The sequence below is a fragment of the Dendropsophus ebraccatus genome, chromosome 12 (assembly GCF_027789765.1).
Source record: "Dendropsophus ebraccatus isolate aDenEbr1 chromosome 12, aDenEbr1.pat, whole genome shotgun sequence".
In the NCBI taxonomy this organism is placed as follows: Eukaryota; Metazoa; Chordata; class Amphibia; order Anura; family Hylidae; genus Dendropsophus; species Dendropsophus ebraccatus.
This window is the reverse complement of record NC_091465.1, coordinates 14,734,581-14,806,669: the sequence shown is the minus strand read 5'-3', so window position 1 is coordinate 14,806,669 and position 72,089 is coordinate 14,734,581. Positions and strand designations below refer to the sequence as shown.

General features: G+C 46.8%; 1 protein-coding gene across 2 annotated transcripts; it reads right to left on the bottom strand.

The window, feature by feature from the left end:
* Nucleotides 1-44,610: 44,610 nt before the first annotated feature.
* On the bottom strand, nucleotides 44,611-69,913 carry ZBTB44 (zinc finger and BTB domain containing 44). 2 transcript variants are annotated; one of them, XM_069948549.1, is made up of 6 exons: nucleotides 69,492-69,913; nucleotides 54,741-55,799; nucleotides 50,945-51,029; nucleotides 50,388-50,551; nucleotides 47,718-48,018; nucleotides 44,611-45,503 (listed from the first exon to the last, which is right to left on the bottom strand). In XM_069948549.1, the coding sequence occupies exons 2-6, from the start codon at nucleotides 55,735-55,737 to the stop codon at nucleotides 45,212-45,214; spliced, it is 1,839 nt and encodes a 612-aa protein (XP_069804650.1). In that variant the 5' UTR covers nucleotides 55,738-55,799; nucleotides 69,492-69,913; the 3' UTR covers nucleotides 44,611-45,211. The 2 variants fall into 2 exon arrangements, with proteins under 2 accessions (XP_069804650.1, XP_069804651.1); XM_069948550.1 differs by having other exon boundaries at nucleotides 45,410-45,503; nucleotides 47,935-48,018; nucleotides 69,492-69,911.
* Between the last annotated feature and the right edge of the window lie 2,176 nt (nucleotides 69,914-72,089).

Genomic DNA, 72,089 nt, shown 5'->3' with positions numbered 1-72,089 from the left:
TATATATATATATATATATATAGTGTGTGTGGTGTATAGAGGTGCATGCAACCGTCCTTCTTCCACCTGTGCGGGACAGAAGGGTGAACCTTACTCCATAACTTTCTTTGTCGTCTTGTATCATTCTCTGGGGTAGAGGAGTCTGCAGTCAGAAGGTGCTGTCATAGTCTGTTAACCTTGTCACCAGGATGACAGGTTCAGCTGGTCTGGCTCCATCTCTCCTCTAATGTGTGGAATGGATTTGTCTGCAAGGGTGACTAAGGTGCCGAGACACCCAGTGATATCCTTCCATCTCCCATTAGGTGGAGTGGTCTGCAGTAGAGATAAGCGTCTTGGTTTGGCAACTTCTCATTTAACTCTCAGCATCTGGAAAAGTTGATTGCCGACCTTGGGCGTCCTAGAAAACTTGAAAACAGCCAAAGGTCATATCCATGTTTTCCTGGCAGCCTTAGGGCGGTAACCAACTTTTCCAGAGTTAAAGGGGTATTCCCCCCCAAATTATTTTTGCATTAATACGCTGCCAACACATAGCTTTCCAATATAAATGTATTATGGATTCTGCACAGTTTTGCTGTAATCTAGGTGTATTCACCCCCACCAAACACATAGAATCATCACATCTCAGCCCAAACCGACACACTCCCTGCTCCTGGCCCCCACCCTCCGTGTCGGCATCACGTGTCCTTCGTCTCTTCAGTGGGCTGGGTTAGTGCTTCTAACCCAGACCACTGAAGTGAGGGAGGATAGTGAGGACAGCTGCTGCTGATCACTGTCTTCTCCCCCCCCACCCCGAGCTCACATGCGGCCCCCGGATTCCCACACAGTGCAGCTCCCCCCGTTTGCCCCACCTTACCCACGGCCCCACCTCAGTCGCCTGCAGCCCCGTTACCTGCGGCACGCAACACCTCCCCCCCCCGTTCCTCCGTGGCCCACTTGCGGCAGTCAACCCTCGCCCCCCTCCCGTCACCTGCGGCCTCTTCCCCGGTCACCGGTAGATCTGTCACTTGCGGCTTTTGCACCACTCACTGGCAGATCCCCGTCACCTGCAGCCCCTGCCCCGCTCACAGGCAGATCCCTGTGACCTGTTGCCCCCGCCCCCGCTCACCGGCAGATCCCGCCTTACCCCCCCCTCCCCGAGACAGCTCTGCTATGTGTTTCTGCTCTGCTAAATCAGCTATGCTATGTCACTCACTCTACTCTGCTACATCATGGACCAATCAGACATAAGCACTGCATGATGGGAGATGTAGTTTTCTGGCCAGTGCCCTATTGGATATAGTTCAGCTTTTTAAAAAACTTGTAACTATGAAACGGAAGCAGCTAGAAAGATGGGGGACTTGGTGAGTAAGAACAGCTAGGTTTAGGAGCATTTTATTTTTTTAGCTCTTGGGGCGAATACCCCCATTGAGTGTTCAGGTTCTGAGAAGTTGCCGAACCTGTACTTAAAGGGAGCCGATATTCACAGTTGTGCCGATTGGACTCCCAGAATGGCTGCATGCACCTCGCAGCCAGCTCTGCAGTAGTATCAGGGATTCCGGGCTTCATGTCGGCCGCTAATAGGCCTCCTTGCCCTGCAGAGCGCACTGACCGGACAGAGAACCGTGACTAGTCACAGCCCAGATGGCTAGTTAACAGTCAAACTTGAAGACTGTGGAGCCTGGAATTCCTGACACCATTGGAGATGCGGCTGTGAGGTGCGTGTAGCTGTTCTGGGAGCCCAATCATTACAAAAAGTTCCCTTTAAAGCGACTCTGTACCCACAATCTGACCCCCATAAAACACTTGTACCTTCAGATAGCTGCTTTTAATCCAAGATCTGTCCTGGGGTCTGTTCGGCAGTTATTGTCATAAAAACAACCTTTAATCCGGCAGCGCTGTGTCTAATGGCCGGGGCTTATATTTGTATATGCATTAGGCTGGCACACCCGCTCTGTCCTTCCTCCCCACCCTCCTCATCATTAGGAATGCTCCAGGCAGATTGCTTCCTATTCCCCACCTGTGTGTATAATGAACATTGGCTGGATCGTTAATACACCTGTGCAAAGCTCAAACAGCAGTAAATGTTCCTGGATCATTCCTAATGATGAGGAGGGTGGGGAGGAAGGACAGAGAGGGTGTGCCAGCCTAATACATATACAAATGTAAGCCCCGACCGTTACACACAGCGCTGCAGGATTAAAAGTTGTTTTTATGACAATAACTGCATCCCCTGCCGAGCGGACCCCAGGACAGATCTTGGATTAAAAGCAGCTATCCGAAGGTACAAGTGGTTTAGGGGGGGGGGGGTACAGATTGTGGGTACAGAGTTACTTTAAACTTGAATTTTGCTCATCTCTAGTGTGCAGGTTTGTCTTCTAAGCTGTAGTTGGCCACCAGGACTAACACTGCTTGTACTGGCTAAGAGCTGTTGCCAGAGTGTAAAGCGCCTTTTAGGGGTTAAAGGTCTGCAGCAAGCGCCAAACTCTGTCACTGGTTGCTGTACCTTCACAGGGTACGATAAATCCTCCATCTGGACCACATTCAGTTCGTTGTTGAACGCACATCACCTGTTTACCCTGCTTGCTGGTCTTTCTGTCGGCACGCTTATTTGCCCGATTTGTCCCAAGTAAAAGGGCCTTTACACTTTAGAAATCTCAGCCTCCTATGACACTGTTGTTTTGCAAACCTGTCTGAACCTGGGGTAATTTGAGGAAGCATTAGCAGGCTCTGGGCCTGTACACAGGAGGCAGCACTATGTGGCTGAATAAATGCTATATCCACCTTGCTCATTACTTTGCCTTGCTCATTACTTACTTTGTAAAGTTGTTTCCTGTTTGCACTTCAGTACCACAGCACCTACTTTCAATAAGGCCGCCCTGATCTGAATACAGATACGTGGGCAGCCGACAGCTCCGGAGATGAAACGCACCATCAGCACTGAACAAGTTCTTCCATTACTTACTTACGATGGAAAATGGACAATATGGACCACGTGATCTCAACCTTAAAGGAGAAGTCAGGTGAAAATTTTTATTAAAATATTGTATTGATCTCCCCAAAATTTATACAAATCATCAACACACTTATTACGGGAAATGCACATAAAGTGTTTTTTTCCCTGCACTTACTACTGCATCAAGGCTTTACTTTCTGGATAACATGGTGATGTCACGCCCCGACTCCCAGAGCTGTGCGGGCTGTGGCTACTGGAGAGGATGATGGCAGGGGGATGCTCAGTGTCCCTCCAGTGCTCTGTGTCCCTCAGTGTCCTCCTGCCATCATCCTCTCCAGCAGTCACAGCCCGCACAGCTCTGAGAATCTGGTCGTGACATCACCATGTTATCCAGGATGTGACATCACCATGTTATCCAGGAAGTGAAGCCTTGATGCAGTAGTAAGTGCAGGAAAAAAACCCTTTATAAGCATTTCCCTTAATCAGTGTATATTGGAGATTTGTATAACTTTGGAGGGGGCAATATAACACTTTAATAAAAATTTTCACTAGACTTCTCCTTTAATATTTTTTGTGATTTCTTAGTTATGTCCTATCATGTACAAGCCATGGATAGGTAATAACTACCCCGGATGGGAATACCCCTTTAGGGTGCCTTCACACCTACCGTATCGCAGTAGAAAATCACTTACAAATCTGCTGCGGATCCGCAGCGGATTTGACAGTGCGTATTTAATGCTGGGTTCATTCACTCTGTGGTCCCCTATTAAGGCCCATCCACTTCCAGAGAAGAAACAGGTCATAAAACCTTCCTTTTCTTTGTATGATAATAATAATAATAATAATATACCTAAAGCAGCGTCTGCAAGAACCAGGATGTGAAACTTCTAATAATTGTACGTGATGAAATGCTCAGTAGTTTCGAGGAAAGATAAAGTCTTCCAGTTCATGAACATAAAAAAAAAAAAAGTACCAGGCAAAGTATTTAGGTCCTGAGACTATTAGGTGTACAATGTGGATGGGGATCCTGCGGCCCTCCAGCTGCTGCAAAACTACCCCCATCAGGCCTGGACAGCCACAGCTTGATAGGAATTGTCATTTTGCAGAAGGTTCCCCATCCCTGATATAGAGGAAGAAAAAAAACATTTACATTGCAGATTTCATCAAATTGCAGCCAAATCTGCCATATTATATATTATTCTGGTAGAATAACGGAGGCTTTTCTAGTCCATAAAGCCTGTTGGTGAAGTGGTCCCTCTGCTGCCACCAATGGCTGTGTTGAGAACTGCAGGACTGCCTAAGCCCCGATCTCAGCAATTACATATCACTAACTGTACTGCATGTAGTGCTGGCTATCCCGAGCCTCCACTGAGGTCTATTCTAATGCATATTAGCTTCAGAACATACACCAGGAACGTAGCTGCAGCTGTGACATCTTGTAGCAGAGCGAGCAGCAATTAAGCTCCATTCACTTTAATGGAACTGAGTTTCAAAACCCCACCCAAACTGGAGACAACAGTAGGGGGAAAGTGTTTTCATAGTGCTGGATAACCCCTTTAAAGAAGTCCAGACAGACCTGTTCACAAGTGCCAGTGCAGTGTCCCAGAACATACAGACTACTACTCCTATTATGGCCATTTCTCTTGCTGTGTCAATGCCTGTTCTGGTAAGTGTTTGCACTGCAACTGCTGCTGGTTTTCCCCTAGTATTCTCTGGTAATGTGCATTTTCATGTGTATTGTCATGTATTCCTGTGTATTATTGCATTGTACAGTGGTATGCAAGGCTGTTGATCACGTGACCTGTAACCATGGTTCCTCCAATGGCCGACTAGCTCTGGCCAGGAGCAACCATGTGACCTCGCACTTCCTCCTAACAAGTGAGTCTTCCCCCTGCTTCCAAGCAAGGAGGATGTGTGTCGTCCCTCTCCTGCCTCAGAGGAGTTGGGCTTCTTCTCTGCAGCCTCTTCACCATAAGAAGAGTGACTGATTCTGCTGCTGTATTCAAGTCTTCGGCTGTATCTGCCTGCTCAAGTGACCGGATTCTTCTCTCTCATCTGGGTGTCATTCCGTTATCTCTCCTCATCGCTGCAAGGATTCACAGCAAGTATTATTCTCAAGCTAATCCACCCAGCAACGCTATTTCTCTCCTACTCCTACTCCCATCATCCGGCACGTATTCTCACAGCCTATGCAGCACCACTCCTGCTTTATTTGTCAAAGCCTGCTATATACCCGGTTGCATCCGGACAGAACTGTTGCTACTAGTTACCTCATCTATAATAAAACCGCTGTTACTGAACCCTGGCATTGGTGTCCACTAACTGGTGCCCTGACTAGGTGCAGCAAAGAATCGCATGCCCATCATCACCCGCAGATTCCTCAGACCGCCCCTACAGCTGTGCTGCCCTCAGGCCTATACCGTGACAAGTATAACCCCTGCAGCTGCCCCGGTCATTGCCCGCTCATAACACCAGTACTGCGGAAGTGGCCCCCAGGGGCCAGGGCATCGCATTTGGCGTCACGAACAGGATCGCGTACACCCCGCGGTGTTCATATTTGCTACCCCTCATCATCCTCAGAGACTCTGCTATTGCCGCGCTGCGGCCTGCTAAGGGGTCAAGTCAGCTGGTGACGCACTATCTTCGCTCGCGCGCTCCGCCCCAGCTCCGCCCCGGCCCTGCAGTATCCAAGCCTCTGTTGCAGGAGGGAAGGAGATTGTGCCCGGACCGCCGGAAGCGTTGGTGCTGACTTCCGCCCTATCCCTCTCCGGTCCCGGACACCCTGCCTATCGGTGCCTGCTGTTCCCGCAAGCTCTCCTCGCCTCTGCTTTCTTCCAGACGCCTTACACCAGAACCCCTCATCATGTCCACCGGCCATCACAGTGACTCTGACGGGTCCGGCAGTCCGCCGATGGCCCGGCGAAGACTTCCCGCGGCTCCCGTTGCTATGGCTACCGCAGCGGTCCCATTCTTCATTGGGCCCAACAATCTTCCCAGTTATAAAGGGGAACCCCACACGTTGGCTGATTTCAAGGAAAAAATTTCCCGCACCCTTGAACTTGTCTCACTCTCTCCCACTCAGCAGGTGCAGTTGCAGCTAGGACAACTTGAGGGTCCCGCTGCAGAGGAGGTGCGGTCGTGGCCAGCTACGGAGAAAGCTGATGTACAACAGATCCTGGCCCGGCTGAGTAAAGAATTTGAGGTACAGTCACCCACGGAGGTCCGCCTTAAGTTTTATGACCGACGACAAAGGCCAGGTGAGACCCTCAGAGACTATGCACTAGCCCTCCAATCTGCCTACCGGGCCCTGAGACAGGTTGATACCATAGCCCCCTCGGCTGTGGAGAGTATGATCACTGACCGCTTCATAGAGGGGGTGGACTCTAGACTCATCCAGAGCCAACTGCGTATGCTAGCTGCCCAAAACCCTACAATGCCTTTCCTGGACTTCAAGACTCTGGCTCTGAGGGTGGTTGGCATTGACAATCCCTGTGCCGGCTGTACTCCAGGTTCAGATTGCCCGGACCCGGTGGGACCTATACCCTCACCTCCAGTGCCCGCTATGGTTCCGCCGGTTTCCGCTATACAAGCTGCCCAACAGTCTATCCCGGCTAGTTCTCCAGCGATCCCTGCTCTCCTTACGCAAGTGGTTGACTCTCTCTGCCACGCCCTAAGGGGGCTACAAGGGGCTTATCCAACACCTCCACCACCACAGGACCCCTGCCCTGGGTATGCAGTTCCCGATCGGCCTCCTCCACAGAGACGTAGATCCCCTGAGCGCCCCTACTGCCGCCACTGTAGGCGACATGGACACTACCGCTCTCAGTGCTATCAGTTAAACGTGCTACCCCTGGGTCCGAGGGCCAACACCCAGGAGGTCGAGATCCAGGCCCGCAGGAAGCACAGTGGTTCTCAAGGTTCCTCTCACAATGCCCGCATGTGACTCTCTGGGTGGACGGAGTCCCCCTGGAGGCTCTGGTGGATACAGGTTCCCAGGTTACCACTATCCCGAGGCATGTGTTTGAAGAACATTGGGATCTGAGAACCCTAGGTCCAGTTGAGAAATACCGTCTGAAACTTATTGCTAGTAATGGTCGTCCTATTGTGCAACTAGGTTACTGGGAACCCACTGTCTGCATAGGGAAGCGAGAGCTAGCACGTCAGGGTATCATTGTTACTGAGGCTCAGGGAGATAGTGGGACCGTGGTATTAGGCATGAATATTATCCGTCATGTATTCACTGAAGTGTTGGATGCCTTGAATGCCTCTATGTCTTGTGCTTCTCCTCAGTACAGGCAAGCCGTCCAGAAGACCATAAAAGTGCTCACCGCTCAGTGGAAATTTGCCAATCCTCGAGGAGAAATCTGCCGTGTCCGCACTAGAGATGCTCGTCCGGTCACCATCCCAGCTAACAGTGAGTTCCTCATCTGGTGCAGGGTCCGTCCGGGCCTCAACAATGCTGACTATGTGGCTCTTCTGGATGCTACTGAAATTGAGGGGCAACCTCTTGTCAGGGCCGCTAGAAGCCTGGTGACCGTCTCCAATGGTCAGGTCCCTGTCCGTCTGGTGAACCTTGGAGACTCCCCAGCTGACCTACCCAAGTTCACCACCGTGGCCATGCTATACCAACTCGATCCTGAGGACGTCGTCTGTGAGGAGACCATCGCCTATCAGAGCTCCATCCGTGGCACTCAAAGGGACTCAAACAGGGCTCTCGCCCCTTGGTGGGATGAACTCCATATTGGCGATGCCAATACCCCACTTGAATACCTCCACGGCATCCTCAAGGTGGCCAAAAGGTATCACGAGGCCTTCAACAAACACTCCCTCGATTTCGGGAAGACCAATCTGGTCCAGCATCGGATCAACACTGGGGACCATTTGCCTATCAAAGAGAAACATCGGCCAATCCCTCCTGCCAGCTATCAGCAGGTCAAGAAACTGCTCAGGGAGATGAAAGACTCTAACGTTATCCAAGAAAGTCAGAGTCCGTGGGCTGCCCCTATTGTCCTCGTGAGGAAGAAAGACGGTAACATCCGTTTCTGCGTGGATTATAGGAAGATAAACACAATCACCCACAAGGATGCCTATCCTTTGCCCCGGATCGAAGAGTCTATTGCTGCTTTGGGGTCAGCCGCCTACTTCTCCACCTTGGACCTCACCAGTGGGTACTGGCAGGTGCCCATGGCACCCGAAGACCGTGAGAAGACGGCCTTCACCACCCCCATGGGGCTCTTCGAATTCACCAGCATGCCCTTCGGTCTGTGCAACGCCCCCGCTACCTTCCAGCGGTTGATGGAAAGGTGTCTCGGCCATCTCAACTTTCAGAGTGTCCTGCTCTACCTAGATGATGTGATTGTCTATTCACGTACCTATGAAGATCACGTCCATCATCTGGCTGAAGTGTTCCAGGTTCTAATCGATCACGGCCTGAAAATTAAGCCTTCCAAGTGCCACCTTCTCAAACCCCAAGTGAACTATCTGGGGCATGTTGTGAGTGCTGAGGGGATACGACCCGATCCAGAGAAGATCTCGGCTGTGGAACACTGGGATACCCCTAAGACCGTCAAGGAGGTGAGAAGCTTTCTGGGATTCGCCGGCTATTACCGCCGCTTCATTCCCCACTTTGCCCAAGTGGCCGAGCCCCTCAATGAGTTACTCCGGGGTTGCCCTCGAGAAAGTTACAACCGACGGCTCCCCGTAGAGTGGTCCGAACGGCAGGAGGTTGCCTTTCAAACCCTGAAACGCCTGTTGACTACGCCTCCTATACTGGCCTACCCGGACTATAACCTTCCTTTCCGGCTCTACACGGACGCCAGCTTCCAAGGCCTGGGAGCTATGCTGTCCCAGGTTCAAGATGGCCAAGAGAGAGTTGTAGCTTATGCCAGCCGGAGTCTTCGGGGCGCTGAAAAGAACGACAACAATTATAGCTCCTTCAAGTTGGAGTTACTAGCCCTAGTGTGGGCCGTCACCGAAAAGTTCAAGGACTACCTGGCTGCCACCCCTGTTACCATCTATACGGATAACAACCCGTTGGCGCATCTCAGCACTGCTCGGCTGGGCGCCCTGGAACAGCGGTGGGCTTCTCGACTGGCCAATTTTCAGTTTGAAATTAAGTACCGCAGTGGCAAGGCTAACGTCAATGCAGACCTCCTGTCCCGACTACCCAAGGGCGAAGAGGTCCCAGAGGACAGCGATTGGGAAGATGTCGAAATGCCTCCCTTCTACCAAAGGTTCGCTACCCAGAGTGCTATTGATGCAGCTAGGCCTGAAACGCCTTCGCCTCCACCTAGGGCCCCGCAAGACTTGGCCAGGTGGCAGACCATCCAGGAAGAGTCCCGCGTCCTGGGGGAGATCTATGACTACCTCTCTACTGGTCGGGTCCCCATGCGGATAAAGAGGCCCTATCCTGATGTCGAGCTAAGGCGACTCTGGAGGCAAAGAAAGAGGCTCTTCCTACAGAAGGGACTGATCCTGCGGAACTCTCTTGACCCGGTCTCTGGGGAGAGGTGCCACCAGATCCTCATTCCCCGACGAGACGCTAAGATGGTGCTAGATGCCTACCATGACCGGTCCGGTCATTTCGGGGTATACAAGACGGAGGCCACTATCCGACAGCGGTTCTACTGGATCGGGATGAGGGCTGACATCGAGAACTGGTGTGCCGAGTGCCCTGCCTGTAATATCTCCAAAGCTGGGGGAAGGGAAGTCAGGGCCCCTTTGCACCCAATCACCTCCCACCGGCCAAATCAGCTAGTCGCCCTGGACCATGTGAAGCTGGCCCCTACACGATGCGGGTACACCTACGCCCTCACCATGGTCGACCATTACTCCAAGTGGGTAGTCGTGGTACCTGTCAGGGACTTGACCGCCAAGACCACCGCCCTTACTTTTTACAAGGAGTATGTAAAGCACTATGGGTGCCCAGAGTCTCTGCTGACGGACCGGGGTCCGGCCTTCGAGTCGCAACTTTTCCAGGAGCTGTGTGCCTACCATGAATGTAAGAAGCTCCGTACCACGGCCTATCACCCTCAAGGGAATGGTCTGTGTGAAAAAGTTAACCAGGTCTTTATCAACATGCTCCGAACGGCTGCAGTGACGAAGAGAGTGGAGTGGCCCCACGTGTTGGATGAACTAGTGGAGATCTATAACAATACCACTCATTGTTCCACTGGCTACTCCCCGTTCTACCTGATGTTTGGCCGCCAAGGCCAACTTCCTCAGGACCGTGCTCTTGGAGTCCAAGCTCCTGACACCTTCAACCCCCTACCTGAAACTGACTGGGTTCGGGAGCATCAGAGGAGAATCCAGGATGCCCGGGAAATTGTTGACCGGAGGATGGGGGAGGCTCAGCAGCGCCAAGAGGATGCCTACAACCAAAGGGCGAATGCCACACCACTACAAGTGGGAGATAAAGTTTGGCTAAAGAAATATCATCGCTCTCACAAACTTGAAAGCCTTTGGGAGCCTGAGCCCTATGTCATCTCTTCTATCCCTTACCCAGAGACTGATGTGTATGAAGTAAAAAAGCCAGGGCTAGCCCCGCAGACGGTGCACCGGAATAGGATAAAACGTTGCACTAAGGAGGACCTACAGAGCCTTACAGCACCGTGTCCGGTACCTGCATCCACACCTCCGGCTCCCCCAGCAGCTCCAGCTAAACCTCTCTCTCTGGAAGAAATGTTCCAAGTTGAACCGTTCCTCATGGCCATAGGCTATCCAGCGGTCCCTGTGCACATTCCAGTGGCCCCTCCACTTCCAATTGTGCCTCCAACAACTCCATCTCTACAACCAGACACTAGGGGTGATCTTCCACCTGTACCTGCACCAATCACTGTTAAAGAGGATCCTCCGCTGAGACGGTCTGAGCGCTCTACCAGAGGAATTCCTCCACTTCGCTACAGAGACCAGAGTCCTTAACTGTTTCTGTTGTCTAACTGTTTAATTATTCCAGTGTATGCAACGTTCAAGGTTCGTGCCTGGTCCTCCTGACCAAGTTCCCTGTACTAACCAGCCATGAGCTGATGGACACTTATCATAACAAAAGGTTCTCCAGTGCCTGTCCCAGAGCCTTTTACATGGACGATGTCTAATTGCCTAAAAGAGACTCTACCTCACAGAGACACTTAACCCATTCCTTCCTAATGCACTTTCCTGTGATTGTGTGTTCCACACAGGGTATTATTGCACTTATTTCATTATTGCACTTTTTTCTACTATTGCATTTCAGTGTTATCGAAGTCTTTGTATTTCCTCCTCTGAGTAAGCACAAGGTTACATAGATTGCCTCAGAGTAGAGCGCCTCTTTTGTAAAACAGTATATTTTTCCAGTGTCTAAGTCAGATATCTCCTCCTCTGAGTAAGAGAAGTCAGGTTACATATACCTCAGAGAAAGTCCAGTTTATGTAGGAGTGTATTTTCTCATCCAGTCTCAGTATTGTGTATTATTATCATATCTATAGCTGGAAAGATTTAGTTGAGCCAGTTTGTATTCAGATTTCTTTCAGGTTTCATTCAGATTCATGTGAGCCAGTTCTCCTCAAGACCTCGCAGTATTTGTTCACCTCTGTCTTGTCCCAACGCAGTAGTTATCACACATAGTCATACCTAACCTTCACACTGGTCCATACATATTGCACCTTGGATACCCTTTCGTGTGTTTGGCCTATTGAGTAATTGTGTTGTATGATTGACCGGTATGTAAGGGGCCCCCATGTATGTTTGCTTTTATTATTTTGTTCTTTTCTCTTCCAGGTATCCAAGACACTACTCAGACACGCCAAGATAGTACACAGGTCTTCACGTTCTCCTCCAGTAGGGTAACACATTTAACAGAAAACCTACTGTCTAACTGGCTGGAATATTGAGGGTCCCCCGCCAGCAGTTAAGTTGTCCTGGCTTACACGTCAGATGGTTCACGCACTAGCTACCTGGTCGCCAGAGTACATTAGGCACCCCTAGGTGAAGTCCTGCCACTAGGGTTTCTCATCCTCTCTCTCTTCTCACCTGTGCCTTGGGCGTGGGAAACACACACCTCATCACACTCACTCTCATCATTCATTCCTGTTGTTTGATTGTCCAGTCTATTCATGTTTGCTGCCTTCTAGATTCGCCGAGGTCGGCTCAAATTTGCTAGGGAGGTATGCAGTGTCCCAGAACATACAGACTACTACTCCTATTATGGCCATTTCTCTTGCTGTGTCAATGCCTGTTCTGGTAAGTGTTTGCACTGCAACTGCTGCTGGTTTTCCCCTAGTATTCTCTGGTAATGTGCATTTTCATGTGTATTGTCATGTATTCCTGTGTATTATTACAGTGTACAGTGGTATGCAAGGCTGTTGATCACGTGACCTGTAACCATGGTTCCTCCAATGGCCGACTAGCTCTGGCCAGGAGCAACCATGTGACCTCGCACTTCCTCCTAACAAGTGAGTCTTCCCCCTGCTTCCAAGCAAGGAGGATGTGTGTCGTCCCTCTCCTGCCTCAGAGGAGTTGGGCTTCTTCTCTGCAGCCTCTTCACCATAAGAAGAGTGACTGATTCTGCTGCTGTATTCAAGTCTTCGGCTGTATCTGCCTGCTCAAGTGACCGGATTCTTCTCTCTCATCTGGGTGTCATTCCGTTATCTCTCCTCATCGCTGCAAGGATTCACAGCAAGTATTATTCTCCAGCTAATCCACCCAGCAACGCTATTTCTCTCCTACTCCTACTCCCATCATCTGGCACGTATTCTCACAGCCTATGCAGCACCACTCCTGCTTTATTTGTCAAAGCCTGCTATATACCCGGTTGCATCCGGACAGAACTGTTGCTACTAGTTACCTCATCTATAATAAAACCGCTGTTACTGAACCCTGGCATTGGTGTCCACTAACTGGTGCCCTGACTAGGTGCAGCAAAGAATCGCATGCCCATCATCACCCGCAGATTCCACAGACCGGCCCTACAGCTGTGCCGCCCTCAGGCCTATACCGTGACAAGTATAACCCCTGCAGCTGCCCCGGTCATTGCCCGCTCATAACACCAGCACTGCGGAAGTGGCCCCCAGGGGCCAGGGCATCGCACCAGTACTTATCAGCTGCTGTATGTCCTGCAGGAAGTGCTGTATTCTTTCCAGTCTGACACAGTGCTCTCTGCCACCTCTGTCCATGTCAGGAACTGTCCAAAGCAGCAGCAAATCCCCATAGAAAACCTATTCTGCTCTACAGAAAAGAATACACCACTTCCTGCAGGACATACAGCAGCTGATAAGTACTGGGAGAATTTAGATTTTTTTTTAAATAGAAGTAAATTACAAATTTCTGGCACTAGTCGATTTTTGCTGGAGTTCCCCTTTATTAACTCGAAAGAAGGCTACAGGCACATTACACACAATGCAGAATCTGAACACTAATCCTACATTGGACACATGAATATTTGCTTTGTGTCACACCTTTTCTCCTCGGTGCTCCTTCTCTAAAGTAAACACGTCTGAACCCCCGTCCATATGGGTTGCAGACTACAATGCCCATCATGCACTGCTGACCTCATACTTAGCTGTCCCCCTACCCCTGTATTCCCCTGGTATCTGTCCCCACACCGTTGTGCGCCTCATATTGTGTTCCCTCAGAGCTGAGCCTCTCACATTAGTTCCTCATTCCCATCATCTGCTGTTTCCAACAGCTCGCCTTTATACCTCCTAGCGCCCCAACTGAGCATGTGCGACCAGCAAGCCGATCTACAGGTCGTGATCATGGGCAATAAGCTAGAAACATCACATTTTAAGCCATGTGATATGTGATTCTGTTGATGACTACAGAAAAATTTAATTTCTGTATACTGAGAATGGCGTTAAAGGGATATATATATATATATATATATATATATATATATATATATATTATAAATTAAAGGGGTTATATCTTTTTCTTTCAAATCAGCTGGTTTCAGAAAATTACATAGATTTGTAAATTATTTCTATTTAAAAATCTCCAGTGTTCCAGTACTTATCAGCTGCTGTATGTCCTGCAGGAAGTGGTGTATTCTCTCCATTCTTACAGTGCTCTCTGCTGCCACCTCTGTCCATGTCAGGAACTGTCCTAAACAGTAGAAAATCCCTATAGAAAACCTCTCCTGCTCTGTGCAGTTCCTGGCATGGACAGAGATGGCAGCAGAGAGCACTGTGTCAGACTGGAAACAATATACCACTACATGCAGGACGTACAGCAGCTGATAAGTACTAGAAGACTGGAGATTTTTATATGGAAGTAAATTACAAATCTATATAACTTTCTGAAACCAGTTGATTTGAAAGAAAAAGATTTTCCCCTTTAAGGTGGAGAAAGAGATGGGGAACGTTAAGAAGACTAAAGTAAGAAATTTTTGCCTGCTCTTCTCCAGTGTTCAGACCCGGTATAGTTAGATCAGTCATTTTCAGATCCGATCAATGAACATAACACTGTGCTGGAATGTGAGGGCAATGCGAGGCGAGAAAAGTCGTATTTCAAGTTCTGACAGGAAACCTTCCGGCCATTGTGCGCACACCTGAAAAGAGGAACGCTGCGAGGACATGTACAGGAGAGAGGAGGAATTCAGCTCCACTGTCTTCTCTTATTCACAAGAAGCTGATATGGAGGATTTACCAAATGGCAGAACTTTATATGCTGGAGTTAAAGGAAAGTATGTGAACAATTGTATTGTCACTGATAGAAATGTATACTGGATCTATACAGACCTGGATTTCGGCTACAATTTCCTTAGACCACGCCCCCTCTAATAAGTCCCACCCATATCCCTCCAGCTGTTGCAAAACTACAATTCCCATGATACCTGGACAGCCAACACTAAAGCTGTTTATGTACTTGTTATGGCGCCTCCTGGTGTTACATATTTGCTATGACCCCCTGAATCCTACAACCATATTATGGTGCCCCCTGCTGTTACATACTTGATATGACAACCCCAATGTTATATATACATATCATGTCATTGCTATTACATACTACTGATCTCATCCTCTGGTTACACATGGGCATAACTAGAAAATATTTGCTATGGTGCCCCCTGCTGTCATATGCTCATTATGGCAGCCCCTGGTGTTACATATATGTTATGGGGCCCCCTGCTGTTAGATACATGTGATGACAGCCCCTGGTGTCACATATATGTTATGGGGCCCCCTGCTGTTAGATACTTGTTATGACAGCCCCTGGTGTTACATACATGTTATGGGGCCCCCTGCTGTTAGATACTTGTGATGACAGCCCCTGGTGTTACATATATGTTATGGGGCCCCCTGCTGTTAGATACGTGTGATGACAGCCCCTGGTATTACATACATGTTATGGTGCCCCCTGCTGTTAGATACTTGTTATGACAGCCCCTGGTGTTACATACATGTTATGGGGCCCCCTGCTGTTAGATACTTGTTATGACAGCCCCTGGTGTTACATACATGTTATGATGCCCCCTGCTGTTAGATACTTGTGATGACAGCCCCTGGTGTTACATATATGTTATGGGGCCCCCTGCTGTTAGATACATGTGATGACAGCCCCTGGTGTTACATACATGTTATGGGGCCCCCTGCTGTTAGATATTTGTGATGACAGCCCCTGGTGTTACATATATGTTATGATGCCCCCTGCTGTTAGATATTTGTGATGACAGCCCCTGGTGTTACATACATGTTATGGGGCCCCCTGCTGTTAGATATTTGTGATGACAGCCCCTGGTGTTACATACATGTTATGATGCCCCCTGCTGTTAGATACTTGTGATGACAGCCCCTGGTGTTACATATATGTTATGATGCCCCCTGCTGTTAGATACTTGTGATGACAGCCCCTGGTGTTACATATATGTTATGGGGCCCCCTGCTGTTAGATACATGTGATGACAGCCCCTGGTGTTACATACATGTTATGGGGCCCCCTGCTGTTAGATATTTGTGATGACAGCCCCTGGTGTTACATACATGTTATGGGGCCCCCTGCTGTTAGATATTTGTGATGACAGCCCCTGGTGTTACATATATGTTATGGGGCCCCCTGCTGTTAGATATTTGTGATGACAGCCCCTGGTGTTACATACATGTTATGGGGCCCCCTGCTGTTAGATATTTGTGATGACAGCCCCTGGTGTTACATACATGTTATGATGCCCCCTGCTGTTAGATACTTGTGATGACAGCCCCTGGTGTTACATACATGTTATGGGGCCCCCTGCTGTTAGATACTTGTGATGACAGCCCCTGGTGTTACATACATGTTATGGGGCCCCCTGCTGTTAGATACTTGTGATGACAGCCCCTGGTGTTACATACATGTTATGGGGCCCCCTGCTGTTAGATACTTGTGATGACAGCCCCTGGTGTTACATATATGTTATGGGGCCCCCTGCTGATAGATACTTGTTATGTCACCCCCAGAGTCACATGCATGTTATGGTGACCCCCGCCATTACATACCTATTATGACAGCCCATTGGATTATATATTTGTTATGCCGCCCCCTGCTGTCACATGCTTGTTATGACAGCCCCTGGGGATACATATTTGTTAAGGTGGCCCAGGGTCATAACTAGAAAAGGCTGGGCCCCTTAGTAAACCTTTGAATACCTCCTCACCCCTTTACAAATAACATAGTCCCATACTATGTCACTAGAGAGAGACCAGTATTATCAATAATACCTGTACATAAGGCACAAATCATACTGCCACACCAGGAACCCTACCACTAAATAGTTACTGAATAATACCACCATACTGTTACTGCAGGAAACCACTGCAATACAGACCCCCGTGCCCTACTTCTGTGCCCCACATAGTAAGAGTGGGCAGGTAGGTGGCCCCAGTAGGAAGGGAGCCCCCTTAGTAAATAGGTAGGGTATTCCCTTAGCTAAGTAGGTCCCCCAGCCCCTTTTATTGAGTAGATAGGTCCCCCATTAGGTTGTGCCCCCCCCCCCTTTTGTGATATCTTACAAAATACATACATATTTATACTTACCTTCTCTATCTCTCCCACACAGAACGGGGGGTGGGGGGGTGACATTACACCCTAAGGGGGCAGCACTCCCCCCTGATACCACTGTGGCTAAAATAGTGGTACTGCCACCTCTGTGGTGACCCCTGCTCTTGCAGGCTTGTTATGACACCCCCAGATGTTACACATTATTCCGATACCCCAGGTACTATATACTTACTATGGTACCTCCCTGAAGTTACATACAGGCAATGCTCTCCCATTGGTATATATTATGGAGTTATAGTGCCCCGCCCCTGGTGTTACACACTTGTTATGATGACCCTTGCTATTACATACTTGTGGAAATTAAAAACAAACAGAAAAAATAAAGGTGTATGGCTGGGTTCTCACTGTGTTTTTGCAAAACGGACGCATTTTTGTGCATTAAATTTTCTATTGACTTCCATTATTAAAAAAAAAAATTAATTAAAAATCGGATCAAAATGCATGGTTCTGTTTTGCGTACACAAAAATGTGGTCGACTACGTTTTGTGTGTACGCTAAGAAAAAAAAAAGGTGCGTTTTGATCCTTTTTTTTATGATGGAAGTCAAGGGAAAACAGATCAAATTTTTTTTGGCATACAACGGATTGCAAAAATGCAGTGTGAACCCAGCCTAATATGTTTAACATAAAAACTTGTTTCAAACAATAGTTTTCTTTTTTTATGGCACATTTCCTTTAAGATCTGCAAGTCACTCCATCTTACTCACAGTGAATTTTAAATGCCTGGGGACCCTAACCCTAGCGTCTCTTTTGGGTAGATATGTCCTCAGGTAGGTAGCCCCTTCCCTCAGTAGACAGGTATGTTCCCACCAGTAGGGGGGTATTTCTATAAGTAGTAGCCCACCCACAGGCAGGTATGGCCTTAGCTAATCGATAACCCCCCCTGTCCTCCAAGAAGTCAGGTTTTTCCTCATTTGTGCCAGAATAATACAAAAAATCCTTACCCAGAGATCCCCAGGAGAGCAGCCAGGCCGCCTCCTTGCCAGCGAGTGCCGCCATTGCACCAGTGTCAGGGCAGAGATCACAGGCCCGGCACCACAGCCTACACCGACCGCCTTCACCTGTATGTGCCAAAGCAGATTATAATGGCAGCAATTGCTTTCTGTTCCTTTCTGTACAAATCATATTATAAAAGATTTTGAGCATCTGGAGAAAGGTGTTTGGTAAGTCAATATAACAGGTAGAGAAGGCAGAGCCGTATATTCATCTTCAGGGAGTGGATTCTGCATAGTCAGGAAGGTGGAGGATTAGATCCAGCCTCACCTTCCTAACAATGGGGGCAAAGTTCAGAGCCTACAGCTGTGGTAAATTGGCTGGGACTTGAATTCATAAGTTAGTTATGAGTAAAGTAAAAGATGGTGGAACAAAGGCCCCAGGCCTTCCCTTGCAGTATGGAACATTCATGATGGAAGAGTTGCAGAGGTAACATTAGGTCACTATGGTCCCTAAGTAAAATATACTTCAGGACACTCGGAAACCAATAGCGGGATTGCAAGGAAGAGTCATCGACCGTAACCCCCTGTATGGAATCACCAGGCCCTCTCTAATATGGGGATAGAGGAGTGGTGGCAGAGCCTAGCCTTGTCTACTTCCATTGTGGTGTCCCACCACAGGTGTTGCTATTAGTTACACCCTTTGTAAAAGCCTGTACTTTTTCCATTGTAAGTGGTGATGTAGTAGTGCCAGAGTTTCTCAACAAGATGTCGTTATTGCAAGTATGTGTATTAAGTTATTGCACAGCTGTAGTATTGAAGGGGTTATTGTTTGTTTATATGTCACGTGGATCACGTGATCCTACATTCTTCTTCTATCCTATTATTTCTCTCTTTACTTCTCACTTATGCACTCCTCACCCACTCACAGCACACCTTACGGGGGCTGTAGATAGGAAGTCACATGGGTAGAGGATGTGTAGTGTCTTTTGACACAGTGCAGGACAGTATCCATAAAGCATGTAAAGGAACTGATCCGCATAGAGCAAAGTTGCTAGAAGCCTATGAAGTCTGTCTGGCAGTGTGGGTGTAAGCAGGGAACCCTCAGCATTCCGCTCATCCCAGGTAACAAGGTCTGGGGCTTGTGTCACTCACTAAGACGGGTCCCCTGACACTGGTAGGGCAATAGGTGGTGCAAAGACCAAAGAGTCAAAACACAGGCACAAGTATTCTCCCTCTCTCTTCTCAAGCATTCTTCTATTTCTACCTCCGACATCCCGGCAGAGCACAGTACTACTTGGGTTGGGACTCTCATGACATCCTCCTCTCTACTCTTCTGGTCCTATTCCATACCTCTCATTATGCAACCCAGTCAGCACGATTGTATCGCTCTCTATACTCTCACTACAGATCCGGATCCTAAGCTATCAAGTGTCTTATCAAGTGTAACGTATTATATCAATGCAAAGCTGTATGACCTCCTGCATACAAGTATCCTCGGAGTAAACCAGATTTTATTTATGATAAAGAGACTCTGTGATTCCTCATCAAGCACCAACACAGTACACATACATTCCTTGGGTCAAATCCCCTTTCTGTGGGTTGCAGTGCCAATAGTCCAAGTGGGTTATTATTCCACTCCAGACCACCGTGATGAGTACCCAAGGAACACCGCAACAGCCTGGCAGGTCACTGTCCACAGGGGAACAAGGTATAACTGGCTGGTGTGCCACCATACCTGTGTGCCCAACCGACACTGGCGTCACAACATAACATCACTGGGCCCGGCTATGTCTTGGCCAACCACCATAGAATTGGCGTCACACTTGGTGTTGACAGCGAGAAACATTAGAGAGTACCTCAGCGTCAATCTGACTATAAATAAGCATGAGAGCCTGATAATATTGTCCAGAGACAAACCCAACTGGATCGGTGTGGATTAGGGAGTGTATATAACGGGAAACGTAGTTGGTTGGTCCAAGTTGATCAGAGAGGTTGGTAGGTTCTTGCCCTTAAAGTGGTGTAAATATTCCCATGGCTAGATAGGACTGGACATCATAATCCATATATACCTTTTTTTTTATTTTTATTTTAATAGTCCTTCAGTATCTGGTTTTATATACATGTATGTAGGTGGTACATTGCCTTCCGGATCAGACTTAGCTGTATAAATCAGTCTTTAGTGAGCTCCCCCTAGTGGTGGTTGCAGGCAGCAGAATTTATAATATTAACCCTAAGCTGGCTGTGTGGATGCTATGCTGCAGGATATGGCAGGGTAGCTGCTGCCAGGAGGGTTGTTTTTTTTTTATAGGAGGATGCGCTGTTTCTGTTATGATCTTCATGTCGCCTCCTATATATATATATATATATATATATATATACAGGAAACTTGAGGAGCCAGAATAATCTTGTATGTGAGCGGCTGTTATCATGGTGGCTATTCCAGACTCCCTCCTCCTCCGTACAATGTCTGTGAACACTCAGACGGTAAGGTCATAGCTCATTTCCCGGGGGTCACGGCCTTTGGCCTGTTGCAGGGAATTCTATCCGCTGCTGCTGCATCCTCTATATTTAGTCTCATCTCATCTCAGCCTCCAGGGGGAGCCAGAGGTCAGGACAAGGAATCCGATCAGCATCAGCTTTCTGATTTTCATTGGGAAAGATTTTCAGGCGGAATATTAAGATGTTATACAAGCATATAATATGCATGAGCCTGGAGGACAGAAATGGCTGGACATCACACCCATATTTGATACGAAAGCCTGTTCAGCTACATTAAAAACCGACACCAGAAGTTAGTATATAATTTGACCAAGCCATATTGCCTCATGTACCACGTGCAGGTCTCTGATACACATGAGTCCCTACACTAAATGACACTGTGTTGGTCAGTGAAGCAAGCGCTAGCAGGGAAACTTTATACAAGCATATAAAATATTTTGTAGCTTTCTGCTTGCTGTCAGTGAATGGGAACGTTGTAGTTTGCATCCATTGGTTGAAATTCTGTCCGGACCTAACCTTGTTCATGAGTTTGTTACAATGTATCAGTGCAGGAAAGACACATCAGAAGTGTTTCTCAGTTCCAGTCCTCATGGCCCACCAACAGGTCATTTTTTGAGGATGGTTCGTACAAAGAACACCTGTGATAATACCTGATGAGTATAATTATATCACCTGTGATAATACCTGACGCACCGAGTATAATTATACCACCTGTAATAGTACCTGATGCACTGATAATAATGATATTACCTGTGATAATATCTGCTGAGTATAAATATATCACCTGTGATAATACCTGATGCAGTGAGTATAATTCTATTTCCTGTGATAATACCAGATGCAATGAGTATAATTATATCACCTGTGATAATACCTGATGCACTGAGTATAATTCTATTACCTGTGATAATACCTGTTGCACCGAGTATAATTTTATCACCTGTGATAATACCTAATGAGTATAATTATATCACCTGTGATAATACCTGATGCACTGAGTATAATTATATCACCTGTGATAATACCTGATGCACCGAGTATAATTATATCACCTGTGATAATACCTGATACACTGAATATAATGATACCACCTGTGATAATACCTGATGCACTGATAATAATGATATCACCTGTGATAATACCTGATGCACTGATAATAATTAGAGATGAGCGAACCTGGAGCATGCTGGAGTCCATCCGAACCCGATCGTTCGGCATTTGATTAGCGCTGGCTGCTGAAGTTTGATAAAGTCCTAAGGCTATGTTGAAATCATGGATATAGTCATTGGCTGTATCCATGTTTTCGAGACAACCATAGAGCTTTATCCAACTTCAGCAGCCATCGTTAATCAAATGCCGAACGATCGGGTTCAGATGGACTCGAGCATGCTCGAGGTTCGCTCATCTCTAATAATAATGATATCACCTGTGATAATACCTGATGCACTGAGTATAATTATATCACCTGTGATAATACCTGATGTTCTGGGTATAATATCATCTGTGATAATACCTGATGCACTGAGTATAATTATACCACCTATGATAACACTTGATGCACTGAGTATAATAATATCATCTGTGATAGTACCTGATGCAATAAGAATAATTATATCACCTGTGATAATACCTGATGCACTGAGTATAATTTTATTACCTGTGATAATACCTCATGCACTGAGTATAATTATATCACCTGTGATAATACCAGATGCACTAAGTATAATTATATCACCTGTGATAATACCAGATGCACTGAGTATAATTCTATTACCTGTGATAATACCTGATGCACTGAGTATAATATCATCTGTGATAATACCTGATGCACTGAGTATAATATCATCTGTGATAATACCTCATGCACTGAGTATAATTATATCACCTGTGATAATACCAGATGCACTGAGTATAATTCTATCACCTGTGATAATACCTGATGCACTGAGTATAATATCATCTGTGATAATACCTGATGCACTGAGTATAATTATATCACCTGTGATAATACCTGATGCACTGGGTATAATATCTGTGATAAAACCTGATGCACTGAGTATAAATATACCACCTGTGATAACACGATGCACTGAGTATAATTATATTACCTGTGATAATACCTGATGCACTGAGTATACCTGTGATAATACCTGATGCACTGAGTATAATATTATCTGTGATAGTACCTGATGCAATGAGAATAATTATATCACCTGTGATAATACCTGATGCACTGAGTATAATTCTATTACCTGTGATAATACCTGATGCACTGAGTATAATTCTATTACCTGTGATAATACCTGATGCACTGAGTATAATTCTATTACCTGTGATAATACCTGATGCACTGAGTATAATTATATCACCTGTGATAATACTTGATGCACTGAGTATAATTCTATTACCTGTGATAATACCTGATGCCCTGAGCATAATGATATCACCTGTGAAACTCTCAGGAAAGTCTCAAAACATGACCTGTTGGTGACCCATGAGGTTCATACAGATTTTAAAATTGGCCGGACTTCTCCTTTAACCAGAATGACTTGTTTGCTTAGGGCAATTGTCTTGCTGGCCAGTAACACTATGGTGATAGTAGTCACTGTGGTAATGGTAGCAGTCATGGTGTGGCGGTTTTATTTGTATACTGGATTTGGTCAATAACAGCATGGTTGTAATATATATAGTGATTATATCTGATCCTTGCAAAGTACTATTATTTGGTGACCATATAACCATTATCATATCTAGATCATTGTTATATACAACACGGATATAATACCCCAGTTCTGGATTAATCACAGCCTGGGGCAGAACAGTGAGCGCTGCTCTGGAGGAGATATTACTGGATAAGTAAAGCAGAGGATGCTCCCAGTTCCTCCACTTCTATGGAGATGCGGTTGTCATATAATACTAGAGATGCTTTATATTCCTCCACCTCCTTCCAGGATTTTGTCCATTTCCCAAATTCGGTTTCTAGTAAATAACATTTTTCAGATGTTTGTTGGGGTCGGTGACGTCCGGTCGGGTAAGTCTCACGTCTTCTGAGATACGGCTGCTGTGTGGCCTGGGAGTTGTGTAAGTTTGGATATTTCAGGAATGTGAAGTTCTGATTATGGAAGATTCCAGCCTGATGATGATATGGATGGAGCCGAGCCTGGATCCACTGACACACTGTGACGGAAGGTCAGACACCATAGATGGAGGCGGACGCCCATCACCCACATCCAGGGCCGCCGATAGGGCAGTACAAGTGGTACTGCCGTATGGGGCCCCGACCCTAAGAGACATGGGGGGGGGGGGGCCCGCAGGCCGCCACCCCCCGTCCGCTACGCTAGGGGGGCCCGCCCGGCCCCCCTTGCCACTTGTTTTTGAGCATCCTGAGAAGCTGCGGCCGCGCAGCTTCTCGGGATGCACTGATCGCTTCGATGTTCCGCCCGCACAGTGAGCGGGCGGAACATTAAAGCGATCAGAATGCAGGAGCAGGACCTGTCAGCGTCCTCCTCCTGTATTCTCTCCCATAGGCTGCCGGCACTTCATACCAGCAGCCTATGGGAGGCCGGGCCGTGACCTCTCCGGCAGGCGTGATGATGTGACGTCATCACGCCTGCCGGAAGTCCTGTCCCTGCGGCTCGCAAGATGGAGCCCGAAGAGGAGGAGGAAGAGCTGCTGCCTGCAGCCACAGCGCGAATTAGGTGAGTAGGATGTTTGTTATTTTAGGGGCACCTCTGGGGGCATTATTAGTATATGGGGGCACCTCTGGGGGCATTATTAGTGTATGGGGGCACCTCTGGGGGCATTATTAGTTCTTGGGGGCACCTCTGGGGGCATTATTATTGTATGGGGGCACCTCTGGGGGCATTATTAGTTCATGGGGGCACCTCTGGGGGCATTATTAGTATATGGGGGCACCTCTGGGGGCATTATTAGCTCATGGGGGCACCTCTGGGGGCATTATTAGTATATGGGGGCACCTCTGGGGGCATTATTAGTTCATGGGGGCACCTCTGGGGGCATTATTAGTTCATGGGGGCACCTCTGGGGGCATTATTAGTTCATGGGGGCACCTCCGGGGGCATTATTAGTTCATGGGGGCACCTCTGGGGGCATTATTAGTTCATGGGGGCACCTCTGGGGGCATTATTAGTTCATGGGGGCACCTCCGGGGGCATTATTAGTATATGGGGGCACCTCTGGGGGCATTATTAGTATATGGGGGCACCTCTGGGGGCATTATTAGTTCATGGGGGCACCTCTGGGGGCATTATTAGTATATGGGGGCACCTCTGGGGGCATTATTAGCTCATGGGGGCACCTCTGGGGGCATTATTACTATATGGGGGGACCTCTGGGGGCATTATTAGTATATGGGGGCACCTCTGGGGGCATTATTAGCTCATGGGGGCACCTCTGGGGGCATTATTAGTATATGGGGGCACCTCTGGGGGCATTATTAGTTCATGGGGGCCACCTCTGGGGGCATTATTAGTTCATGGGGGCACCTCTGGGGGCATTATTAGCTCATGGGGGTACCTCTGGGGGCATTATTAGTTCATGGGGGCACCTCTGGGGGCATTATTAGCTCATGGGGGTACCTCTGGGGGCATTATTAGTTCATGGGGGCACAGCAAGGAATCCTACATACAGGGGCACAGCAGGGGATCCTACATACAGGGGGCCTCCCACATTCCTACTCGCTTTACTGCACATAACACCACACAGCGCAGTTACTATGGGAGCCGACAGGAGGGAGAAAGGAAAGGAAGTTGCTAGAAATGTGCGGAGCCTAAATTGTTTGTCTCGCAGGTTCTGAAAAGATGAAACATATCTAGAAGGAATCATCATGGAGGACTGGGCCGGATGGAGAGGAAAAGGGAAAGTGACGCCTCAGATCAAAGAAGACGTCACCTGTGAGCAGGGGCGTAGCTAATGCCCCTTGGGCCCTGGTGCAAGAGTTCAACTTGGGCCCCCCCCCCCTTCCTTGACCAAGCTATGCGATAGATAGATAGATAGATAGATAGATAGATAGATAGATAGATAGATAGATATTACCAATAATACCAGTATATAGGAAGGAAACTGACCAAATCCTGTATACTGAGACCAATATTACCAAGGCGCAAACATTACCGCCACACCACAACCACTACCATCACCACCATATTGTTACTGATCAAATCCAGTATACTAAATCCAATACTGACTAATACCACCACATGCTACCACCACTGCTGCTACTGACTAACACCACCACATACTGACTAACACCACCACATACTGACTAATACCACCGCTGGTACTGAATAACATCCACTGTACACAGATCACTATCACCTCATCCAGAAGAGGCAGACCCAGCTCTACACAGGTTGTATACACCATATACATTACAGTGCTGTTACATCAGGTGACTCACAGGAGACGTCTTCTCTGATCGGAGTTCTTCCCTTTTTTATCATCTTCTCCATCTGGGCCATTATGAGAACTTCTCAGAGCCACGAATCCACAGAATCTGCCAGACAGACATATTAGGCTCCTCACTCTGGCACCATCCTCATCTCTTAACAAACTGCACATCTGTATTGGCCCCTTTACACCCTCAGTTAGTGGGTAGGCTAACTCTATATAACCCCCTTATAGTATATGCCCCCCTCTGTGTAGAGATGGCCCCTTGTTCAGTCTTCCATATATATGGCCCCATGTGCATCTCCTTGACAGCCCCTAGCAGTGCAGTCCCCCCTTTTAGATGGTCCCCTCTGTGTTGTCCCCCTTATCTTTTCCCCCATATAGATGCCTCCCTTGTCCCCCCCCCTTGTAGATGCCCCCACTGTGTTGTCTTCCTATACATTCCCCCCATGTATATGCCCCTACTGTGTTGTCTTCCTATACATTCCCCCATGTATATGCCGCCACTGTGTTGTCTTCTTATACATTCCCCCCTATGTTACCCCCCATGTATATGCCCCCACTGTGTTGTATTCTTATACATACCTCCCTATGTTACCCCTCCATGTATATGCCCCCACTGTGTTGTCTTCTTATACATACCCCCCTATGTAGTCTTCTTATACATCCCCCCATGTATATGCCCCCACTGTGTTGTATTCTTATACATACCTTCCATGTTACCCCCCATGTATATGCCCCCACTGTGTTGTCGTCTTATATATCCCCCCCATGTATATGCCCCCACTGTGTTGTCTTCTTATAAATACCCCCCCTATGTTACCCCCCATGTATATGCTCCCACTGTGTTGTCTTCTTATACATACCCACCCTATGTTACCCCCCATGTATATGCCCCCACTGTGTTGTCTTCTTATACATACCCGCCCTATGTTACCCCCCATGTATATGCCCCCACTGTGTTGTCTTCTTACACATCCCCCCGTTACCCCCATGTATATGCCCCAACTATGTTGCCCCCCATGCATATGCCCCCACTGTGTTGTCTTCGTATACATCCCCCCCATGTTACCCCCCATGTAGATGCCCCCACCATGTTGCCCCCATGTATATGCCCCCACTGTGTTGTCTTCGTAGACATCCCCCCATGTTGCCCCCACCATGTTGCCCCCATATATATGTCCCCACTGTGTTGTCTTCTTATACATAGCCCACCCTTGTAAATGGACCCAGTGTTGTCCTCTTATCTTGTCCCCCTTGTCAAGTAGATAAAAACAAAAGGGGGGGGGGGGGGAATAACAACAACTCACCTTTAACCTCGTTCCCCCGTCGCAGCTCCCTTCTCATCTGCGGTGTTGGACGGCCCCTGGCTGACGCTGGCTCCCTCCTTTCATCCCCTGTGCCCGCCGCTCCGCACTCCCGAACCCCCGGCCGATGCTCCACTACCTGGCGGTGTCCCCGGGATTCCCCTGCAGCACACGCACCAGGAAGGTCAGTGTGCGCGGGGGGGCTTTTACTTCCAGGTCAGGGAGCGCTCTTTGACCCGGAAGTAACAGCACCGGCGTACACAGCTCCCTGATGCGTGTGCTGCAGGGGAATCCCGGGGACACCGCCAGGTAGTGGAGCATCGGCCGGGGGTTCGGGAGTGCGGAGCGGCAGGCACAAGGGATGAAAGGAGGGAGCCAGCGTCAGCCGCGGGCCCGTCCTGGAGAGCGGAGCGGCTGGCGCAGAGGATACAGGGAGAGGGGCCGCGGGCCCCTCTCCGTGGCGGGCCGGGTCGCAGCAGCGACCGCTGCAACCACGGTCGCTAAGCCACTGCCTGTGAGTCACTGTATGACGGTTTTCTTATTTTGTACTCTGTACTCAGAGATATCACTGTGTTATCTGTGGTGTTACATAGGACTGCAGGTGACAGCTACATTATCTGTACTCAGAGGGATATCACTGTGTTATCTGTGCTGTTACATAGGACTGCAGGTGACTACTACATTATCTGTACTCAGAGGGATATCACTGTGTTATCTGTGCTGTTACATAGGACTGCAGGTGACATCTACATTATCTGTACTCAGAGATATCACTGTGTTATCTGTGGTGTTACATAGGACTGCAGGTGACAGCTACATTATCTGTACTCAGAGGGATATCACTGTGTTATCTGTGCTGTTACATAGGACTGCAGGTGACTACTACATTATCTGTACTCAGAGGGATATCACTGTGTTATCTGTGCTGTTACATAGGACTGCAGGTGACATCTACATTATCTGTACTCAGAGATATCACTGTGTTATCTGTGGTGTTACATAGGACTGCAGGTGACAGCTACTAAATTATCTGTACTCAGATATATCACTGTGTTATCTGTGGTGTTACATAGGACTGCAGGTGACATCTACATTATCTGTACTCAGAGATATCACTGTGTTATCTGTGCTGTTACATAGGACTGCAGGTGACTACTACAATATCTGTACTCAGAGGGATATCACTGTGTTATCTGTGCTGTTACATAGGACTGCAGGTGACATCTACTACATGATCTATGCTCAGAGATATCACTGTTTTATCTGTGCTGTTACATAGGACTGCAGGTGAAATCTACTACATTATCTGTACTCAGAGATACCACTGTGTTATGTGGTGTTACATAGGACTGCAGGTGATATCAGGTGATTTCTCAGCATGTGGCTCTTCAGGTTGCAGCACTACAACCCCCATCGTTTCCAACTGGCAGTTCATGATGAGAGTTGTAGTTTTTCAGCTGGAGAGTCAAAGATTGGAATACAATGATTAGACAATGACACAGTACAGTCCATTAGTTATAGGGGGCAGTAGTGCAGTACATGAGGTGGAGGCAGTGACAGGGCATTAGAACATGGTGGCACATTAGAGTAATTGGATATAACGTTAGATAGGACTTTGCCTGATCGGGTGAGATGAGGGGGCCCCAAGCTAAAATTTTGCACCAGGGCCCATCAGCCTTTAGCTACGCCCCTGGGTACAGCTGTCAGGGGCCCGAGCTCAAACAAGGATCCAGGGGGGCCCGGCCATCCAGCCTCCCTGCATACAGGCTCCTGACAGCTGTACCGCACAGGCAGGAAGCAGTAGAGACACAGGGCCCCCTCCCCCGCCCCTCAATATCTCCTCTTCCTGCTTTCACTTGTGCTGGGATGTCGGAGAAGGAGAGGGAGGGGTGGGGAGCCGCTGTGTGAGGAGAGGGACTGCAGCACCTGGGACCTGGAGCTTCCCTGGTCAGAGTAGGTGTGTGTCTGTGTGTTTATATATACATGTGTGCTGGTGTCTGTGTGTTTATATACACATGTGTGCTGGTGTCTGTGTGTTTATATATACATGTGTACTGGTGTCTGTATACATGTGTGCTGGTGTCTGTATGTGTGTATACATGTGTGCTGGTGTCTGTATGTGTGTATACATGTGTGCTGGTGTCTGTATATGTGTATACATGTGTGCTGGTGTCTGTATACATGTGTGCTGGTGTCTGTATTCATGTGTGCTGGTGTCTGTATACATGTGTGCTGGTGTCTGTATGTGTGTATACATGTGTGCTGGTGTCTGTATACATGTGTGCTGGTGTCTGTATACATGTGTGCTGGTGTCTATGTCTGTATACATGTGTGCTGGTGTCTGTATGTCTGTATACATGTGTGCTGGTGTCTGTATACATGTGTGCTGGTGTCTTTGTGTGAGATCAATTCTAGAGAACTGGCTCATATACCCCATTTTCCCCAGTGGCTTAAAATGTAACCTCTGTTATACAGTTATAAAATTGTAGAACCTAAATGTGAACAAGGTGCAATTCAAATAGACACTTACTTGTATAGCTGCCTCTTGTGCTCTGTATGCAGTGCATTATATTCACCCTTGTAACGTACAATTTATAGCGTGTCTACAAGCCCAGCGGGGCTCATTATGATGGAGACTAAAACTTATACAAGAGTGGGGTAGGGGTTCCCCTGTATTCAGAATGCTGTTGAGTGCTAGGCAGTGCCCCGTCTGGGATTATTGAATTTCGAGGGTCCATGCAGAGCAGGATAAAGACACCTCTGCTGCACAAACAGGATCTCCTAGAAAGCGTTCTGACCGCCATGTATTCGCTATCACTGGCTTGGGTGAGCTGTATATGGGGGTGATTTGTATATGCTCACTAACATGGAACAGCCTCATTATATTAGCCTTATCAACATATTCTATGTTAGTGAGCATACCGGGGGGGGGGGGGGGGGATATTGGTGAACATATACAAATCAAACAGCCCCCAGACCCTCGAAATTCAATAATCCCAGACGGGGCATTGCCTAGTACTCAATAGCATTCTGAATACAGGGGAACCCCTACCCCACTCTTGTATAAGTTGTATTTTCCATCATAATGAGCCCCGCTGGGCTTGTAGACGCGCTATAAATTGTACGTTGCAAGGGTGAATATAATGCACTGCATACAGAGCACAAGAGGCAGCTATACAAGTAAGTGTCTGTATGGTGACATTTAAATTGCACCTTGTTCACATTTAGTTTCTACAATTTTAAAACTGTATAACAGAGGTTACATTTTAAGCCACTGGGGAAAATGGGGTATATGAGCCAGTTCTCTAGAATTGATCTGAACCAAATTATACCTCCCAGCAAGGCGTGGGGCGAACACACAATTTTTTTTTTTATTAATGTGGGGGGCCCAGACACTTTGGTTGTATGTGGCCCCGAAATTCCTGATGGCGGCCCTGCCCACATCTGTCCGACTGATGCCCCAAACCCACTGCCAGAGCCACCGAGACTTTACAGGGAATCCTATCTGAGGTTACCATGTGCCATTCAGGAGCTTAGAAAAGCTGGGTGACTCCATAAGCTGCAGTAGCCATTATATGGGTCGTCGCCCAGATAAAGTCTGTAGGGACTTCAATATTATCTTATGACCCCCAGTCCTACCATCCTCTATGATGATGGATATATGGTTCTCCAGCTGTTCAACAACTGGATGCCATTGCATGCTGGGAGTTGTAGTTTTTCCGAGAGATGGTGTTGCCTGATGACTACTCCCAGAGAGCCCCCCGGAATCGGTCTTGTCCCCGGCCAACTCTGCTCTCTAGAAAAAACAATATACAATATAGGAACCCATCTGTCTCCAATAGGTGGCACTAGAGAGCCAGTGCTTTACTTCTTAAGGAGAACTCCGTTGCAACACTTGAAGGTCAGCATGCACGCTAGCGACTGGCGCCCTGGATCTGACGGGAGGACAGACATGATGAGCGGCGTATAACCTGGGATCAGTGCAGGTAAGCCAACAATTCTGCAATGTGAAAGAGAAGCGGAAAAAGAAACATGTATTTGGAGGGGGAAAAAAAACACTTGAAATAATTTTTTTATACATGTATAATACAAACATTTTTCATTTGTAAGCTTATTTTTATGTGTATTTAAACTTCTTATGAAATTTTCATCATTCCCGTTGCCTTTAAAGGGCTTATCCAAGATTAGAAAAACATAGCAGCACCGCTCCTTTCATCAGTGTGTGTGTGGTATGACAGCTCAGTTCCATTGAAGTGAATAGAGCTAAGTTGTAATACCACGCACGACCTAAGAACAGGGTGGCGCTGTTGAGAAAGCTATGTTTTTTCTAATCCTGGATAACCCCTTTAATGAAAGCATGAGGCATAACACTAAAATAAACACCCAGGGGGCTGGCAGGTCATGCGCCCTGAGTGTTGAGTTCCAGGGTTGGCACCAACAAGCTGCTGTGCCTTTAGTGCTGTATTTGTAATATTTGGATACAGGATTGAGGGTTGTCATCTGAATCTTTGCATCTTTCCGATTTTCCAACCATTTGGAATTCTCTTACGGAGACGCTGACGTCAGGAAAGCAGCATTTCATCCAATGTCTCCGCTCTCTTGGCATCGGACAGCGAGTCTGGGGTTTTTCACTTATGGGGTCTGAGACGCCATGTGACGTCCTTAGCACATTCCTGATTCTTGTTTCCAGACATTGGTAGAGGTTTTTTTTGTTTTTATAATGGAATTTTGCCCTTAATGTTGGGGACTGGGGGTCTGCAGAAGAGATTTTGGGTTGTATCCTTAGTCAATCGCATGTAACCACCATATCTAACACTACATGCTGGGGTCCCCCCCCCCGCACAAATTTGGGGGTGGAGGACTTCAGGTTAGAAGGAGTATTTAAACATTCAGCATAGTGTCCGAGTATCAATGTATGCTTTCTGCACAGTGTATACTGTCTTAGTAGAGGGTGACATGGAAACTACACAGTGAAGCAGGGACTCCTTTCTCTTTTTTGGATAGGAGTCCCTTTTGTATAGTAAGCAGCGATGCTATGCATTACCACTTAAGCTCTATATACTCACTGAGCCAGGCACTGAGTTTAGTTTGGAGTTTCTATGGGCCCTAAAGTAGGGTGCCACAGAAACTACTTAGAAGAACTGGGACTCCTGTCACTTGCTTCTGTAAAGTAAGCAGGGATGCCCTATGCATCATTGCTTACTGTCTGACCAAAGGAGGTAAGAGGTGATGCAGTACATGGCCACCTAACGTCTCATGTTCTTTGAGCATTGTGGCTTTTACCCAGCCCAGTAGGTGTAGGGCTGCCAAACCCACCATTGCAAAAATGTACAAACACCTATAGAGGAAGACACATACAGACACTGGGATGAAGTACTGACAAATGATGGTAGGGGGTGCAGCACTGTTAATACATAACAGATTTATAATGTAGAACAGCAGAACAGGCGAAGGTATTTGAAAGTTGACAAATCCTCCAAAAAATAAAAAAATACAAAAAATAAAAAAATACAATCTTGTGCATAGCTGGTCCTGTTCAACTAGATGGGGCCTGCTCCTAAACGTATCCAGTCTAGGCAATGCTCTGTGAGCTGAAAAGCCTGGACTTCAGACTATACATAGATACACTCTGGCGAACTACTAGAGAGCCATATATGCAGCTGCTGCTATTGTGTCAGGAATCATGACCCTATTAGGGCCCTATTACACCAATAGATTATCTGACAGATTTTTTTGAGCCAAAGCCAAGAATGGACTATAAACAGAGAACAGGTAATAAAGGAAAGACTGAGATTCCTCCTCTTTTCAAATCCATTCCTGGCTTTGGCTTCTGTCAGATAATCTATTGGTGTAATAGGGCCCTTAGTATTACAGATTTTTTTTTTTATACTACTAGGGCTGTAAAAAAAAAAAAAAAATTGAAAAAACAAACAAATCAGTATACTTACCTACCTCCTGATAATTCCCCCTGATTTCCTGTCTTCTTCCTGCTTCCCAGACAAGAGTATGGAGTAGGACTTGCCGACTCAGTCAGTCACTGCTAAGACAGGAAACCTCTGTGAGTGGGTTGTCCTATACCAAGGTCTCAGGACATTGGGGAACTAGAAGGATCCAAGAAGGGCAGCTGTGGGGGACCATAAGGAAGCAGGGGAAGGTAAGTATAGCTACTGTACATCAATGGACTCGATGTACCATGGCCTTTTTCTGCCCACAATTTTCTAGGTCTCTATGCTTCAGGTAGTGTGTGGCCTTGAACTACGATCATCATCATTGCTCTTTCCTACTATTGCCCCATCCCTGCAAACCTTCCAGCCTGTAATATAAACAGAAGGAGCCTGGTATAATGCGACACTAAGCAGATGCTGCGGCACTTATCTATACACTATAGAGAGAGTGCCATAATGTGTCCTCAGTATATACAGTGAGCAGAATAACATGGCGCTATATACAGAGCAGCCACATTACCAATATCACATCTAGCATCATAAACATATGTGCTACAACCAGGGCCCAGACCACCTTTATATAGAAACACTGGGTTTATATGAGACTCTACAGAAGAAGAACATCAGCATCTGTGATATATACAAAACTTAATATAGAAGAATACGGCTTTGTGCATACAATTGTTTGGCCAGTAACTCTGCCTTAAAGGGTACTCCCATCTGAGCTTGTTATGCCCTATCCATAGAAAGCAAGCTGATCGCTGGTGGTCTGACTGTGGGGGTCATCCACCGATCCTAAAATTGCACTGCAACGAATGAAGAGCTTAGTGGTGTGTTTAGTGTATTTAAAGGACAAGCCCGTCAAAATTTTTTATTAAAGTATTGTATTGCCCCCCAAAAGTTATACAAATCCCCAATATAGACCTATTATGGGAAATGCTTATAAAGTGCTTTTTTCCCTGCACTTACTACTGCATCAGGGCTTCACTTCCTGGATAACATGGTGACGTCACTTCCTGGATAACATGATGTCATGACCCGACTCCCAGAGCTGTGCGGGCTGTGGCTGCTGGAGAGGATGATGGCAGAGGGATGCTCAGTGTACCTCCAGTGCCCTGTGTCGCTCAGTGTCCCCCTGCCATTATCCTCTCCAGCAGCCACAGCCCGCACAGCTCTGGGAGTCGGGTTGTGACATCACCATGTTATCCAGGAAGTGACATCACCATGTTATCCAGGAAGTGACATCACCATGTTATCCAGGAAGTGACATCACCATTTTATCCAGGAAGTGACATCACCATGTTATCCAGAAAGTGAAGCCCTGATGCAGTAGTAAGTGCAGAGGAAAAAGCACCTTATAAGCATTTCCTGTAATAAGTGTATATTGGTGATTTGTATATCTTTTGGGGGGCAATACAATAATTTAATAAAATTTTTCACCGGACTTCTCCTTTAAGTTTTTAGCAGCTCCATAGAGAATGAATACAGCTTCGGCATCAGGCACACTGGGTACTCAATTCATTGTGAAGCAATTGTATCGTTTTCCTTGTTTTGGTGGGGTCTGGAGGGCCTTTTACATGAAGCGTTTATGGGCCATATTTGGCCGATTATTGGCCATTACGGTTGATAATCACTTTGTGTAATAAGGCAACAATTAGCCAACATGAACGTCCTTCTGGCTGCTCGTTGTCTGTTGTTTTGCTTCAACATGTTGAAAGACAAGCAACTCAGGGTATGTCCACACTATGGGATTCCACGGCTCGCCCTCGTGTGCATCTCCGCTGGTCCCAAAGGCTTCATTCTATGGTTTGGCAGATTCCACCGTCCGCCCAAAGAATGAAGCCGCTTATTCTTCAGGTGGACGATGGAATCAGTGAAACCATAAAATGAAGCCTATGGGACCAGCGGAGATGCATGTGGCCGCAAGTGGAGGCGAGCTGCGGAATCCGCAGTGGGTGATCTGCAGGGATTCTGTAGTGTGGACATACCCTAAGATAGCAACGTTCTGCTGTCATCGTCCCATGGAAAAGGAGAAGCGGCAGCAGACTGCTGCTATCTCCTATGGGCTATGAGCCCCCCCTCCTCCCAGCGAGTGGGGAACGAGGAGCAAGTTAGTGCTGACCTGACAGGGGCTTCAGTGGTTGGACCCTCAGGGATCAGAATGGTATACATTATCCTATTGTTTACATGAGGGATATGGTGGGGTAGGTAAACCACACACGGGATGATGTTGTGCACTAGAGATGAGCGAACCTCGAACATGCTTGAGTCGATCCGAACCCGATCGTTCGGCATGTGATTAGCTGTGGCTGCTGAAGTTGGATAAAGCCCTAAGGCTATGTGGAAAACATGGATATAGTAATTGGCTGTATCCATGTTTTCCAGACAACCTTAGAGCTTTATCCAAGTTCAGCAGCCCCAGCTAATCAAATACCGAACGTTCGGGTTTGGATCGACTCGAACCCGCACCCGGTTTGCTCATCTCTATTGTGCACCCAATGGATGCGTTGCATGCGTTCCAGGAATGGATTTGAAAAGAGGAGAAATCTCAGTCTTTCCTTTATGACCTGATCTCTGTTTATAGTCTGTTCCTGGCTTTGGCTTCAAATCTTTGGCAGATAATCTTTTTGTGTAAATGGACCCTAGGGGTCCTAGTAGACAAAGCGATTTTTACCAATTAGCGATTAATAATAAATGATCGCAAACGATATTATAGTTAACCTGAAATCGTTTACCATATTACACAGAATCTGATCGCTTTGGAATTACATCGAACGATTAGTGAATGAATGTAGAACTAACGTGATTAGCGATGATTTTAGGGTCAGATCTAAATGAACGATCAACGACACACAAACAATTTTTCGATCATTGCCTGCAATTACATGCAACAATTAGTTCCGAACGATGTAACGATTTTCCGCACGATAATCGGCCCGTGTAATAGGCACACAAATACTAACCAGCCATAGCATTAAAACCATCTGTTTCTCCAGCGCTGAAAAAACTATTCAGGGCTTATTCCTAGGACCCGTATTTCCCCGCTCCCGGCACCATATTGATACACGATGCCAGGCAGGGAAAGAGTCCACTACATTGCTTCCTCGTTCGTAGGATCCGTAGAGTACGGGACGTGGGAATAAGCCCTTAGATATATGAAGGCATGGACTCCACAAGAGCATTGAAGGTGTGATTCTTCTTCCATTGCTCCATACTACAGGTCTGATGCTCACCTGCCCACTGTTGGCACCATTTGGCCTTTGTCACAGTCGGATCCTTATGGTAGGAAATTTTTCAATACTCCCAGTACATCAACTTTTAAGAACAAACTACCTGCTCCCTAAGGGTCTGTTCACACTACAGAATTTTTGCTTCACATACTCCGCTTTAGGTTCAGCCCGACCAATTGATTCAAAATAACATCGCACATGCACTCTGCCATCCACCAAAAGAATTAACATGTCAATTCTTTGGGAGGATGGCGGAGCGTGAGACGTCCTACTGAATCAATGGGGCGGGCGGAATTTCAAGTGGAGTTCGTGTGCGTCTTTTTAAAAAGAAAAAGTGGACGTCTTTTCTCTTTTATGAACGTCGATACGTATGCTACATTTCGAGGGAGGAGCCCTCTTTCTCAAGCACTGAGAAAGAGGGCTCCTCCCTTGAAACGTAACGTACGTGTCAACGTCATCGTTCCCCAGAGTGTGAGAGCCTCGAAGGACAGAGACTTGCTAGCACCTAACCATGGTGTGAAGACCATCTTGCGTCTGTCCGATACACTGTGGTGATGTTTTTTTCTTTCTTGTCTATTTGTATGTTGAAGATTTTTGTTGCCTTTATGGTGGAAATTGCAGAGATTATATATAAAGAGAAACAAGTTTTTGGCAAACGTGAAGTTGTAGTGTCCCATTACTTAATGCATTGGACTTAATACCAAGTTAGCGGCTTGGTTTGGGACTTGGTCACACAGTGTACATAGCACCAGCGGTATTTTTCTATCCGCCATGAACCCAGTGCTGCAAGGGCAGGACTGGCATGCTTCACTCGGCACATACTATTGAGTATGGAGTCTGGATGCTTGGACAGGAGGACACTTCTCCATGGAGATGCCCTGTGGAAGCAACTGTGAGAGACTTCTTTGTGCTGGGACCTCACTTCCAGTGAATATCAAGCAGTAACAGTAATCTTCATGGAGACTCTGACACTAACACACAATCAGCAGCAAGTCATTGGAGGACAACTCCTCCGACAGCAGCAACAGGGCCCGGAACAACTCCAACAGCAGTGAGACATCCAGGGACAACATCTCAATAGCAGAGAAACATCCAGGGGCAACTCCTCCAGCAGCAGCGAGGATGCCCAGGACAACTCCTCCAGCAGCAGCGAGGATGCCCAGGACAACTCCTCCAGCAGCAGCGAGGATGCCCAGGACAACTCCTCCAGCAGCAGCGAGGATGCCCAGGACAACTACAGCAGCAGCAGCAACAGGGCCCGGAACAACTCCAACAGCAGTGAGACATCCAGGGACAACTCCTCCAGCAGCAGCGAGGATGCCCATGACAACTCCTCCAGCAGCAGCGAGGATGCCCAGGACAACTACAGCAGCAGCAGCAACAGGGCCCGGAACAACTCCAACAGCAGTGAGACATCCAGGGACAACTCCTCCAGCAGCAGCGAGGATGCCCATGACAACTCCTCCAGCAGCAGCAAGGATGCCCATGACAACTCCTCCAGCAGCAAGGATGCCCATGACAACTCCTCCAGCAGCAGCGAGGATGCCCAGGACAACTCCTCCAGCAGCAGCAAGGATGCCCATGACAACTCCAGCAGCAGCAAGGATGCCCATGACAACTCCTCCAGCAGCAGCAAGGATGCCCATGACAACTCCTCCAGCAGCAGCGAGGATGCCCATGACAACTCCTCCAGCAGCAGCGAGGATCCTCAGGAGAACTCCTCCAGCAGCAGCGAGAATCCTCAGGAGAACTCCTCCAGCAGCAGCAGCGAGGATGCCCAGGACAACTACAGCAGCAGCAACAGGGCCTGGAACAACTCCAACAGCAGTGACACATTCAGGGACAACTCCTCCAACAGCATCGATGCCCAGGACAACTCTTCCAACAGCAACAAGGATGCCCAGGACAACCTCAACAGCATTGAGACACCCAGGGACAACTCCTCCAGCAGCAGCAAGGTTGCCCAGGATAACTGATCCAACAGCAGCGAGGATGCCCCAAAAAACTCCTCTAAAAGCAGCGAAGAGACATCCCAAGACAACACCAACAGTAGTAAAGGCTGCCCTTTCAGGACTATGAAAACTAGACACCCACATGAGGTGACTGGCAGCCATACTGTGCAACATGTCTTGCGGCACTTTACAGCAATCACCTATGCAATTTATCTATATCTGACCCCCATGATTAGAGATTTTTACCCTCTCAGGTGCCAGGAGGCAGCAAGTGTCTTCACGCAGCGCCCCGGGGTGGTAGACATGTTTGTAGAGTGCAGCCAAGTTGTATGTGTGGTTTGTTCTCGGATGTAAAGTTACAGGTGTACTGCCAGAGAAATCCATGTCCAGAGGGAGGTGCGAGGAGGCAGGAAACAAGCTGGCACCAAGTACATGGCACAAGAATGAGAAGGGTCATGTGATGCAGAGGTGCAGGACGCTACACGTAAGATTCCTGGGGTGTGTGCATGTCTGTAACCCACAAGTGAGCAGCTGCAGCTTCTGTGCACCCAGTGCTCTGTAAAATGGGGCCAGTTATGAAATATTGTTATATAGGTCGAATTATCAAGTTCAATCTTTTTATATTTATCAACTCCATATGATCCAGAAGATTCAGAGTCTGACAATGGCTTACAGGTCCTCTCTCCATTCAGAACACATATGTGTATGAAGAAGTGGGAAACCTAGCTTATGGTATGACAGCGATCCCATGCGTATGGGTACCCTAACACCGAAATACTTCTCCACTGTACATTCTAGGGGACAAGATTATAGTCAGTCCAAAAGCAACAACTGATGAAAAAGAGACAAGACTATATAACTTGATCCCCCGGGAGTTTTCAGGGGTCTGGGCAATAACCCATTGGAGCTGTGAGGCCATATGTACTGGGGCTATGCGCTCAGCATAAGCAATTCGCAAAGACGACTCGAGAACTCCCAGGTTTTTTGCTTCATTTTCTTCTAGGGTTGTCTCAGCGTCTCATGGTTGGGTCCCTATCAGGAACGGAATACGATGAATTGTCCACAAAGAAGAAGCAGTCACAAGCAGAAAACATTAATAATAATATACTTTAATGAAAAATCTTCCATCATCATCAGGTTTCTATCCAAAGACACTCAAAACTAACTTTTTTTTTGTCCTTAATTTGACCTATGACGGCGCCGGGCGAGAACTGAAATCCGTTCTGCGTTTTCATACAAGGCTTTTTTTTTTGTTTTTTTTTCTCCTTTTATTTTTATGATTAAACAACCAGGCAAAATGTAGCCGACACGTACTCCTCGTATATCCCACAAGCTCATATTCCATGTAGCTATACAGAATATATACATTACACAAGGGGGGTAGAGCCAAACACACAATCACCACCACCCTGCACCAATTCATCCTATAGCGGGAAACAATGCTACAAGGCAAATGACAGGGGAAGGAGTTAGAGGTAACCCCAGGCACCTCCTCCTCTCCGACTTCTCATTTACTGTATTTTCCCAACTTGCGCCATAGTAAAAATTTAAAAACTATTAAAAATAGTGATAGAATTACCAATAGTAATACATTTGGAACCTGTAAAATGCAGAGCATTGATTTGGAATCCATTCAGGCTAACAGGCAGTATGGAAGCAATGGCTGCCCCTCCAGACTTCTTCTCTAGTGTTCCCCCAGTTAGTGCAGACAAGGAAATTTCACAAAAAGCAAAGTAATGAGGACCAGTGTTGAGCAAACTTGCCGAATGTTCGGGTTCAGCTGAACCTGATCGCTTGCCTTTGACTCCCACTGTCTGGAGAAGTTGAATGCAGGCCTAGGGGAGTCCTGGAAAACATGGATACAGATATAGGCTAGGTTCACACTATGTAACTGTGCGGCTGTATTTGTGCGGCGGTATTTTTGGTGGTTCATGCGTACGCTGGAAAGTATACGATATACGGCTGCACAGTGCACACTATGTATGAATCTACGGCCCTATCGTAAACGGACCCGTAAAAAATGAACAAGACCATTGTTTGTGGCTGGACATGCGGCCGTGGATTGACAGGCGGTCCGTACAGAGTACTTCAAAAATAGCCGGCAATGATGCCGAATGCCGATGCCTCTAAAAGTTAATATATTAAATTAATAAAACACATTTTCTTTGTAATAAAGTCCCTTTCGTTGTTCAATAATTTAATTCTAACGAATCCATCATTGTGCAATTAAATATACTGTTAAATAAATATATATATAAATAAATGTATATTTATATACATATTTATTTTTTGACAGTATATTTAATTGCACAATGATGGATTCGTTAGAATTAAATTATTGAACAACGAAAGGGACTTTATTACAAAGAAAATGTGTTTTATTAATTCAATATATTAACCATGAGAGACATCGGCATACTGCAGAGGATCGCAAACCCCGGTAATAGCAATTCATGTAAACTGTTTCCCTGCTTTCCCAGATGCATCCAGAGGTGTTTGCATCACTTTCTTAAGATTTTATTTGTTATTTTTAGTTGAACCAGATTTCCAAGTAAATGACCGTATGTTTTCAGCCGCATGTCTATTTTTTCCCACGGCCGTAGTTTCACCCGCACATTTACAGCCGCATAAAAAATACAGCCGCACAGTTACATAGTGTGAACCTAGCCATAGGTTGTATGCATGCTTTTCTGGCAGTCGTAGGGCAGAATCCAACTTCTCCAGGCAGTGGGAGTCAAATGTTGAGCATTCAGCTTCAGCAATGTCGCTCGGGTTGAAGTGCCCCCTACAGGCAGGACCTGTAAATGAGGTGACTCAACACTATGAGTCACCTCATTTACAGGTCCTGCCTGTAGGGGGCACTTCAACCCGATCATAACCCAGCAACATGTCCTGTGAATTCATGAGTGATGAAGGACCTGTAGATCAGGGATGGGGAACCTTTAGCCCTCCAGCTGTTGCAAAACTACAATTCCCATCATGCCTGAAGGGGGTTGTGGTTCTGCAACAGCTGGAGGGCCAAAGGTTCCCCATCCCTGCTGTAGATGATCTCTTCCTTGCGGAGGAATATTTATAGACTATATAAAACTAGGATAGACCCCCAGTTATGGTGGTTACGTGATAATTTTAGAGATCTCAAACCTGTTGTAAAACTAAAACTCTGGAAATTCAATGGTTGCACAGCTCAGATATGATTTCCTCTCCATTGTTATTCTCATTTGACAGGCAACGGTCTTTAAACGCAAGCCAGACCCAATAAAATAGTTCCCCTCTGGGTGGGTGGGATTTTGTAGCTTGGCTCTGCCCCTTCTCAGACATTGGGAAACATCAAAAGCGTACAGCTACGGGCTCAAACAGATCAGAAAAGAAAAAAAAAAAGGACAACAAAATTAAACAACCGTGACCTTCACATTGAATACAAGAACTGTAGAAATAATTGTAACATTTCCAAAACGGCACTTGTTTTCCAAAAATGGGCACAAAAATAGATATTGTCGCCACCAAGAACAATGGGGTACTATAAAAATGTTAAAAGCCAGATACAAGTATATAAAATGTGTCAATTCTCTTTAAACATTGTATATATTTAAAACAAAAAAAAAAAAGAAAGCGATCCCCGCCAACAGGTTAATATACATGCTAGGTGTAAGATACGTTTGGGGGGAGGGAGGAGGGGACCGTACAACTGAATTGTCTACATCGTATTAGGACCGATCACCAAATAGAAGGGAACTTCTAATGATTATAAAGCAGGGGTTCAGAGCGCACCCCAGTGCTACATCCTGGCACCTGACCTCCTGACCCCAGGGTGTTGTGTGCAAACAGTTTCAAGGCAGAACGCGACTTCTTATTTGGGTTAGAGGGTAGCAGACCTGCAGACGGACGAGGCAGAGGATTGTGCTGGGTGGATGACGGCGCCAGGACTCACAGAGAGCAATACAGTCATATAAATATATAATACAGCCCATGGCAGAGCAGAGCAGTGGTTTGCAGGACAACAGTGCAGAGCAAAAAAAGAGACAAAAAGAGTAGGGGCTGACTGCTCATCACCAAAACGAAGCAGAAGATAGATCCCCCTCCCAACTCATAGGGACATGGAACTACCAATACTCAGGTCCTGTCTGTAACACTGACACCATGGTTTGAACACATAAACAACATGGGGTAACATCTGACACCTCCTCTACCGTATTCTTTAGACATCACCGAGGATGAGGCCATTGGACTCCCATGCCGGTAACATGCAGCTGGATAATGCTTGGAGGTGAGAGGTTCCTAATACCAAACTGGATCCAATACTTCAGGCCATTTGTAATATGAAGAGGATACCGTTATAACTAGCGCGGTGGAAGAGATCCAGAGGATCTGGAATAAATCGTGCACCCTGGGAAGGCAGCTGGCAAGTTAGGCCTCAATGTCAGGAATACGTAACCACTACAAAGGGTCCGAGTCTGTTTTCCTTTAAGATCAGGAAAGTCTAGTTATGGAGTCTGAAACACTTTAAGGGGGAGGTGAGGGTCCCTATAAAGAGACGACCAGGTCTGCTGGGCTCACAGGGATGGGGATTGTGCGATCGTTCATATTGTGCTGTTTCATTTGGCATTTTTTTTTCGTGGGAAGAGAAGGAATGAACGTAGCCCCCATCTTGTGAGACACCACGCTGCCACCTGGCCATCTCATCAAAACAGACCCTCCCCCCTTCTCCCCCCAATTTATAATGTGTGGTCTATTGAGTCCTACATGCTTGATTTTCCCTAATGGTTTAGGGCACACTGGGAGTTAGGGTTCCCCACAGCAGCATTAAAGTCTTTGCAGGTGATATGTGAGTTATTGCTGCTGTTGATTTCCTTCTATGCGTATCCGGCGTTGCTCGCTTGTAGGAAGTAAATGGCGTGAGCAGTCACAGAAGCTCTACATCATAGTACCTCCCATAAAAGTGCTTTCTCATTATATATATATTGTACAGTACCTGTGACTGAGCAGAGTCAGGACTGCACACACACCATTCCCTGAAAGTGGCAACACCTTACTGAACGCTTAAATCCAATGCTGGGATGGGCCGCAGGTCAGAAAGCGAGACACACAGGCTCACAGAGTCTATACGTCTATATGCTTACTATATGGATATAACCCTACAGATCTGCAGCCTATGGGACCCGAGCATGATCATGTAGTGTATTTATTACCTGGTAGCCATGTCTTTTCTACAGGAATGTAAACTGGAAAAAAAAAAAAGGCAAAGTCAACAGCGCCAGCACTAGAGGACCGCACCCAACCATGTGAACAGGGCCAATTTCCACAAACCCCACACGTTGTTTACTAGCATTCTATCCAGGTGCTGCAGGATCCCAGGGGTACACCTTACTGCCAAATCCTCCCACCCACGGACATGTTACTTATAAAAGCATAAACCAGTCCACAAATGTCTCAGCCCCTGCCAGAAAAGAAAGAAAAAAAAACACAAGGAGGTGAAGAAGCCATCTCCATAGACTCTGCAGGAAATAATGTCCTCACTGCCCCGGTAACCCGCGCCAGGGTCTATATGTTACATATGACTGCAGTCCTGGCGCAGAGCATGCTGGGAAATAGATGTCTTCATGTATAATGGGGGTCCTGATCTCTTATCTATATAACATTACACTACAGATGGTGGCTTCTCATAGATCAGGTGATACAATGACTGTGTCCTATATACGGGACAGACACCCAGTCTCTGATCCAGCTCAGCAACCTGTCCCCCAGACTAAATTAACAGCCTGGTCCCTGCATTTTGTGACGTTGCTTCCATACCACAGGCCCTGATCTTCCGCTATTAGACAGTAGCTTTTATCTGCTGGTGGCTTTCCCTGAGCAGAAATTCCTCGTTCTTTCTTCACTCGCTGTCATCGTATGCGATGTGCCAACAGCTGCCACCGGCCAATGATAACAAAGGCTGTGCCAGCCAACACCGCGGGTCTTATGATTTCCACGTGGAGCAGAGAAGCCCTAAATCTGGGGATTTCCTCTCTGGTAAGGCTTAAAATAAAAATAATTCAAATAATAATAATAATAATAATAGTAGTAGAATAAACTCCTATAAAGTAGTAAAGTTACAAGTTCCAGGTATAATAAAAAGGTTAGTAAATAAAGAGGAAACCGGGTCCTATAGCAACAGCAGCTGAACTATCAAATATTAACCAATCAGGACATAGCTTAGTGCAGGTCGTCTATACCTTGTGCTTGCTGACATCAGCCGGACCATAGGACTAGGTTGGTCAGGCTAAACATCTTTACAGCTCTCGCGGAGGTGACGAAACTAGATGAGCGTTCGCCGGGAGATGATCTGTACAATTCACGTTGCTGGTGAACACATTTGGTCAAAGAATTTCTAAAATGAACACACAGGTTAAGCTTGGACAATGGAGATAAAATATCTGTACCAGTGCAGCGACAGTCCCACCGAGACAATACAGGTCACTCCTCACATCAAAAAAAAGAGAATGAAACACTCCAATCGTAAAACACAATTACATTATAAATTTTCAAGCTTCCTATGATGAAGAGAAAGTTCTGTAGTATCCAGAGAACTCCTGCTGCAATGGCTGTCCTGTGGGCCTGCGCCTCAAGCGATCAGACGATGTGATGCCAGGGGGTGGCGGAGGAGTTAGCGGTGGTTGCAACTTCCTGCACGCACCACAGGCTCAATGGTGACTTGTGTGATAGTGTCGTAAAAGGACGTCAACCAGCAATGTGCAAGGAGTCGATCCAAGTAAAGAGCGCACAGATATCAACAAAAGCAGAGGCTCCCCCCTGCTGAAGGACAAGCAGTGGGGTCCAGGTTTGTGCCTGCGATGGATGGGGCTGCTCTCCCTGCAGGGGGCCTCCTTGGACTTTAATCAGAAAAACAAATGTAAAGAAAACTGACCAAACACAGGTATTTCCCAAAGAAGGAGAAAAAAAAAAAAAAGATTAAAAATGAACAAATACACGTTGGCTGAAGTCCGGGCGCAGGGATCAGCTATTCCACAGCTATGGAAGCCACCTCTGTTTTGGGGGTGTCATCTCGGCTGGTTTCTTCCAAGGTTAAGGCCTTTGCAGGCTCGGTCAATTCCTCCTCGTCTCCCTCTTTCTCTGCAAGGCCGCTCAGGGAGCCCAGCGGGAATGTGCTCTCGCAGTTCTGAGTGGAGGAGACCTGGGAGATGACAGGCATTTGGACAGAGGAGTTGCTTTCAAAGCCGTGTTCTGCCAGCTCGTACTGCCCAAGAGCCTCTTCCTGCTCCTGACTCAGGTAATCCGGGACTAGGAAATCGCTGGGGAGAAAAAGACAGACAATCTTACCATGATAACACTAAAAAAACGGGAGCAAGGACCCCCTTCCCCCACCCAACAATAGGGTCAAATATGGCAGATTAATGGACATGTAAACAGGACATGTAAATCTGACAACAGGCAAAGAGAAAAGCAGGAGGCACTCACATTAGAACAAGACAATGGGATAAAGAGAAGACATAATCACATCATAATCACACACACAGAGGTAGAGACACCCACAAAGTCACAGAACACTGCAATGGCTGAAGAATGATGAAAAAAAGTATAATAAAATATGTGAGGCAAAATAAATAAATAAATAAAATATACTTTCTGGGCTGAAATCTGATTGCCTGATGTTATAGGCTGACCCGAGGCTGCACTACTGAGAGGCTGAGTACACAGACACATGGAAACCATGTTTGTATGGACTCCGATGTGGATAATGAATTTTTTCCAATAACTATACAAATGCCATTATCCAAGTGAGGTTGGATGTGGAGATTGACGTGGATAGTGATCTGGGTCCCCACACAGTCATTATGACGATACTAAAACCAGATGGAACATGGCATCATTAAAGGGGTTATCCAGTGCTACAAAAACATTGCCACTTTCATTCAGAGAAAACATGATTCTTGTCTCCAGTTCAGGTGCGGTTTGCAATTAAGCTCCATTCACTTCAATGGAACTGAGCAGCAAAACCCCACCCAAGCTGGAGACAAGAGTGGGGCTGTCTCTGGGAAAAAGTGGCCATGTTTTTGTAGCGCTGGATAACCCCTTTTACATTTCAGTAGAGCAGCCTCAGGGATTGGGCCTAGAACCCAAAAAATTCAGATCTAGAGGATTAAACAACACATTTGCACCTATCAGTTTTATAGAGGAGCATATATATTTATTTTCATCATTCTTCATTAGAGGGGTGTCCATACAGGACGCTTTTAGATATATGCTCAGCGTCTGAAAATCTGTGGCTAAGCGGTCCTGTGATGGCAGCAGCAGCAAAGACCGGAGCTGCATTATACTGATGTGGGATATGCCCCCCTCTTGCTGGGCATATCTCTAAGATCGTCCTTTCTGGACATCCCATTTAAATAGAAAAGAACCAGGTAACCTCCCTGTAGAAGTAATGGTGATCTGACACTATCCAGTAGCACTACTACTGACGGGCTCATTCTCCTGATCAGTCGAGGTCTGGACACTCAGACCCCAAACAATCAAAACTTTTGTCATTTTAAAAAGTTTTTTTTTACATGACAGTGTCAATTTAAGGATCGAGTTATAGAATAAGAAATTAAGTGGGGAAATAAGTAAATTGGGATGTCATAAGAAAACATGATTGAGTTCATAAGCTCAGAAACCCACCAAATCCCTAGTGTAAGGAGCCGCAGCACCCTGTAATGACTGATCTCCACTTAGTGATAAAGGTCCAAGCTTATAGACTCCCCTAAGGTTATCAGACACATGAGATTCTACAAATGTCCCAAGCGGTGACCAGCCAGGACGGGACTCTGCTCCGCACTACCCCTCATGGTGATGACAGATCAGCCCACTATGTGTCTTCCCTGAATGGAGTCAGTTCTAAAAAGCTTATTTACACAATCCAAAGAGGAAAAACAATGTCCCACAACCCATTGGCTTTGCCAGCAAATAACTTGGCCTCGAGTGTTTCAAAGAATTAGGATTTGTGACACACAGCAGAGGAAAACAAGATTTCTGGTAGTAAAACGATTGCTGAGGACAGGACGTCTCCCAGCAGGAAGATGGGGGCCATATGTTATTAGCTACAGATAGGGGATCCCTATAATACATAAAGATGTCCATGTGGACCTATATCTATGAGGGTCAGTGTGTATATGAGAGGGCGGCAACATCCCAGTGAATTACCCCACATTTGTTATAAACTAGGAAAAAATATCTATATATTTTTACATACTGATAGAAAAATCCAGAAGCTGGAGCTGGCTTATTCTATGATATGTAATAAAGCTGATCTATCCAACGATAAAGGGACTGAAAGCTTCTGGAATCTGGGATATCTCATGTTGGATGGACAGGCTCAATACCCCCCACCCCAGTTTACCCCTCACGGTACTGGAGCGCTAGTGGCAGGGGTGTGTGGCTCTGGGCCGGCGGCTGAGGAGAAGCTGCTGTGTGGAGGAATATTCAGTTATTTATGCTGGTGTCTGCCGGCTTCTTGCTGTGCACCTCACCTGCTCTGGAAGTAGTTTGCTAGCTCTGACGCTTCATGGTTCAGGCTCCTCAGGTGCACGATTAAATTTCCAGAGTTGGTAAACATGGCGCCGCATGTTTTGCACTCGTATATCCGAGGCTTGCGGATAATGTGCCGGGAAACCCGCATGTGGTGTTTGTATTCCCCGAAGGAAGTGAATGTGGCACTACATATCTGGCACCGGAAACAGCGTTTACCTTCGTGTTTCAGCCGATGCATCTTTAAGGAGTAAGCCCGAGTGAATTTTTTCCCACAGCGATCACACTGAAATGGTTTAATTCCTAGGACAGAGAGAAAGAGAGAAGCATGCTATCAACACAGCTAGACAGCCCACATTTCTTACATCTACTGCTCTCTGTTAGCTGCCGTTAAAGCAGACCTGTCAGCAGAAGAACAGGGGTGTAAATAAGCCTAAGGCTAGATACGGCTTTTCATCAGGATGCCGGGCATATTCATAGTCCTCCCCAGCTCCTGCTTGTGTCACTGTCCTTTAATTTTTTTTTTTTGTTGTTGCAGAAATCAATAGTACAGGCGATTTTAAGAAACTTTGTAATTGGGTTTATTAGCCGAAAAGCGCATTTTCTTCATGGTTTTCTATGGGGAGGGGAGGGGTGGAGGGAAAATTCTTTTTGAATGCAGATAATGGCCTAATAAACTCAATTGCAAAGTTTCTTAAAATCGCCTGTACTATTGATTTCTGCAAAGAAAAAAAAAGAAAAAAAAGCCCAGGTAGTGTTCTCCAGCAGGGTAAAAGCTCAGGATACTCCAGCCCATGTCCTTTTATTTACCCCCTCGATACCCGCTTCTATCCACCTACCCCCTCTACCTGACAGCCACTCGATAAGTAGGGCATGGGCTGGACTTACTGTGCTGGGGTACACTCCAGGGCAATTAAAGGGGTATTCTGGCAAATACAAATTGTTTTTTTGTACATTTGTAATATACCTTTATTAAGAAAATGTAAAAAAAAAAAAAAAAAAAAAAAAAGTTTACATTTATACATTGACTGCAGCAGTAAAGGATAAAGTATTGCAGGGCTACCCAATCTTTGGTCCCAGCAGTTACATATCCTTAGCGCTGCTGCATGCAAGTACTGAGCCTTCCTTGATATCTATTCTAATGCATATTAACATGAGAAAAAACCTTAGTCTTGGGAAAGCTGTCTGTGTCAGGATAGGGAGACAGAGTGAATGACAATTGACAGCTATCCCTGCATGCTCTGTTTCACTGTGCAGTGGTTGCACTGCGCCTGACACAGACAGCTTCCCCAAGTCTAATGTCCATTCTTATGTTAACATACATTAGAAAGGACATCAAGGGAGGATCAGTATCAGCCTGCAAAAAAGAAAAAAAAAATTAAAAAGAGATATGTAACAATGCAGGGAGCAGGGCTTGAGCAGCTCTGCAGTTTCCGATACAGGCATTGGTGGCAGAAGAGGGGCCATGTCACCCCTTATTGCTGCCAGTCAATACAACAATGTGAACATTCTTCTCTACATTTTCTTTAATAAAGTTATATTACAAAATTATATGAAAGAAATTGCCAGAATACCCCTTTAAGCCTCATTCACATATTAACAAGAAACTTACATCTCGGTACTGAAAAGGTCTATGGAAAAAAAAAAAAAAGAAGTATGCTCAGAATCACAATGAGATGAGTTTAGCACACCCCGGTTTTCCTGCTGACAGGTCCTATTTAAAGTGTAACTGTCATTTATTTTGTTTCCCAGCCCCCCCATACTTTTTATTTGTGCATTATCAGACAAAGCCGTCTTCATTGCAGAGGAGCAAAGTGAAGACGGGTTTGCAGAATCCATTATAACCTATGGAGGGGGGGAGGGGTCGAGGGGGATGAGTGAGCAGGAAGAGGATAGAGCCAGCTTGTGCATTTTGTAGACCGTCTGGGCACATAAAAAAGCTTGATTTACAGGTCACAAAGGTCAATGCTTATCTGGGAGCCTGGTGAGAGAAGATTGCAGGACGATGTTTTGTATAGCCCTGCTTTTCTCCTCTCTGTGCTCACTCACCTCCCTCAACCCCTCTCCTCCCCATAGATCATAATGGACACTGATATCCTGCTTCTTTAGAAGTGAGGGGGAGAGGTAGGAAAACAGCTTTTTGCGTACAGAAGGAAAGTCTTTTGTGCTTAATAAAACCTATTACAGGGTTTCATAAAATCTTGTGTAATATTGATACTTATTGCGTTCTGAAAAGTGACATTTAAATGACAGATAAACTTTAAGCTATAACAGAGAATATTTGAAGTGAATGACTTCTGATTCTCACATTATACTGACCGCTCAATACACCATATGTGATACGTGAAGCACATGATTGGTGTTATATGTCCATGTAGATGTTGGTGAAGCAGCCAAAGCACAGGACAGCTTTTTATCAGCTACTTGTTGTCAGACTGTACACAGATGTAAGAGGATTAGACAGTACAGGGAAAAAGAGCAGCAGTAATACAAAGGGCTACTGCATCAGCAAAACCAACCCTATCTCATATACATATATATATATATATATATATATATACACACATGTGGAGCAGAGGCCTATACAGAGATGGGATTTATACAGATAATGCACTGACACAATGAATATGGTGACAGGTACACAGTGCTACCTCTGGAGTCTGCAGACTAACCAGAATGTATGAGCATGTGTTGCTTCAGGTTCTGGATCCGGGTGAACCTCACTCCGCACGTTGGGCACTGGAAAGGTCTGTCAGGGCCATTGGGGCTAGGCCGCTCTGTGCTGCTCGTGGAAGGAGTCAAGTACAGCTGGTAGGGATACTGGACATTCTCCAATCTAAGAAAGACAACCAATGCATCAGTCTCATATACAAGGAATCAGTGACAGGACAATGACAAGCTCTGTCGTTGCCATAAAAAATTATTACGTCTTTGCTGCTGTATTATAAGGGCCAGCAGATGTGATGACTCTCATCCTAAAATACAAGGGACGTCAGTTATCTGCTATATATGGCAAGAACTGGGTGGTGTATAGTATTGTTCACATGCTGTCACAGTGCAGGGGATACCGATATATATTGATATTAGGGCCTTACATTGGGTCAGAGGCTGTATCATGAGATGTCCTTACTCTATAGCAGCCGGTCAGGCTATTTATTGCAGATGGTTGGGCTTTCTATTGTGCGCTACAGGACCATCGCTTAACGCATGTTATTTAGGAGCCCCTTACCTGTCATCATCATCTGCGTGGACATTGCCACTGGCTGTCCCCTGGAGTGTGGGTAGACCCTCTCCGACACCCTCATCAATGGAGCCTGGAGGGATAGAGAACACAGGTTATCATCAGTCTCACCCGGACATAATACAGAAGCATCAATAATTCCTTATATAATCACTTACACTCATACGGTATAATCGGAGGGGGGGAGCAAATACAACAAATCATACATTAGACACCTAACTAGCACAGGGATTTCCCATCATATTGCTGGGATACAAAAGAAAGCCCTTTAGCAGTTCCCTGCCTTGGTGAGGGTCATTGTGAGGATGGTGGGCGTCCTGGCAGTCAGACCTCCAGCGTTCGGCAGTGATGAAATCACTAGTTCTCCACTAAATAAAAATCCAGACATAATCCCAAACTAGTTGCATCAGAAGCCTCCATTGTGTGTGATTGAGGTGCGAGGCTGGAGTCGCCTCAGACTTGTCATGTGAGTCGCAGTCCCCAGGAATAACAGTGAGTGGTATGAGAATGCCCCATACTGTGCAGCCATCATGAGATTCTCATGTGATCATCACAACAGCAATAATAGAAGGAGGGGGTGCATGTACCCAGCCAACTTACATAGTGTTATTCTTATGGACTGCGGCACATGACATATCTCCGTGTGTGGCCCCAGACTATGGAGCAAGGACACAATCCATACAACGGAGACACGGGAAATCTGACAAGATGCTGCTGGAGACCTCCTATGTTTTTCCTCTATATGGGATCACAGACCATGGCTGTATTCTGTTATACAAGTCGTACAAGCAAGGAAAATGGGTGGGGGGGATGGAGAGAGGTGTACCACAGCTGCACGTCATCTTGTGACGTCACATTGAAGAAAACAATAACCATTAAGCTGGAGCCAGACAGTGATTTATGACTGGAAACCTCAGCGTGTGCGCCATGAATCAGCGTCCTCAGTGACCGGGGGCTCACATTACAGCCATGAGGAAAGTGGAAAATATTCCGTTACTTCACTAAAATGTACAAAGGTCGACAGGATATAAATTAATTCCTTGCCTGGCAAATCCGCCTCTTATTTGTAGAACATTCCTTAAGAATAGGACGGTATGATGGCCGCACCCCTCCCCTGCCTAACTGCTGTGGGCGTCCAACATGCAACAAGTTACAATCAAAGGAGAACCTCAAAACCCATAATGTAACAAGGAACACCCTGACACCTGTACTTTAGGTAGAGAACAAGGAACACCCTGACACCTGTACTGTAGGTAGAGAACAAGGAGCACCCTGACACCTGTACTGTAGGCGGAGAACAAGGAGCACCCTGAGACCCATACTGTAGGTAGAGAACAAGGAGCACCCTGAGACCCATACTGTAGGTAGAGAACAAGGAGCACCCTGAGACCCGTACTATAGATAGAGAACAAGGAGCACCCTGACACCCGTACTGTAGATAGAGAACAAGGAGCACCCTGAGACCCATACTGTAGGTAGAGAACAAGGAGCACCCTGACACCAATACTATAGGCGAAGAACAAGGAGCACCCTGACACCCATACTGTAGGCAGAGAACAAGGAGCACCCTGACACCAATACTGTAGATAGAGAACAAGGAGCACCCTGAGACCCCTACTGTAGGCGGAGAACAAGGAGCACCCTGGGACCTGTACTGTAGATAGAGAACAATGGCACCCTGACACCCATACTGTAGATAGAGAACAAGGAACACCCTGACACCCATACTGTAGATAGAGAACAAGGAACACCCTGACACCCATACTGTAGATAGAGAACAAGGAACACCCTGACACCCATACTGTAGATAGAGAACAAGGAGCAACCTGACACCTGTTCTGTAGATAGAGAACAAGGAGCAACCTGACACCTGTTCTGTAGATAGAGAACAAGGAACACCCTGTGACCCATACTGTAGATAGAGAACAAGGAGCACCCTGTGACCCATACTGTAGATAGAGAACAAGGAGCACCCTGTGACCCATACTGTAGATAGAGAACAAGGAGCACCCTGTGACCCATACTGTAGATAGAGAACAAGGAGCACCCTGTGACCCATACTGTAGATAGAGAACAAGGAGCACCCTGTGACCCATACTGTAGGCAGCGAACAAGGAGCACCCTGACACCTGTTCTGTAGATAGAGAACAAGGAACACCCTGACACCCATACTGTAGATAGAGAACAAGGAGCAACCTGACACCTGTTCTGTAGATAGAGAACAAGGAGCACCGTGACCTGTACTGTAGATAGAGAACAAGGAGCACCCTGACACCCATACTGTAGATAGAGAACAAGGAGCAACCTGACACCTGTTCTGTAGATAGAGAACAAGGAGCACCCTGTGACCCATACTGTAGATAGAGAACAAGGAGCACCCTGAGACCTGTACTGTAGGCAGCGAACAAGGAGCATGCTGACACCCATACTTTAGGCAGATAATAAGGAGCACCCTGACACCCGTACTGTAGGCGGAGAATAAGGAGCACCCTGACACCCGTACTATAGATAGAGAACAAGGAGCACGCGGACACCCATACTGTAGGTGGAGAATAAGGAGCACCCTGACACCCGTACTGTAGATAGAGAACAAAGAGCACGCTGACACCCATACTGTAGGCGGAGAATAAGGAGCACCTTGACACCCGTACTGTAGGCGGAGAACAAGGAGCACCCTGACACCAATAATGTAGTCGGAGAACAAGGAGCACCCTGACACCCACAGTGTAGGTAGAAAACACGGAGCACACCAAAACCCACGCTACCAACTGGGCACAAGGAGCACTGTACAGGGAGAACAGAGAGCACCTTGCACAGCCCTGCAGATGGAGAATGGCCATGACTTCTGCTGCTGCCACGTGTACAGTCATGCCTATAATCCAGAATCCATGAAATTAGATTATATTCTGGATTATTGAGCAATTTTAAAAATGTGTAAAAAAATCCAGCGACTGAACACAAGACACCGAGATAAGAGATCCTGCCATCACTATACGACATCACAGTCCTCCAACCCGAAGCACTCTGTGCTGCTGAAACCTTACTGACAATCAGACAGACTAGAAATGGTTCAGACAAGGATATGGAAAGGACACAAGGCGCCATGGGAGGCAGAGAGGACAGGACAGGTGTGGGGCCTCGCAGGGTATTTGCATTTGTTTTGCATGGAGGTTGTGTTTGCAGAACTCCTAAGATCACAGACGTCCAATGCACTAAGCAGCTAGAGAAACAGGCCTGACTGCAGGAAGACCACACTTTATGTGAATGTAGTTTAATATACAATTTGATCATATCGAATAGAGACGAGCGATGTTACAGTGAGCTCAGGTTAGAGAGATTCAAATGCAGAGCGATCGGGTCTGTGCGAACCCAAACTTACTGTAACTTCACTCATCTCTAATACTGATGTCTGTGTGGAAGAGGGGGCCCCAGAAATGGCCCCTGCAATAATCATGTCTATCTAGGCTCCCGACAGTGATTCCTGCTGCATCTTATAATAAGTCATATCCAAGGTAGCAGCTACAGTGTGGGGAGCCCCCTATGTGACACAGCAGATAATACTCAGCGTTACATCCTCCTTACAGACATTACAATGTGCACACAATGCCAATGCTCACATAGGCTTTCTATACACAGGAAACCTAACATGTGACACTAAGGGGGCCGCAGGAGCTGCCTGGGCTTCAACCATCACAGATTCATTGTGTGTGTGCCATTGCAAGATTAGTCAGCTCCTAGGGTCAGAGATGATGGCAGCAGGTATGAGGCACGGGGCGGTGCTCACCTATGGAAGACGACTGTGGGCTGATCAGCAGATCCTCCTGCACCTGCTCACTCCCCGGTACGGTCTGCTGGTCACTCATTGAGCTCTGGGACGCGCTGACAGGCTGGGAAACCTCCTCATGTACCTCCTCATCACTGAGTCTTTCCACCTTGACTCGGACATCGTCTTCCATCACCAGAGGTGAGCTGACCTTAGTGCTTTCACAGGGTACGTAATCCGCCACCCTCCTGGAAACGTCTGAAGGTCCGGGCAGTTCTAATGTTCTGGACTCTATCTGCTTCACCTTGTCTGGCTGCATCCTCCGGTCAATGCCGAAGGGGAAAGTCCATGGGAAGGCGTGAGACGAGTCCACAGGCTGACCCCTGGCCTCAGTGTAAGAAGGTGTGGGGTTCAACACCTGGGGGGAGCTGGTCTGTGTGCTGCATTTCAATGGGCTCTCAGGGGACATGACGATGTAGCTTTTACGTTTGCGTCTGGACTCACGGCAGATGGGAATGGTCCTCTCCACCACGCTACACTCTGAAGACACTGGCGAGAGGCTGCCGTCTCGGAAGGTGCTGCCTGCATTCTCCTGCCCTGTGTCCAGCACCTTCTCCTGTTGTGTGTTCCATAAAATACTGGATTTCATGAACTCTGAGCAGGTGCTGGCCACGCTGAACATCTGCATGTAGCTGGCAGCGGCCAGCACGTCTATAATGTTTTCTGTATTGATAGATAAGGTGGCAGTGTAGGCGTACTCAAGAAGAGGGATGAATCCTGTCACTGTGACGTGATGTAAATCCAGGACACACTGTGCACTCTCATCTGCTTGACCCACCAGTTTGGTACGGAAGAACTCACTGCAGGCCGCCAGGACCACCTTGTGTGCACGGAAGATTTTATCCTGGACCCGGATGGTGATGTCGCAGAAGTGTCCGTCATTGCGTAACATGTTCAGCTTCCCCAGCATCTCCTGGCTGTGCGCCGGCGAGCTGTGAGTAAACGTTTTCACCCCCATCCTGAGGTTTCTGGAGAGATGTTGCTTTCTCCTCTTTAGAAACAAGTGAAGTAACTCGGAATCTGAAAGAAAGAAAAAAGATCTGGAATGACACCGGCTCTTCAAGAATCTCATTGCAATAACATCCCATACATCTCGTTCACCATGTTAACAATAAAAAAAGTAACCATACTCACCTGCCCTGATGCCCCTCTGCCGCTCTTCTAACAGCATCCACTGCTTGCTGCGGCATATATGAGCCAGAACACAGCAGTCGGCAGGAATCTGGGCAGGAGTCGGTAGGGGGGAATCTGGGCAGGTGAGAATGTTTTTTTTTTTTTTTTTAATAGCACCCTGACCCACTTCTAGGGGCTGGAAAACCCCTTTTAAGTCACGTAGTTCACTCTACTGTCATAGTGAGAGCAGCTCTGGAGTATAGTACAGTGTAACTCAGGATGAGTATAGGATAAGTGTTCTGCTGGCAGGGTCACTGTGTACATACATTACATTAGTGATTGCAGCTCTGGAGTACAATACAGGCATAGCAATACTGCATATTTACTGAAACATGAATAACAAAGTACAGAAAAACTGTAACATGATGAGCTGAGGCTTTATGCTCACTGGTGATATGTAGATGGCAGTGGGTGTCTGTATTCCCTTACATATTTACTACTCCTGTTAGGCCCCTGCTGGTGAATCCTGTGACCATGCAATGTTATATGGGGGCTCTGGTGGCTCTTTAATACAGTAAATCCTGGGTAACAGGAGTGCAGGATTTGTATGCGTGCCTGTGTGAGCTGGTCAGATTAAAATAGAACAGCGCAGTGATTCTGCTCCTGGCGGCTGGGAGCGGGGTTAGTGCCGGCTTGCTGGGCATATTATGTTATGTTTAAATGAAAACCATGAAAGGAGCTCAATTGGCAAAAGAGAAAATTAAGTCCTTGACCTGAGAGCCAAGAAAGCTGACAAACTCAGCTCCTTGCTTCTGGGAGATCTCAAGGGCCTTTGCAGCTATTTTCCAACCCATCCACCTTGCACTTGCAGTGAATGTCATGCTCATGGAATGCCGACCAAGTAACACAGCCTTTTACAGTAGTCGCAATGTGTGTCCTAACACCGCAGGTAGGAATAACTCACCGAGACACAAGGGGCCACAAACGTATGTGCAGCTACATTAAAGGGCTTACCCGCTTACCATTTTTAAGATCTCTACTCTGCACAACCTATTCTACCTCATCCCAGACATGTCTATAGAATGAAGATCTGGGGAAGAAAGAAAAACTCAATGTCATGTTCCAGGAGCCCATCCACGTCTATACTACCCTTGTGGTTGGTGAACTATCCTGCTGGCGGTCTCCATCTGCCATGGAGGGATGAACTTGGTCCCCACAATGCTTAAAGGAGAAATCCTGCAAAAATCAAAAAAGGGAGGAAGGCAGGGGGTTGCGGGAAAATAATAAATAAAGTAAACTTACCCGTAATCACGCCCCGTAGCGCCGCTCCCGGATCTTGTTAATAGCCGCCAGTGTCCTGGATCTCTCCTCTAGTTGCAAAGTCACGCACCGGGCCAAGTGATTGCCTGCTCAGCCAATCAGTGACTGGGGCGGGAGACCGTCCCAGTCACTGACTGGCTGAGGGGGCAATCACTCAGCCGGGCTGGGACGCTGCAGGGACGGCTGGGTAAGTGACGTACCCTGATTCCAGCTGAGAATTACATCCGGCGGCCTCAGTGGAATCTGGGAGCGGCACTATTGAGACATAGGGATAAGTAAGTCTACTTTGTTTATTTTTTTCCCTGCCTTCCTTTTTTGAATTTTGTGGGACCTCCTTTAAGGCTACAGATGAGCAAATTTCAAGCACCCAAACCAGAGCATTTTATTACCAGTGGCTGAAGAAGTTGGATGCAGCTCTAGTGAGCCCTAGAAAACATGGATACAACCTATGGCCTTATCCATGTTATTCAAGTAGCCTTAGGGCTACATCCAACTTTAGCAGCCTCAGGTAGCCAAATATCGCATGTGGAATCTGTTGGCACTATACAAATAAATATTATTTTTATTATTATTACCGCATGCTCTGGTTTGGGTGCTCGAGATTTGCTCATCTTTACTTAAGGCCCTTTCACATGGGACGACTATCAGGAGAATGAGAAATAATAGGAATGATTGTCGTCAGTCAGCTGATCACACCTTCTGTGCAGCCAATGAAACCATTGTGATTGAGGATTGTGACAATGATGAAGTTAAGGGCGCACAAATGATCCAACAATCGTTCACTTGCTTGTGTGATTATTTGGGCCTAGTGAGGGATCAGTGAACGAGCATCGATCAATATGGAGATCAGCGCTCAATATTGGGAGCCCACTGACCTGTGTAAATGTCCTTTATATAAAGTTTGTCCATATATACGGGACCCAATGTGCAGGAAGAAGACATCCCCCAACATGAAGCCACATCCACCTGCCTGAACTGTTCACACCTGACAGGAAGTGGCCATCAACCCATGCTGACCAGAAGCTTCATCCATCTGACTAGGCCACGTTTCTCTTCTGCTCTTCTCCCCCTTTCCGGAGTTGATCCCATGCTATTATAGCCCACTGGTATGTAATGATACCCAGAAAACTGATCACTGGTTTTTATGCTGCACTACAGGGTCAACATAACATCAAGAAGGAAGACAAAGGGTGATAAGTCTCAGAACTGTCCAAGCCTATACCCAACCATACACTCTATTTTTTTTTTTTACCCAATAGTTATAGCCCCCTACAACCAGCGGCAATGTCTGGACTGCTGCTGTAATGGTTGTTTTTGTTGCTTTTACTGCAATAAGCTTCTAAAAATAGTGCAAAGGGAGTAAGGACTGGCGGAGAGGATCTGTCCACCCTGCGAAAACAACTCATCCATGTGTGAGGCAGGTGCGGGGCACACAGTGACATTCCTGCAGCTTTCATCATCCCAGGCGAGCAGCAGGGAGCCAGGAGGACGGGCCCCACACCGGGGCCCCACATTCCACTGCATTCTGCCCTGGAGCAAGATGGCTGCCTCTACCTGCCAGTGCACAAGATAACATACAGCTCAGGACATTCGTCTCTTATAAATAAAGCTTCATTGTCTTATAATGAAAAGTTCTGTAACTTTGTTCCTAACTTCACAATTTGATTTCTCACTATTTTAAAGATCTCTGCTTGCTTTTACCTACAAGTATAATCATACAATAGGCTCAGGCCATGGAGTCATATACAAGCTGCGGAGCTATATACAGGCCATGGGTTTACATACAGGCTGTGGAGCTATATATAAGCTGCAGAGCTATATACAGGCCATGGAGTCATATACAAGCTGCGGAGCTATATACAGGCTACATATCTATAAACAGGCTGTGGAGCTATATACAGGCCATGGATTTATATACAGGCTACAGATCTATATACAGGCTCTGGAGCTATATACAGGCCATGGATTTATATACAGGCTACAGATCTATATACAGGCTCTGGAGCTATATACAGGCCATGGATTTATATACAGGCTACAGATCTATATACAGGCTCTGGAGCTATATACAGGCCATGGGTTTACATACAGGCTGTGGAGTTATATACAGACTTGTGCTGTTTGGGGGCGACCTTCTCCGCCGGCGGTGCTGGCCAGGTTCTGGTGTGGTGTTTTTGGGTCTGGTCCTGTGACATGGGGGTCGCAGGGCCATTCCCATGGCCCCTGTTCCCTGACTGTGCACGCCTGCGGGGTTGGTAGCCACTGGACTTAGTGTAGGGACCCATGTGTATCAGATACCGGCACGAGGTACATGGGGCAGTATGGCTTGATCAATTCATACACAAAATTCTGATGTGTTTTTTTTATTTAGCCTAGGGGCACTAGTATCAGCCATAGGTGTGAGGTGCAGCGCTCTTTTTCTTCCCTGAACCGGAGTTATATACAGGCTACAGATCTATATACAGGCTGAGGAGCCATATACAGGCCATGGAGTTTTATACAGGCTACAGATCTATATACTGGCTGTGGAGCTATATACAGGCTATGGTGTTATATACAGGTTGCAGAACTATATATAGGCTGTGGAGCTATTTATTATATATATATATAGGCTGCAGAACTATATACAAGTTGTGAAGCTATACACAAGCCAAAAAGTTATATAAAGGCTGCAGATCTATATACAGGCAGCGGAGCTATATACAGACCAGAGAGTTATATACAGGTTTTAGAGCTATTTACAGGATCCTGGGTCTATACTTAACCCCTGGGGATCATGGATAAGTTGCCGTCTGACATTACAAAACACAGTTTGTTGTGAGGGAAGAATCTGAGGAAGACGTGCAGAGAACGTCCTTGGAATATGGAGCCAAAATCCAAAAGGGGAAGCAGGGTCTCCTTCAGATTTTTGGGTTTCTGAGGGTTTGTGCACCCGTCTCTTAAAGGGCAGCCATCACTAGGGCATGATCACATGGGGGGAACCTTCGAGGCCTTGGTCACAGAGTCCATTTACTGCAGTTTGTTGCACAACATCGGATCCCATGGATATTAATGGGAGCTGTCAGGTGTCCATTGATGTACCATGATTTGAAATATATATATATATATATATATATATATATATATATAGAGACAGGAGAAAGCCGCACATCCAAAGTTGCATGAGGCGGGTGCTATACGGAGTCAGTCTCCTGGCTTGGGGATCCCCACACATATATCCAGATATTCTGAGGAATATCTGGAGATATATATATATATATATATATATATATATATATATATATATATATATATGTATATATATATATATATATATATATATATATATATATACATACATATACTGTTTACATGATGCCTTTAAGTGTACCTATAGATATATTATGGTGAAGACTATTATATCAGGCACGCTTCTCACACCCCGGAGGCTTCTTCTCCCCTTTCCTTGGATATTCATGGATGGAGCTCTCAGTGCTGACACTCCTCACACCCCGGCCCCCTCCTGGGCAAACAGGCTACAGCACGTCCGCCTCGGGGGGATATCTTCTATACATGTAAATCAGGAACAAGCAGGCAGTGGAGGGTTGTGAGGATTCATGAGCGATGCTCTGGAGCCCACCTTGTCTGTCCTAGTTTGGTTTCTATGGTGACTAAATCCTACAGAGGGCTGGTGCCATCCGCTCTATAATAATCAGCAGGTAAGGCGTAGACCTGGCTGCTGCCGGCAATAGATGCCAGTGAACATAAGTGTATACTGGGCACAGCGGCCACCCGAGACAGGTAATCACCGCTCCTGCAAATCTTATCAATCATAATAAATTTGGCGAGGTGTAAATCTACCGGACAGTCGCACATTTTTGCACTAAAATCTACAACTTTTTATGTCTAAAAACAGGTGAAAAGCCACAATAAATTCCCCCTAGTGTTTATTATACTGTTTATACCCCAATGTTTCCATCTACAGTTAAAGTGGCTACTATTTAGAGCATGAAAGATCGACTGAGCAGAAGTATTTGCTATTTTCACATCAACCCATAGTGACTGACAGGGCATGGCCTTCCTTAGAACTAAGTAACATCTGTCAGGAGCGGGGACCACTGTCCTCAGGACTAAGTAGCATCTATCAGGAGCGTGCACCAATGTCCTCAGGGCTGAGCAGGATCTGTAAGGAGCGGGCACCACTGTCCTCAGAACTAAGTAGTATCTGTCAGGAGCGGGCACCAATGTCCTCAGGACTAAGTAGTATCTGTCAGGAGCGGGCACCACTGTCCTCAGGACTAAGTATTATCTGTCAGGAGCGGGCATTACTGTCCTCAGGACTAAGTAGTATCTGTCAGGAGCGTGCACCAATGTCCTCAGGGCTGAGCAGGATCTGTAAGGAGCGGGCACCACTGTCCTCAGAACTAAGTAGTATCTGTCAGGAGCGGGCACCAATGTCCTCAGGACTAAGTAGTATCTGTCAGGAGCGGGCATTACTGTCCTCAGGACTAAGTAGTATCTGTCAGGAGCGGGCACCACTGTCCTCAGGACTAAGTAGCATCTGTCAGGAGCGTGCACCAATGTCCTCAGGGCTGAGCAGGATCTGTAAGGAGCGGGCACCACTGTCCTCAGAACTAAGTAGTATCTGTCAGGAGCGGGCACCAATGTCCTCAGGACTAAGTAGTATCTGTCAGGAGCGGGCACCAATGTCCTCAGGACTAAGTAGTATCTGTCAGGAGCGGGCACCACTGTCCTCAGGACTAAGTAGTATCTGTCAGGAGCGGGCACCACTGTCCTCAGGACTAAGTAGTATCTGTCAGGAGCAGGCACCACTGTCCTCAGGACTAAGTAGTATCAGTCAGGAGCGGGCACCACTGTCCTCAGGACTAAGTAGTATCAGTCAGGAGCGGGCACCACTGTCCTCAGGACTAAGTAGTATCTGTCAGGAGAGGGCACCACTGTCCTCAGGACTAAGTAGTATCTGTCAGGAGCGGGCACCACTGTCCTCAGGACTAAGTAGTATCTGTCAGGAGCGGGCACCACTGTCCTCAGGACTAATTAGTATCTGTCAGGAGCGGGCACCACTGTCCTCAGGACTAAGTAGTATCTGTCAGGAGCGGGCACCACTGTCCTCAGGACTAAGTAATATTAGTCAGGAGCGGGCACCACTGTCCTCAGGACTAAGTAGTATCAGTCAGGAGCGGGCACCACTGTCCTCAGGACTAAGTAGTATCTGTCAGGAGCGGGCACCACTGTCCTCAGGACTAAGTAGTATCTGTCAGGAGCGGGCACCAATGTCCTCAGGACTAAGTAGTATCTGTCAGGAGCGGGCACCACTGTCCTCAGGACTAAGTATTATCTGTCAGGAGCGGGCATTACTGTCCTCAGGACTAAGTAGTATCTGTCAGGAGCGTGCACCAATGTCCTCAGGGCTGAGCAGGATCTGTAAGGAGCGGGCACCACTGTCCTCAGAACTAAGTAGTATCTGTCAGGAGCGGGCACCAATGTCCTCAGGACTAAGTAGTATCTGTCAGGAGCGGGCATTACTGTCCTCAGGACTAAGTAGTATCTGTCAGGAGCGGGCACCACTGTCCTCAGGACTAAGTAGCATCTATCAGGAGCGTGCACCAATGTCCTCAGGGCTGAGCAGGATCTGTAAGGAGCGGGCACCACTGTCCTCAGAACTAAGTAGTATCTGTCAGGAGCGGGCACCAATGTCCTCAGGACTAAGTAGTATCTGTCAGGAGCGGGCACCAATGTCCTCAGGACTAAGTAGTATCTGTCAGGAGCGGGCACCAATGTCCTCAGGACTAAGTAGTATCTGTCAGGAGCGGGCACCAATGTCCTCAGGACTAAGTAGTATCTGTCAGGAGCGGGCACCACTGTCCTCAGGACTAAGTAGTATCTGTCAGGAGCGGGCACCACTGTCCTCAGGACTAAGTAGTATCTGTCAGGAGCAGGCACCACTGTCCTCAGGACTAAGTAGTATCTGTCAGGAGCGGGCACCACTGTCCTCAGGACTAAGTAGTATCAGTCAGGAGCGGGCACCACTGTCCTCAGGACTAAGTAGTATCTGTCAGGAGAGGGCACCACTGTCCTCAGGACTAAGTAGTATCTGTCAGGAGCGGGCACCACTGTCCTCAGGACTAAGTAGTATCTGTCAGGAGCGGGCACCACTGTCCTCAGGACTAAGTAGTATCTGTCAGGAGCGGGCACCACTGTCCTCAGGACTAAGTAGTATCTGTCAGGAGCGGGCACCACTGTCCTCAGGACTAAGTAATATTAGTCAGGAGCGGGCACCACTGTCCTCAGGACTAAGTAGTATCAGTCAGGAGCGGGCACCACTGTCCTCAGGACTAAGTAGTATCTGTCAGGAGCGGGCACCACTGTCCTCAGGACTAAGTAGTATCAGTCAGGAGCGGGCACCACTGTCCTCAGGACTAAGTAGTATCTGTCAGGAGCGGGCACCACTGTCCTCAGGACTAAGTAGTATCTGTCAGGAGCGGGCACCACTGTCCTCAGAACTAAGTAGTATCTGTCAGGAGCAGGCACCACTGTCCTCAGGACTAAGTAGTATCAGTCAGGAGCGGGCACCACTGTCCCCAGGACTAAGTAGTATCAGTCAGGAGCGGGCACCACTGTCCTCAGGACTAAGTAATATCTGTCAGGAGCGGGCACCACTGTCCCCAGGACTAAGTAGTATCAGTCAGGAGCGGGCACCACTGTCCTCAGGACTAAGTAATATCTGTCAGGAGCGGGCACCACTGTCCTCAGGACTAAGTAGTATCTGTCAGGAGCGGGCACCACTGTCCTCAGGACTAAGTAGTATCTGTCAGGAGCGGGCACCACTGTCCTGAGGACTAAATAATATCTGTCTGGAGCGGGCACCACTGTCCTCAGGACTAAGTAACATCTGTCAGGAGCGGGCACCACTGTCCTCAGGACTAAGTAGTATGTCAGGAGCGGGCACCACTGTCCTCAGGACTAAGTAACATCTGTCAGGAGCAGGCACCACTGTCCTCAGGACTAAGTAACATCTGTCAGGAGCGGGCACCACTGTCCTCAGGACTAAGTAGTATCTGTCAGGAGCGGGCACCACTGTCCTAAGGACTAAGTAACATCTATCAGGAGCAGGCACCACTGTCCTCAGGACTAAGTAGTATTTGTCAGGAGCGGGCACCACTGTCCTCAGGACTAAGTAACATCTGTCAGGAGCGGGCACCACTGTCCTCAGGACTAAGTAATATCTGTCAGGAGCGGGCACCACTGTCCTCAGGATTGAGCAGGATCTGTCAGGAGCGGGCACCACTATCCTCAGGATTGAGCAGGATCTGTCAGGAGCGGGCACCACTGTCCTCAGGATTGAGGCAGGATCTGTCAGAAGCGGGCATTACTGTCCTCAGGACTAAGTAGCATCTATCAGGAGCGTGCACCAATGTCCTCAGGGCTGAGCAGGATCTGTCAGGAGCGGGCACCACTGTCCTCAGGGCTGAGCAGGATCTGTCAGGAGCCGGCACCACTGTCCTCAGAGCTGAGCAGGATCTGTCAGGAGCGGGCACCACTGTCCTCAGGGCTGAGCAGGATCTGTCAGGAGCGGGCACCACTGTCCTCAGTACTGGAGAAAATTTGTCATGATCGGGCACTATTGTCCTAAGGACTGAGCAGGATCTGTCAGGAATGAGCACCAGTGACTTGAGAACTGGGGAGGAACTTGTGGTATAAGGACACGTAACTGATCTGACCTCAATTGCTCCATGAGGATTCTGCACAGTACAATTACACAACAGGCAACACAGAGTGCCTGAGAGTACAACAACCAATCAGGATGCCTCGTTCATTGGCTGTGCTGGGTGTTAGTTCACACACAGTATTTTGATCAGTATTTGCTGCCAAAATTAAGAGTGGAACCCACAGAAAAAATTTATAATGGAAAGATTTGCACAGTTTCTTTATTTTCAACCTGCTCCTGGTTTTGGTTGAAAACCATACTGAGCAAAATACTGTGTACAATGCATTATAGGAACATGATGGACTCCGCAGTAGTGTATGGCTTGTTTGCATCACCCCCGACTAAAGCCATTGTGAGGAGAGGGTCAAACAATGAGGACTTCTCACCCAAGTATAAGTGCAGACTCCATCAGCAACCAGTGAGACATTATAAGGGCTGAGTGAGTGTATACAGGAAGGGCTGAGCGAGTGTATACAGGAAGGGCTGAGTGAGTGTATATAGGAAGACCTGTTCCCAATAAGCGACCTGTAAAAAAGGGCCAGTAATCAGATGAATAAGGCTGCGTTTACACAGAGGGATTTATCTGACTATAAACAGAGAACAGGTCATAAAGGAAAGACTGAGACTTCTCCTCTTTTGAAATTCATTCCTGGCTTTGGCTTCAACAATCTGTCAGATACAACTCTCTGTGTAAACGCACCCAAAGCGGATCACATCTTCTGTGCAGTTAGTAAAGTCACTGTTATGGTTAACACATACACAGTGTACTCAGAGGACGTGCGACTGATAAATCCAGGGCCGCACAAATTATCCGGCTATCCATTATCAATTAACCTTTGTGCAGGCTCTCAATTGATATGATCGCCACTTGTTATTGGGTCCTGGTTGTATGTAAAATCACTTCATCTCCTCCAGCTACCAAACTGAGCAGTTATACAGGTGTATGGCAGTAATACAGGGTATATAAAGGGTGCTATAGCCTAGTATACAATGAGTATGTATATGGGTATAGATGATAGATATACATGCATGGGATGAAGGTATACGATAGGGCTTATATAGCGCATAGGAAGGAGATTATACACAGCCATAAACAATGGGTGTTATATATATATATATATTAGAGGTGAAACTGGATCCGATCCTGGGAAACTGGGAGAAACTTCCCAGGATTGGATCCAGCTTTTCTCAGCATCCTGGGAGGAGTGGCAGGGAGCAGAGCAGCACTGACAGCCCGGCAGCTTGATGACTGAAGCACAGATCAAACTAAGTGCTTCGCTTCGTTTAAATCTGTGATTGGCTCATCTTTAGTATATATGTATATATGATGGGTTTTATGCACAGGTAAACGATAACGGACGTCTTTTTGATGACCGTGGCCACAAAATCCCAGCATGTGAACAGAGCCTAAAGGCCCTATTCCACCAACAGATCTGACGACAGATTATCTGCCAAAGATTTGAAGCCAAACCCAGGAACAGACTATAACCAGAGAACAGGTCATAAAGGAAAGACTGGATTTCTCCTCTTTTCAAATCCACTCCTGGCTTTGGCTTCAAATCTTTGGCAGATAATCTGTCGTCAGATCTGTTGGTGGAATAGGGCCTTATGATGGGGGTTATGCACAGGTAAACAATGGGCATTATATACAGGTATAGGAGTTATACACAGGTATATATGGTGGGGATTTTTACCCAGGTATAGGGATTACATACAGGTAGATAATAAGTGTTATTTACAGGTATGGATGGGGGGTGTTGCACATAGGTATAAGGGTTATACACAGGTGTATATATAGGGGGTGTAGTATACAGGTAAAAAAGTTATACACAGGTATATATAGGGGGTGTTGTACACAGGTATAAGGGTTAAACACAGGTATATATGTTAGTGTTGTATACAAGTATAAGGGTTATACACAGGTGTATATATAGGGGGTGTAGTATACAGGTATAAGGGTTATACACAGGTATATGTAGGGATGTTGTATACAGGTAAAAAAGTTATACACAGTATAAATGTTAGTGTTGTATACAAGTATAAGGGTTATACACAGGTATATGTGGGGTGTTGTATATAGGTATATATGAGGGGTGCTGTATACAGGTATAAGGGTCGTACACAGGTATATATGGTGGGGATTTTTACCCAGGTATAGAGATTATATACAGGTGGATGATAAGTGCTATTTACAGGTATAAGTGTTATGCACTGGTATATATAGGGGGTGTTGTACATAGGTATAAGGGTTATACACAGGTATATATGAGGGGTGCTGTATACAGGAATATATGCGAGTGTTGTATACAGGTATATATAGGGGTGTAGTATACAGGTATAAGGGTTATAAACAGGTATATGTGGGGATGTTGTATACAGGTATATATGTGAGTGTTGTATACAGGTATAAGGGTTATACACAGGTATATAGGGGGTGTTGTATACAGGTATATATAGGGGGTGCTGTATACAGGTATAAAGGTTGTAGTATACAAGTATATATGAGGGGTGTAGTATACAGGTATATATGAGGGGGTGTAGTATACAGGTATCTATGAGGGGTGCTGTATACAGGTATCTATGAGGGGTGCTGTATACAGGTATACATGAGTGGTGCAGTAAATAGGTATATATGAGGGGTGCAGTATACAGGTATATATGAGGGGTGCAGTATACAGGTATATATGAGGGGTGTAGTATACAGGTATCTATGAGGGGTGTAGTATACAGGTATCTATGAGGGGTGTAGTATACAGGTATCTATGAGGGGTGTAGTATACAGGTATATATGAGGGGTGTAGTATACAGGTATATATAGGGGGTGTAGTATACAGGTATATATGAGGGGTGCAGTATACAGGTATATATGAGGGGTGTAGTATACAGGTATCTATGAGGGGTGTAGTATACAGGTATCTATGAGGGGTGTAGTATACAGGTATCTATGAGGGGTGTAGTATACAAGTATCTATGAGGGGTGTAGTATACAGGTATCTATGAGGGGTGTAGTATACAGGTATCTATGAGGGGTGTAGTATACAATTATATATAGGGGGTGTAGTATACAGGTATCTATGAGGGGTGTAGTATACAGGTATATATAGGGGGTGTAGTATACAGGTATATATAGGGGGTGTAGTATACAGGTATCTATGAGGGGTGTAGTATACAGGTATATATGAGGGGTGTATTATACAGGTATATATAGGGGGTGCAATATACAGGTATATATAGGGGATGCAGTATACAGGTATCTATGAGGGGTGTAGTATACAGGTATCTATGAGGGGTGTAGTATACAGGTATATATAGGGGGTGCAGTATACAGGTATATATGAGGGGTGTAGTATACAGGTATATATAGGGGGTGCAGTATACAGGTATATATGAGGGGTGTAGTATACAGGTATCTATGAGGGGTGTAGTATACAGGTATATATAGGGTGTGCAGTATACAGGTATATATGAGGGGTGTAGTATACAGGTATATAAAGGGGGTGCAGTATACAGGTATATATAGGGGGTGCAGTATACAGGTATATATGAGGGGTGTAGTATACAGGTATATATAGGGGGTGCAGTATACAGGTATCTATGAGGGGTGTAGTATACAGGTATATATAGGGGGTGCAGTATACAGGTATATATAGGGGGTGCAGTATACAGGTATATATAGGGGGTGTAGTATACAGGTATCTATGAGGGGTGTAGTATACAGGTATATATGAGGGGTGTAGTATACAGGTATATATAGGGGGTGCAGTATACAGGTATATATAGGGGGTGCAGTATACAGGTATATATGAGGGGTGTAGTATACAGGTATATATAGGGGGTGTAGTATACAGGTATATATAGGGGGTGCAGTATACAGGTATATATGAGGGGTGTAGTATACAGGTATATATAGGGGGTGTAGTATACAGGTATATATAGGGGGTGCAGTATACAGGTATATATAGGGGGTGCAGTATACAGGTATATATGAGGGGTGTAGTATACAGGTATATATGAGGGGTGTAGTATACAGGTATATATAGGGGGTGTAGTATACAGGTATATATGAGGGGTGTAGTATACAGGTATATATGAGGGGTGTAGTATACAGGTATATATAGGGGGTGTAGTATACAGGTATATATAGGGGGTGTAGTATACAGGTATCTATGAGGGGTGTAGTATACAGGTATCTATGAGGGGTGTAGTATACAGGTATATATGAGGGGTGTAGTATACAGGTATACATGAGGCATGTAGTATACAGGTATATATGAGGGGTGTAGTATACAGGTATACATGAGGGGTGTAGTATACAGGTATATATAGGGGGTGCAGTATACAGGTATATATGAGGGGTGTAATATACCGGTATAACATTCCATAGTGACCTGTAGCCCCTCCCAGTACACAGCGATCGGTAATATGGGCAGCGCCCCCCTCCCCTCTGGCTAAGGAACAGCACCTGAGCAGCAGGAGCTATAAGGGGGAGGGGGCAGCACGGTAATCCCTCCCCCGGGCCCAGACCAGGCGGGAAAACCTAGTCCCGGTGTATCTGCCGGTTCCCCGCTCACCTGCCAGCTTAAGCTCGGTGCGGCCTACCCAGCGTCCAGCTCACTCTCCGTCTCACAGGCCTTAGCCCCCCGCGGGGCAGCGGCTCGGGCCTAGGCAGGCAGCGGCCTGTCCCTGCTCTCACACACTCCTCTCTCGGCGGCCGCCGCCGCCTTCACTCTTCGTCGCGTTTCCCCCTCTGGCGCCGGGCAGTTGGTGCGCGCCGGTACCGGCCGACTCTGCCTGCGTGTCTGCGCTCCCAGGCCCAGGCGCTCGGAATCTTCCACTTCTCAGTGGCGGGGGGCGAAGGGGAGGACAGCGCATCAGTTTGTTTGTGTCCCACAATGCAGCGCGGCCGAAGGGGGAGCGGAGTGACGCGGCGGGGAGGGCGGGGACTGTCTGGCTCACACGGTTGCCTGGATACCGCTTTGAGCCGCGTGTGGCGGAGCCTCGAGACTGAGGGCGCTGTTATGTGTAACCTCCCTGTATACTGGTCACCCCACTGTATACCGTCCTTATATATACGTCATCACATAGCGTGGTGTTCCTATATACAGGTAACCCATAGCATAAGGTCTTTATATACAGATTGCCCCATAGCACTGGTAAATACAAAAAAATCTAATGTAATATGTCTGTTTTATGGGGTTTGAGGTCCTGATTCCAAACATAGGCTTAGCTTAGCTCTATTACATAAAGTTTCTGAGAGAAGCATTTTTGTTATTACGTACATGGTTTTTCCTATATTCCATTTGTTTGCTTGTCTTAAAGGGGTTATTCAGCGCTACAAAAACATGGCCACTTTCTTTCAGAGACAACACGACCCTTGTCTCCAGTTCAGGTCCATTCACTTCAATGGAACTGAGCAGCAAAACCCGCCCAAGCTGGAGACAAGAGTGGGGCTGTCTCTGGAAGAAAGTGGCCATGTTTTTGTAGCGCTGGATAACCCCTTTAAATTGTGAATTTTCTTACAGGGACTGTTCACACTAAGCAAAACAGGCGCAGTTTTTTTGAGCAGAGAGTGGCAGAGGCGCACAAGCCATCCCATAGAGACACTGTGTGACACTAAGGCAGGCGAGATTCCGTCTGTGTATGGGCGCTAATGGTTTTAGTGAGTTTTAGGGTGCGTTCACACCTACAGGATCAGCAGCAGATTTGATGCTGTGTTCAGTTTATTACATGAAATCTTCTGCGGATCCGCAGCAGAAAATCAGCTGCAGATCCGGCATGTGTGGAAGGTGTATTGATACGGCATTCAACCAATGACTGCTTCTCAGAAAGTCACACGATATGGGGAGGAGCTATCTTTATGAGGCGGTAAGGTTTGAGTCGGTCACAAAAGGATGGTGACGGCAACAAGGACTGGTATGTGAGACTGACAGGAGACAGACCTCTTCAGGGATCTGAGCCCTGCCATAGGAAGATAGAAGGGATGGCAGCCGACAGCTGCCATTGAGAGAGGATTGTCACTGTATTTCTGGGAGGGCAAAGTCTCTTCAGAAGAAAGAAAGTGACGTGATGTCTCAGGTCCGCTCAGCCACTCAGTGAAGGAGGCGGGATCTGAGAGGACTTGAAACGGATGCCGCCTCCTTCACTGAGTGGCTGAACGGACCTGAGGCGTCACGTTTCGGGCCCGCGTCAGACACCCGGAAGCGGCCGGGCACCAGAGCGCCGCGATGCGGGACCCGCTGCTGGTACCGGGGAGGTGAGTGGATGTCTTTTCCCTCGGCCACCTCCTCCCCGGTCCCAGCAAAAAAGTGCCCCCCCCCCTGCTGGAGTACCCCTTTAATTGCTCTGCAAATCTGCTAATAGCCCAGTTCAACATGATGGTACCTTGCTAGTTCCTGTACCACTGTTGTCTGACTGGATAAAAATGAGGTAGAATATGAAGACTATGGAGCTGAAGCTACTGGTAAAGACATTGAGCCCTCAAGTCAAAAAGAGTATGTACCTGATGGCATTTAGGTTGAGGGTGCTTTCACACACACCGTATCCGCAGTGGATTTTACAATGCGGATTTAATGCTGTGTTCATTCATTTAGTCAAGTCTGCTGCGGATCTGCTGCGGATCCGCAGCAGAAAATCCGCTGCAGATCCGTTAGGTGTGAAGGCACCCTGAAACAGAAGAATCTTCTTGATAATGACGTCAAAGCAACACAAACAGAAGTAACACTTTGGGTACAAACACACACAGCGTATACACAGCAGATACGCAGCAGATTTGATGCTGTGTTCAGTTATTTAGATCTAATCTGCTGCGTATCGCAGCAGTAAATACGCAGCGTATATGCCGTGTGTGTTTGTACCCTTAGGGTATAAACCCACACACCGTATACACAGCGTATTTACTGCTGCGATACACAGCGAATACGCAGCAAAAACGCAACAAATACGCAACAAAAACGCAGCAGATTAGATCTAAATAACTGAACTCAGCATTAAATCTTCACCATCAAACTGCTGCGTATTTGTTGCGTATTTGCTGCGTATACGGTGTGTGGGTTTGTACCCTAAATCACAATTTTTCACAGTTGATTGAACCAATGGTGTACTGTAATAATGTTAATGATCGCTTTGAAGAACTGAGTCAAGGGTATTTTGTTGCAGATTGGCAATTGTTT

Coding starts and splice junctions, on each gene's coding strand:
- ZBTB44 (XM_069948549.1), bottom strand. CDS start 55,737: ATGGGGGTGAAAACGTTTACTCACAGCTCGCCGGCGCACAGCCAGGAG. Junction 51,030..54,740: donor CCCACAGTCGTCTTCCATAG/GTGAGCACCGCC, acceptor CTATCCCTCCAG/GCTCCATTGATGAGGGTGTC. Junction 48,019..50,387: donor ACACATGCTCATACATTCTG/GTTAGTCTGCAG, acceptor TCTCTGTCCTAG/GAATTAAACCATTTCAGTGT.